Source organism: Lathyrus oleraceus, chromosome 5, assembly GCF_024323335.1.
Source record: "Lathyrus oleraceus cultivar Zhongwan6 chromosome 5, CAAS_Psat_ZW6_1.0, whole genome shotgun sequence".
In the NCBI taxonomy this organism is placed as follows: domain Eukaryota; kingdom Viridiplantae; phylum Streptophyta; class Magnoliopsida; order Fabales; family Fabaceae; genus Lathyrus; species Lathyrus oleraceus.
Window position 1 is genome coordinate 116215650 of NC_066583.1, and position 72089 is coordinate 116287738.

General features: G+C 36.7%; 4 protein-coding genes, 1 long non-coding RNA gene and 2 other non-coding genes across 10 annotated transcripts in view; 5 read left to right on the top strand and 2 right to left on the bottom strand.

The window, feature by feature from the left end:
- Positions 1 to 5756, bottom strand: part of LOC127088130 (protein DCL, chloroplastic) — a 7793-nt gene extending 2037 nt beyond the window's left edge. For both annotated transcript variants that reach the window (XM_051029048.1, XM_051029049.1), the window contains exons 1-2: positions 5209 to 5756; positions 4844 to 4958 (exon numbers count right to left, since the gene is read on the bottom strand). In XM_051029048.1, the coding sequence (XP_050885005.1) occupies positions 4844 to 4958; positions 5209 to 5558 (465 nt within the window). In that variant the 5' untranslated portion in view covers positions 5559 to 5756. The remainder of the gene's footprint in view (positions 1 to 4843; positions 4959 to 5208) is intronic.
- Positions 5757 to 17035: 11279 nt separating this feature from the next.
- On the top strand, positions 17036 to 19968 carry LOC127088131 (uncharacterized). Its single transcript, XM_051029050.1, has 4 exons — positions 17036 to 17743; positions 18021 to 18216; positions 19154 to 19285; positions 19641 to 19968. Exons 1-4 carry the CDS (start codon positions 17433 to 17435, stop codon positions 19761 to 19763), a joined length of 762 nt encoding a protein of 253 aa, XP_050885007.1. The 5' UTR covers positions 17036 to 17432; the 3' UTR covers positions 19764 to 19968.
- Positions 19969 to 20522: 554 nt separating this feature from the next.
- On the bottom strand, positions 20523 to 22402 carry LOC127088132 (thioredoxin-like 4, chloroplastic). The gene is made up of 4 exons (XM_051029051.1): positions 22252 to 22402; positions 21471 to 22035; positions 21295 to 21348; positions 20523 to 21009 (listed from the first exon to the last, which is right to left on the bottom strand). Exons 2-4 carry the CDS (start codon positions 21951 to 21953, stop codon positions 20881 to 20883), a joined length of 666 nt encoding a protein of 221 aa, XP_050885008.1. The 5' UTR covers positions 21954 to 22035; positions 22252 to 22402; the 3' UTR covers positions 20523 to 20880.
- A 23-nt stretch (positions 22403 to 22425) lies between these two features.
- Positions 22426 to 31175, top strand: LOC127088133 (uncharacterized). Of its 3 annotated transcripts, none has more exons than XR_007790128.1 (5): positions 22426 to 22546; positions 22840 to 23027; positions 24164 to 24270; positions 24364 to 24518; positions 30776 to 31175. It is a non-coding gene; the product is annotated as an uncharacterized LOC127088133 (long non-coding RNA). The 3 variants fall into 3 exon arrangements; XR_007790129.1 differs by lacking the exon at positions 30776 to 31175 and adding an exon at positions 25369 to 25802; XR_007790127.1 differs by lacking the exon at positions 30776 to 31175 and having other exon boundaries at positions 24364 to 25802.
- On the top strand, positions 23293 to 23409 carry LOC127090050 (U5 spliceosomal RNA). Its single transcript, XR_007791585.1, has one exon. It is a non-coding gene; the product is annotated as a U5 spliceosomal RNA (small nuclear RNA).
- Positions 27234 to 27350, top strand: LOC127090049 (U5 spliceosomal RNA). Its single transcript, XR_007791584.1, has one exon. It is a non-coding gene; the product is annotated as a U5 spliceosomal RNA (small nuclear RNA).
- Positions 31176 to 37561: 6386 nt separating the features above from the next.
- On the top strand, positions 37562 to 38252 carry LOC127079127 (uncharacterized). The gene is made up of 2 exons (XM_051019551.1): positions 37562 to 37897; positions 37977 to 38252. The coding sequence occupies exons 1-2, from the start codon at positions 37757 to 37759 to the stop codon at positions 38250 to 38252; spliced, it is 417 nt and encodes a 138-aa protein (XP_050875508.1). The 5' UTR covers positions 37562 to 37756.
- The last annotated feature ends 33837 nt before the right edge of the window (positions 38253 to 72089 follow it).

Below are 72089 nucleotides of genomic sequence, written 5' to 3' on the forward strand. Positions count from 1 at the left end.
GTGAACAATTAGACTACTCAAGAAAGATTGCCACGAACTGATACGGCCAGATGCAAACTAGAAAGCATGGATACAACATGATACGTGGATAGATAAATTTTTACAGAACACGACACTGCTGGAAAGCAATAGATAAAAGAGACAAACTGATACGGTCAGATGCAAACTAGAAAGCATGGATACAACATGATACGTGGATAGATAAATTTTTACAGAACACGACACTGCTGGAAAGCAATAGATAAAAGAGAAGACTGATGTGTTAAAAGTTGCATGAGTCATTATAAATTATAAATATGATAAAATGCTTTCATCTATCCAATTATTACAGCATTCTCATCTGAACAAGTATAACTAAACCTGTTAATGAAGTGTGTAACACAAATATGTCTCCAGGACAAGTATGAATGACACGACCCCTTTCAAGTGTTGGTGCTTTTACTAGAAAAATAATGCAAGGCGTGTACTAGAAAGAGGAAAAAATGGCTATTATTAGGACTATTAATACAATATAGGTCGGCCAAGGGATTACTACAAAGAGCCTTGGTTTTGATAGAAAGCTGAGGAAGCAATAATTTTATTGCCCGGTGGGTTTGGTTGACCTGTTACCTCTATAGTACACCATCCTACTGAGTGCATTTGGGTGATGGACTCAAGGAGGAGGCATCCGGTTGTTGCTTGAATCTGAAACTGCCGTTGGCAGGGCAACGTTTCATTTAGAATTTCGATGTAGTGACAAATTGGGCCACTTCCAGCATGTCCTTCACCTACCGTGAGAATTTGGTGTTATTACATGATCATTTGGCCAATCATCACTTCTAGTCTCGAGAACTCTTGAAATTGACCAATCTGCCTGTCTTTTAAGGTTTTTTAGCGGCACAAAGGAAGGAAGAGGGAGTAGCATCGAAGGCCGGCAGAAAAAATTCCAAACCATCTAGCACAAGCCCTTACTCCAGCCTAGTGAATTTGGTTAAAAGGAGGGATGGAAATTGGTAGTTTTGTATGGACTAATGAGCACTAGAGAAGATGACATTTCCAATTCCAGGTAAGTATGTGATCTTTGTTATACTGGATCGCATTGGATTGGATAGTTAGATGTGACAGGTTACTTATCTAAAGCTGACTTGTGGGCAAGTTACCATCAAATATGAATGCATGAAATGGAAATTCCCAAAACAGCATTCCAAACTCACTATGGGTATCACAAATTTGTCATATCATTCAGATTGACCTTTTACCAGACACATTTCAATGTGCTTCATTGTGCTATGAATGCTGTCCTGCATCCCTTTCTATGGAAATCCATGCTAGCGTTTTCTATCAACATATTCGTATACAGTAGAACATGGGAGACACACTTGCAAAAGAGTGATTCACATCCATGATAGTGTTTTCTATCAATATATCGGTATGCCAGCCACATCTGAAAAGGTGAAGTTTCAGGGAGAGGTGGGGTGACTGTCTCGGACTCTCAGTCTCATCCTATCCAAGGCGGGATTACTACTATGAACCCACATAAAGAAAACTCCAATCTGAGCTGGCTTATGCCAGGAATAGTAAAAGCCTCATGGTGGACTGTTGGGCTTGACAGGATAATATCAGCGGTTTGTACATGATTCTGGCAAAATTGCTCAGCCTATGACATGATTGTTGGAGAAACATGCTTTTGAGTATACTGAGCTAGCAGAGATAACATTTCAGGCATAGTTGCAAGCTATCACTACAACTCCAGTGTTGGCTATGCCAAAATTCTCACAACCATTTTCATAGAGTGTGATGCACAGGGCGAGGTTTAGGCACAGTCGTTAAACTCATTACTCAGAGTAAGCAGCCAATAGCAATTTTCAGCAGTGTTACCTCAATCCTCCTTGTCCAAGTAGGAGTATCATGTATGAGAATGAGTTGATGGCCTTGGTCAAAGAAATACAACATTAGCATCTGACGGTCATATTTGCTTGGGTGATGAATGATGATTCACATTTTATGAGTCAACACCTCAGCGAATTCTCAAACTTCTACTTAAGATTTGAAGGACTGCCACAGGTACTTCATTGGCATTTTACCTTCACTAAATTGAAGTCAATCTCGGATCACCTTACGGTGAAATGGGAGAATGATACTTGGGAGTCCTGTCCTTGTGAGAGAGATGGGAACAGATAGAAGAAGTTAGTACACCAAATCAGAGAAACTGGTTTGTCAGTTAGTGGGCTGAATTTGACATTGTGTACCAGGTTGGCTATTTTAATAGGATGGCTGATTCTTTTTTTAAGGGATGATAAAGAGGTTGACCTTCAAGCTATTCCTAAACCGGAAAATTCATAGATGGAAACAACCATAACACGTAGTTATAGACACAGCCAATCACAATTTTTTTATTAATTAAAAAATAAAAATAAAACTTTTTCTCTCCTTCATATCACAACCACCCGATGAATCCAATTGAAAAAGAAATTAAATTTTAAATAAACTTCAAATTTTCTCTTTTCTCATTGGATGTTTCTAAGAATATGGATTTAGGTGTGTTTCCATATAAGTATTTCTCTCCTAAACCTTATTGGCCGGATTGTTCTCCTATTTTGGAGGAAGTCAAGGTAAACCTAGAATTGAAAAGGATCATCGGTGATCTAGAGAAGGGTCTTAACTCTCATCCCCCGCCATAATTTGGAGCACAAGAGGTTGTCTTGCAACTTACAATGGTGGTTTAATGTTGTTAAAGCTATAATGTTTTAGATAAGGAGGGAAAAGAAAGCACAAAGACTTTGAATTATGAATATAGTTTGATATGATTGATGATTATGTTTTGATACAAAAAGACCAAGCACTAACCCTTATTTATACCAATAGAAGACTCCAAATCCTAGTTGATTAGAGAAACTAATATTGATAATAACATTGAAATATAGAAATTAAGCTTAAGATATAATTTAAGGATACTCTACAATAAGAAATTAATTATGAGTTAATCTAAAATACAATAACACTATCTTAAGATATCAAAAGATGTTTTCAAATATTCAAACACTCCCGGGAGTTAAAGCTTACCAAGCTTAAGGTTGATATAAATGTATGGTTTGAAAAAGAAAAATAATAAAATCATCCATTTGATAGTGAAGATGGCAAGGCCAAATCATGTCTAGAACAAGAGAGTGGACCAAATTTCAGTTAGAAAAAGTTGGGGCCAGACCACAATTGGGATAAAAACAATGGTGCCTAATCACAACCAAGACAAAACTGCACCTGAGACAAAAACAGTGCAAAAAAGCACTTGATACAACGGTGCAAAACTAAAACTAATAGATCTCAAACATGCTGGAAAGATGATACAGCAGAGCAGAGATTCCAAACATGCTAGAAAAATGACACAAAAAAGTGATTCCGAACACACTAGATAGATGTCATGGTTTTTAGAGAGAACCTAAACACGCTAGACAGACAGAGCTTCAAAACACAAACCAAACAGAAAACTTAAGATAGCTGAAATGTGCATACGACAGTGTTGTCTATGGCGGATGGCGGAACAGAAGATTGCGGAAGCATGGCGGACAAACAAAAAACATTATTATATGCTCACAAAAAACAGTAACAGCACCAAAAAATCAAAAAAGAATTCATATAACTTAGAAAACATAATTATATAGGGAAACAGAATTATATCAGAAGAAAACTAAAATTCATATATCATGAGTTTAGGAATATTACTTGCTCAAATAGATGGGGCATGTCTTAAGAAACTCAAAACATCATAAAAGACATTATAAAACAAAACAATAAAACATTATAAACTCTCTAATCTTCTTCTCTAACTTCAACATAATCTTCTTCAAAGTTATTATCAAATGGGGTGTGTCCTTCATTCTCTTCTCCAGAATCTTCAGCTTCTTCTGGGCCATTTTCGGGTAGAAAAATATCAAAAGAAAACGCAATTTCCACTATGTGTGGCGGGAAGCCCAACAATGGATCTAACCAAGCTCTGATTATTATCTCAAGAATGTGTGGTTGGGTCTAACTCATCCCTACAAAACCAACTTGTAAGGTGAGGATTGCCCTCATTTATAAACACAACACTTGTCATATCTCTAAGCAATGTGGGACTAAATTCACCCCTTCAAAGCTAACACAATGAAGGTGTTAGGGGCTGCAATGAGGCAAGCCAAAGTGCCGCAATTAAGGCGGAAATTCCAGCGCAGAGGGTGATAATTCAAATGAGTATGATTTATCATCCAGAAATAGATGACCAGACTGAGATGCTAAATCGCATTTGAGACATATTTCAATTCCTAGTAGCCCAGAGCTCTACCTGATTCCCCCCATTGGGATGGATAGTAGCATTCCATTTGAAAGAGTCTATGGTAGATCACTCTTTTTCTTATTGAAATGCATCCCCTTGGGGTGGATACTAATATAGCACAATCAGTCAAAATTTATAGCAGAAAGGGAAACAAATGCCTTAAACCTTAATTAAATGGCAAGGAAACCTGAGGAATAGGCAACATAGAAAGGTGAAACTGAAGATAATTTCAAAATGAGGATCCTTAAAAAAACCCATCCATGTCAGAGGCTCATAGATTGCAAAGCTGAGAACAATGTATATCTACTTCATTATTAAGGTTTAGCAAACCAGGTAGTGTGCAAACTACCAAAATTAGGTTGATATTGTAAAAGATTGGAGTCCACTGAAGTACACGGCACATTTTACCTAAGTGAAGTGCGGACAGATCAATTGCATGAGTTTTTATAAATTGATAGCAATCAGATAGCACTCTTCAATATAATCAACACTAACTCCTAACATTACCGGTGGAATAATGCACATGCTATTTGTGAGAGGGAAAGAAAGATATACCGTTATATAATCGATTCCGCAACCGATCTTTTTGTGAGACTCCGGATGAAATGGAAGTAATTTTTCAACAATAGTCTTCTCATGCTCTGAGTTTATTCTATCTCCATTTTCATATCTAGTGCATGAAATCACAACAAGGTATTACAACAAAAAAAAATTACTCGATAAATGAACACAGAACCTCCCTATAATGCAATCAAATCAATAATCAACCAAAAATCATTATAAGTTAAGTGCCAAAATCCTTGTCAAGAAATTAAAAATGAAATGATTAGTACTTGAATTGCATAAATGTAAGATGAAAAACAATAAATAAAATAAAATACACATTATTATCCTTATGAATGATTGTGACAAAAACTTACATTCCAGAATGAAGAATCATTCTAACAAATCTAACCAAAGGAACAGTATCTTCTAAAATCTGATCTTCCCAATCCACCCACTTTTCTTCTTCCTGCTCTAGTTCATCATAGCAACTCTCTTCCTCCACAATTCCTCTCCCTTGCGAAAGAACAGGCTTTTGTAGCAAATTGTCAGCGGCAGAATCGGAAGAAGAAGACGCAGAAGCAGCTTTGAGGGAAGAGATAGAAGAACGAAACAACCTTGGATAAGAAAAAGATGGAATGAATCGAGAAGAAGAGCGAAAAGAGAAAGGGGTTTTGAAGGAGTGAAAGTGAAGTGGTGTCTTTAAGTTGGAGAGTGAAGAAGCCATAACTCTTACTATGTTTTTAAACTATAATTTTTCAAAACTCTAGAAGACTCGATTGAATATATTATTTATAGTTGAACATTGATTTTATTTTGGTTCTTTTCTTTGGTATTGTGTTATCGAATTGTGCTAGGTGGAGAGTGTTGGTGGTTCCCTCGCGTTCTTGGCAATTGCAAACGTTAACAGGATAAACTTGCTTCTCTCCCGTTATTATTATTTATTTTTACAATATATTTCAAGGAAAACATTTTACTATTTTTATTCAAACTGGATATTTTTGTCATGGGGCTATTTGATTACTTTTAAAAATGATAATTCAGTTATTAACAAAAACAGTAATAGTTATTATAATGAGTTATTCTCTTCGTTTTTTTTTAAGTGTTATTTTTAGAATTTATATATATATATATATATATATATATATATATATATATAATTATTATTATTACTTTTTAAATAATAATTTTTTTATTTATAATATATTTAATTATTTATTATATTTATTTTATTTTTTCTTTCTATAATAATTATTTAGGGGTAATTTTGACAAAATATATTTAATACTATGTTGAATTTTGTAAATGACAATTAAAAAAAAACAATTTTTTAAAAAAAATGACATTTAAAAAGGAAGGAATGGAGTAGTAGTTATAGTAAATGTGAATTTGATTCTTAAAAATTATAATTATTTAATAGTGTTGTTTTTACCATTGACTAATAAAAAAGGTGACAGAAAAAAAGATTGGAATATAATAGTGCAATAAACTTAAGGGCCATGAAAAGTTCAAAAAGTGCATCTAGTAACTAAGTTTTTTATATGATTATAATTAACTAGAAGTAATAATATAAAATCGCATGTAATATACATCTAAAAAATATACAATATATAGTATAATTTATATAATTTGGTATAATATACATAAGTTTCTACCGGCATTAATATATACATGTGTCCAAAATGAAATAATATATAATATGGCACATGTAATATAAAAGATGTTTAATCAAAAACTAAGACCTATGTACACATTGTTCCATGTACAGTATCCATAATGGAAGATCATCAAAATAAAGTATTTGAAACATCATCAGGCAAGTTTATCATTGTCTTTCACCTGCATAGAACCATTTAAAAACAACAATAATAGTGGGATAAGATAATAATCTCAGTGAGTTCCCATATCCTATGAGTCAACTCGACTCTACAAGGATCTCTTATCGACTCTTAACTTAAGTCATTCAACTTCGTCCTACTTGTGTTCACTTACATAATAGAATAAGACTTAAGCGTCTAAGGGATATTCACATTGTATGGAAACATGTAACTTGAGTTCACTTAACTCAATGAATCACTAGTTAGAAAACATCACAAAAGATCCCTTCTCGAACGGACATACGTCCAAGGCAAGACTCAAGTCACAAATGTTTTGTATGGTTCCACTTTCTTATGGATTCGGGTTCTCCATAGGACTCGAACCCCCTTCAAGAACTGTCACTCGTATGGGACTCAAACCCACTTAGAGTATCTTTCGTTGTATGGGACTCAAACCCACTTAGGCGTCCACGTCTCTATGGGACTCGAACCCACTTATGAGACCTCTCCTTTATGGAACTCAAACCCATTTATGAGGCTTGAATCATTAGTACCACATCCCCAATTCTACTTTACATAACCATCTCAATTGGGACGTGCACGATTAAGGGTTATTTCCGAATACGTAATTAAGTTCCAACAATCAACGTGATTGCACTTATCAATCACTAGGTGATAACATTCACCAAAGTTCTCATATTACACGACATGTTACATACAAAGTCTATTGGTTCTCAATTCAAGCGACTACTCATCCACGCTACACACCGAGGTACCCTCGTGTCCAAGCATAGCCATCTAAGTCACTTTCATAACCTAAATCATCTTTCTAGTTCATTCACCTAATTATAACCATAGGTCTACCTCACTTTTCATCATAGTTAGTTCAACCATTTCATCCAAGAAAAAAGAAAATTCATGATATAGTTCATAACATAATCATAAAAGTTTATCATTTCTCATCAAATATTAATAAACATATATACATGATTTTACTTCATGAAGGATAGAGCAAAGGATTGGCTTTCTACTATTTTGATCTCGTATCAATCAAAACACGGTTCCTATTTTATGGGGGAAACACCAAACTAAAACATTTCCTGTAAAATAGAGCATTCTCGCTTGGCGAGCCTCAAGCGAGCTCCCAACGATACTAAGTTGAACTTCTCCCTTCACAAAAATCCACTGTCGCGCTTGGCGAGCCTGTAGCGAGAACTCTCGCCTGGCGAGCATAACAGAACTTCACATCTCATAAACATTAACGCTCGTCTGGCGATGCATCCCCTTGCCTGACGAGGATGACAAGATTCAGCCAAAACAAAAACTTAACAGGAAGGGGAAACAAGTCATAACATCAACACGTATCATCTTAATGCATCCAATAACACAACACATCATGGTTTATCACAACAAGACATGCAAAGCATCAAGAACAACATATATGACATAAAATAATCACATATAAAATATTTTCACACAAACCTAATTTCTCAAACATGGATTTTCCCCCTAAGTTAATGTTATCTAGGAACACACCTTTAGATTGATGAAGATGATGAAATAGTGAATATGACATGATGATGATTCAAGCTTTTCTTCTTTCTTTCAAGTTCTCTCATTTTTCTCTTCCTCTTTCTCTTTTTTCTCTTTTTTCTCTTACTAACTTCTTCTTTCTTTTGTTACTAACAAAGGGAAAGTTGGAAAGGAAAAGTTAGGAGAAAATATCTTATGAAGAGATATTTCTCAAAAAGGGTAATTGATCATTCATTAATGTTACCAAAAACTCTTTTCTTTTATAAATTAACAAAGGTCAATTAAACTGAATAAGAATTAAGCTCATATGAGTTCACTGATTACTTTATTTGTCCTAATTGACAAGTAATAAAGTATATAGAAATATAATTGGTCTCAACTGACAATGAATAAAGTATTTATAGGGACATTGGATATTACAAATAAGAAGGATGACATACTTGTAAGTTTTAATGAGAATGTTGATCCGTTCTCACAATTCAGCTCAACTTATAATTGCAAAGACATATGCTTGTTAGAATGCATGTTCAAACTTGTGACGTCTCTCTTATTCACTTTCAAAAAGTGAAATTTTGATCATTAATTTATTAAACCAGAGATAAATGAACAACATTTAATTCTATATTCTCATTATATTGAATTATATAATCATAAATACGGTTGATTCAGATGATTGGTGTTCTTTTACAATTAGTAGGATAAGTAGATAAAATCAATAATTTATATAAAACAATTCAATTTGTTGTCACACAAAAATTCAATAAATCTATTAAAAGCAAATAGCATGGAAAAAATAAACAAACACAATTAAAGATATGGAAAGAGAAGATGAATAGTACAAACCAAACATTAAGACTCATGTGTTCTTCTTTCGTGGTTCGCTTTTATGATGTTACATCATATTTTTCTTTGTAGATTCAACATATGCATCTTCTCCATCACTACTCTCAGCTCATTCATTTACTAATGAAAATATTGAATATAAATAAATATTTTAAAAAAAAGTGTTATATGTATTAGCTCTTATCACTTTTTACAAATCAACATTTCTCCCCCTCGCTCTAAATCACAACCACCAAATCGCCGCATCCAAAATACCTAGCTTGTATCTGATCTTCTACTTTCTTCCTCGATAAGTCTGAAATATATAAGAAATCAAAATGAGTTGAATAATAAAAGTGTGATTAGTATGGAGAGACGTATGGAGAAAGAGAATAAAATATGAGATAAGAGTTAGATATTTGTGAGGTAGTAATTTGATAGTTGTGGTTTGGGGTGATTTGAAGCGAATGAAATGAATGTTGAATCGGAAAAGAAAAGTTGATGACCATTATATAAACTATTATATATCATATAATTTCAGGATCACAACATGGATAGTTGAAGTCTAATGATAGTTTTGAAAAATCAAAAAGAATTATTATTTTGATATTTATATTTTTTTCAATTATATGATTAAAATTTACATATTATTTTATGAGAGTTGTTTTTAAAATGTGGCATTACATGAATTCTAAAAAAAAAACACTAGTGTTTATCGTTGTTTATTACAAATACTCATTAATTGATATATGACTTTGATGATTATAAGTTCAAGATTCATTAATGGAAAAAATGTTGTATGAACCAATGTTATGAAATTTGGATTAGATGTTACAATTAAAAAATTAGAAATCAACTCAATAAGGAGCCAATATTAAGACGATTTTGACTTCAAACCATGATACGATATAAGATGGATCCATGGGAGTATTTAACCTCCTTTATCACTGGGATGAAACTTCAATGAGCATCTTACACTCTAAAGTGCATCATTTTTTCATTTACTATGAAGAGAGCTACCCTCATACGATTATCAAACCTCTAAAAAATTCATTCAATCGTGGAAGGATTTGGCCGAGATGTTTGTCTCTAGGATACCTAATAGTCAAATAACACAAAAGAGTTCAACATGCCTGATTAGATTCATGTAAAAACAAGAATAGTCCATTAGCTTATTCATGGATCATTTCAATGATAAGACGTTCCAGATCAAGAACTTTAACCCATTTTTGGTCTTGCACACACTGGTGATAGATCTTAAATCGGGACCACTTTTTGACTCACAACTTTTGTTTGAAACAACAACTCTACTTATTTTAAATGGTAAAAAATAAATCCATAGTGGAACAGTTGACAAAATTTTACAAGACCATTGATGAACTGGAGAATATTAAGATGAAGACAATGGTATACTTTTATTGAGCTCATTACCCATATCATTTAAGTATTTTAAGAATATCATTCTTTATGGTAAGGAATATACAATTACTTTTGATATAGACAATTGTGAGATTCAAAGAGTTTTCAAATCCGAAAGATTTGAAAATTGTTGACCATGGTGAATGTTTGAATGTCTTATTAGAAAAAAATGGGCGTATAAGGATGTCCAAATCAAATAGATTTGATATGTCAATGTTAAATACTTTATTTATTAAAACTGACCACTTAAAAGAGGATTGTTCCGAGAGGGAGGACAACGAAGATTATGCTCAATTTATTATTACGTCAAATAAAGATAGTTATGAGAGTGTTGATCCACTAATAATATCAAGTTTGAAGATCGATCTTTTCAATTTCACAACAAAACCCTATAGAATACAAATACATTAATAAAAAAATATTTAAAATCAACAAAATTAAATACTAGGTCTTCACACTACGTTCAATATATATATTTTCATCAACTTTTGTTACAAAGGAGATAAAAGCACGACCATCCATAAGGGTTTTTTTTTACCAAAATAACCCATTTTTTCAAGGAAATTCCCAAAATACCCCTAGTTTCAAAAAAAATCCCAAAATACCCCACTTTTAGGAGGAGTCGCCAATTGAATTAGAGACTCCTCTAAAAACTTGAAGGGAGGCGCCAATTGGATTGGCGCCTATGTGTAGGTTTTAAGAGGAGTCGCCAATTCAATTGGAGACTCCTCCTAAAATGCATTTTTTTGTGTTTTATGGTATAAGTGAAAGATAAATTTGATATAATACGACTTGATATTAATAAAGTTTGGAGTTTACACAAAGAAACCTAATGGTGATGACCGGGATCACCTAAACGACCTCCGGTCCCACATCCCCTAGCTACCCTAACCATTGGCCCTAACCCACGTTGACGATTCTGCACCGGTGTTTGATCATCTGAGGGGCCAGGAGCGTCACTACCAACTACAGGAGAAGGTCCGTTGAGGTATTCAGACAAGTCAGCATAGTCTTCAGTATGCAGTGATGGTGTACCGCCGTAGCTGAGCTCATGACCCATGCCAGAGAAGTTGGGATGTGGTTGACTCATGGATGGGCGACCGGGACGGTTGAAGGGAGACATGGGTGTGAAGGATGCGTCGAGGAAAGGTTGGAAAGGTTGTTGGGGTGTTTGGTATAGATAGGGTTGTTGGATGTTTTGGTTTTGTGATGTTTGGGCTTCTTGGCTACGGTAGGAGGAGGGGCGGTTGGTGTTTTGGCTAAGGCGACTTTGGTAGGGTGATGGTGTGGGTGTGAAGCGATGTTGGGTTTCAGGTTAATGGTCAATTTGTTGGTGGTGGTATGGGGTATGCTCTTTGTATTGGGGTTGGGTGAATGACATGTTTTGGTTGTATGTTTGTGTGTTTGCGGAACGGAAAGTTTGACGGATAGGGGGTTGTGAGTAACCAGGCTAAGAATGTTGTTGGGGGTTAGATGTTGATCCTTCTTGTGTGTAAGTTGCCTGACGTGGGTCATATAGGTACATATCTTCGGTGATGAACTGAAAACCAACTGATCTGTACCAAGCCATATAAGTACGACTTGGTTTTACCTCAGTTGGCATGACTGCGTCAGTTAAGACATGGTCATGACGATGCTTCCATTTACGACACTCCGATCTTGCGAAGCTTTGCCATGGATTGAAGTTCCATTGGTCGTTAACTTTACGCAGATGCCATTCTCCTAGGCTAGCTAGGGGATCTGGGATATTCTGGACCATACTGAACTGCAGCTTCACACGATCGGTGTTGTGCATCTCCACAATTGTGAACCGTATTATCGGTGTGCATGCAATCCATACGATTGCGTCTTCAGCGTTGACCTCATGGTCATGATCCAAATTAAGGTATGGACGCCAAATGAACTGAAATGTGAAAGAAGATAGGATTATAATCAATGTAGAAAAAGTTAACAAAAGATAACGAAATAATTAAGTTATTTTGCTTACGTCTGTCGGTCGAATGTGATCCAACAGGTTGCGATACTGAGTAATACAGTGTCTCGAACATCTGTTGTAACTCATACCACGTGCTGACCATCTACACCAAAAAGTAAAAAAAAAAATAGTTTGAGGTAATAAACTTTAAGTAAGTAAGTAAAGATATTTCAATTTAAACAACTTACTTTTGTGCATATGGAAAAGTGAAAGGGTTGTTATTGGCCAGTGCTAGAGACGGTAGTCTTGACCAACCCCATGCTTGTAGCAAAATAGCACATCCAGAAAATGTAGATGTGTCTTTGTGGGAGTTTTTGCACAAGGAGTTATAGAGATAGGCTAGACAAGCAGATCCCCAACTGTAACTTCCTATTCTATCTACATGTCTAAGTAGAGGTAAGTACATAATATGCATGCTAGAACCACTACCTCCGGGAAATAAAAACGATCCAATTAACAACATAATGTAACACCTAGTTTTTATTATTCGAGCATCTTCGGTAGAATGCTCATCTAAGTATAAACTATTATAGTATGACTTAAGGCGTGAAAGTAGTATACCTTGACCTCTAGCATTATCATCTAACAAATCAGTGTCTAAGAGCTCCATGCAAATTGAATTTGCATAATTGGTCTTACCATTAACAACCTTGCCTTCAATGGGTAGTCCTAAAAGCATGTAGATGTCTTCTAACGTCACGGTACACTCACCGGTTGGGAACCAAAATGTGTGTGTCTCTGGTCTCCATCTTTCGCACAAGGCTATAATGATTTTGTTATCTATGGACCAAGACAAAATCTTGCTAATGTGACCAAAACCGGCGAGTTCAACATAAGGTTGAATCATCGGGTCCATATGGACATATTCGTGGACCCGAGTTCGAAACCTTGATACATCTTATAAAAGAAAGAATAAAAAGGAATGACTAAGTTGGTATGTCAAAATAAAATGGGGTCGATAAAGATGCAAGAAAAAAGTTAACAAAAGATAAAACTTACATATGTTGCGATGTTTGCAACTGTTCCTCTATGTGCTTCGCCCATTGTGAGGATAGACATTTTGTTGGGGGGTTGGTGTAGATGAAACTAGAAGAAGTTGTTGAAGATGAAATTGTAGAAGAAGTATTGTAGAGGAAGTAGTAAGAGTGATGGTGTGGAAGAAGTGTTAAGAGAATGGATGTATTTATAGGCAAATGGATGGGAGCATGAAAAGTTGTGCTTGCATGGTGTCTCCACTTGAATTGGCGACCATGTACAACCTTTAAGAGGGGTTGCCATTCAAATTGGCGCCTCCATAGGGACATGCATGCAGGCCTAGGTCTGATTGCTTGGTTTCGAGGTCTGAATGCATGGTGTCTCCACTTGAATTGGTGCCCATGTGCAAGGAATAAGTGGAGGCGCCAATCCATTTGGAGTGTGTGTCTGCATGTCTGACACGTGGCTGTCTTGTCTCCTGCATGCTGAACAAGTCACTTCTTGATAGCTTGTATGGTTGACACATCATCTCAGAATGTCTTGCATGTCCGACACGTCATCTCAGACTATCCTTGCATGTCCGACACGTCACTCCGAACTAGCTAGCATGTGAGACACTTCACTCATCTATTTAAGTGTCTTACTATCAACATCCAAGACACTTCACTCACATTCATCTGCAGTAAGAAAATAGTTTTCATCTGCACAATGTCATCTTCATCATTATACAGTGTCAACATACACTGCAACGGTGAAACATTCGAGTCTGAGCTACATGGTTTTTGTTTTTGAAACACTGATACCATTAGAATCACGATCAAGAGAAATGCAACCTTCTTGCATTTGAAAAAAAGAATACAATCCTTTATAGGATCGAGTATTGTGTCAAAGATCACATATCAAAATCCAATATTTTTTGAGAATGGTCAATGCAAGTATTTTCCCCTTAAGGTACGAGACGATGAAGATGTTGAATACATGTTTGTTAGTCATGAACATTCAGGCTGCAACTGTATCGAGTTGTACATTACTCTTTAACCATGTATACCATCTCAATAGTCTCAACTAACCGATCAGGATGAAACTGGTGAAGATGAAGCCTGGATTGCGAGGACAAAGGCTGTTGAACAGGTTTTCGGCAACTAGGAGGATTCATTCAAGGAATTGCCACGGTTTTTATGGGCACTAAAAACATATGTCCCAGGAACTGTGGCAATTATGGAGACAGTGCCAGCAATAATGCCAGACGGAACCTGTGCTACAGGTAATAGAATATTTCACCGTCTCTTTTGGGCATTTGACTCGTGCATCAAAGGTTTCGCATTATGCAAACCTATTATTCAAATTGATGGCACTTGGTTATACGAAAAATACAAGGGTACTTTGCTCATGGCGGTTGCACAAGACGACAACAACAATGTCTTTCCCATTGCCTTTGCTCTTGTTGAAGGTGAAACGACTGGTGGATGGGGTTTCTTTCTTCGACATCTCAGAACGCATGTGGCTCCACAAGCCAATCTCTGTTTGATTTCTGGTAGACATGCTGCCATTGAGAGTGCCTACAACAACCATGAGAACGGATGGCATGATCCTCCTTCTACACATGTCTACTGTATCAGACACATTGCACAAAACTTCATGCGTGCTATAAAAGATAAGAATCTTCGCAAGAAGGTGGTGAATATTGGGTATGCTTTAACTCAACCGTCATTTCAATATTATCGTGATGAAATTAGACTGTCTAATGAAGACGCAGGGAGATGGATAAATAACATACCAGTAGAGTAGTGGACAGGGGCATTTGACAGAGGTTGTCGATGGGGCCATATGACAACAAACATTGTGGAATGCATGAACGGGGTTTTCAAAGGAATTCGAAATTTGCCGATAACCGCCTTGGTAAGATCAACCTATTATAGGTTGGCTTCTATGTTCGCAACTAGAGGTGAAAGATGAAGTGCAGTGTTAATGTCGGGGCAAGTATTCAGTGAGTGTTGCATGAAGGTCATGAAAGAGGAGAGCATCAAAGCTAGCACATACGCTGTAACAATCTTTGACCGTCATAGACAAAATTTCAGCGTCCAGGAAACAATGGGCAACAACGAGGGGAGATCAAATTTAGCTTACGCTGTTAGACTAAACAGAGGTTGGTGCGATTGCGGAAAATTCCAGGCCTTCCGCATACCTTGCTCCCATGTCATAGCAGCATGCGCTTATACCCGTCAAGACGCTTACAACCATTTATCTGATGTGTATAAGGCCAACACCATCATGAATGTATATACTCAAAGCTTCTCAGTACTACCAATGGAGGATTACTGGCCTCCATATGAAGGAGATATTGTTTGACACAATGACGAGATGCGTAGAAAGAAGAAAGGAAGGCCAAACAACACACGTATAAGAACAGAGATGGATTCCACAGAAAAAATGATAAGATTATGTAGTATCTGTCGTCAACCAGGACACAACAAGAACAACTGTCCCAATCGAGAAGCATCATCTAGGTCTTAAGCTTTTTGTAACATTGTATTTCTGTAACATTCAATCATTATATATCATTAAGTTCTTGTTACAACGAGGTTCACAACAAACATCAGTACAAAACATCTGAAAACATTAATATTTCTAACTGATTACAACAATCAAATTGATGTCGTCTCGACCGAACATCATTTCCCTAGCATCCTTATCAGTCTTCATTCGCACCAAACCAAAGATACTGTCAAGTCTCTCAATACTTCTGATTTTTTCCCCTTCTGGTATTTTCCCATCTAACCAACAAACCAGCTCCCTCTTCAGTTGATCGAACGTGGTGATGTTCCAAAACAGCATCAACATTTGAGGTTTGTCTCTCGCATAAATCACCTTTCCGTATCGGCGACGAACACCAAACATGATAGCCAAATGATTATATGAGATGTGGAACAATTAGTCACACAACGCATCTATTTATAACACAAAAAATGCATTTTAGAAGGAGTCTCCAATTGAATTGGCGACTCCTCTTAAAACCTACACATAGGCGCCAATTGGATTGGCTAGGGCACCTGCCCTAGCCAATCCAATTGGCGCCTCCATTAAAGTTTTAAGAGGAGTCGCCAATTCAATTGGAGACTCCTCCTAAAAATGGGGTATTTTGGGAATTTCCTTGAAAAACTGGGTTACTTTTGTAAAAAAACCTCCATAAGGTCTATTTATTTCAACTTTAAAAAAATAATTTTTTATTTATTTTCAAAAATAATTTTATAAAATCGTTTTAAAAAATATTACAAGTTAATATTATTTTTTTAAAATAAAAAATTAATTTAAATATCTTATATATATAATATTAAAAATTAAAATATAGTCAAAATTGTAATTTTAAAAAAATAAAATATATTTTAAAACTGATTTTTATAAAAAATTATTTGAAATGACTTTAAAATTAAATAATTTTATAAATTTTTGATATTTAATTTTGTTTAATAAAATAATAAAGAATTTAATTGAAATACACCAATAATAAAATATCTAAAACAATATTTTCAAAAATAACTATTTAAGTTAAATTTTATTTGAAATTTTAATAAAAAAAATTTCTTTAAAATTATATAACACTATAAAACTTATTTTAAAAAATAAACCTATTTGTATTGCATTCAAATAAAATTGTAAAAGAAAGACGTAGAGAAGAAGCGTAGGCGTGGACGATTATCTTCCGTAATGTCGGCGGTAGTATCCACGTGTACGGTCAACTAAGGCCGGCGTTGCTTGGCGGTTCACGTCAGGTGCTGTGTTGCTGGTGACTCACGCGAACAAAATAAAAACTGACTTAAATAACCGCGTTTTAAAAAAGCGCAAACCACGCCACAACAAATCTCTTATCAACTTCAACTGTCCACCCAATTAATCTGCAAATCCATTGAATATCGCTTTTCCTTTTATCCCTATTCGACGTTTTTCCATACCTCAGGGTTTCACATTCATTCCATTTCATTTTTCATCATTCTCATTTTTCTCACCTTCCGAAAAATCAATTAGGTTAAATATCCCCAATTTTTCTTCTTCTTTGTTGACAATGCCGCCATTTTTGTCGACCTCGAAGGCTCTTCGATCCTTAGCGACACGCAAAAGCGGATTCAATCAATTGATTAGGTCTAGCAAGAGCAGCGAGAATTTCGATGGATGTCGATGCTTTTCAACCATTGTTTCCAGAGACACCCATCAGACTTTGCCCTTCGCCTCCTCTGGCATTAGGTTTTTCTCCTTTTTGAGAAATTTGGATAGTTACAGCTCTAATTCTATCCAATCGAGGCGGTTTATTGGATTTGGTGGAGATGGTGCGGAAAATGTTCTCTCCAAAACTTATGAGGAGAAGCGCGTTTTGGGGTAACACCATGATTCTATTCATCTCCTAATTTTCTAGTGTCTAACTAGTTCTATTATATTGGAATTTAATTTGTTATAGTTTAACATTGCTTCAAACATTAAGTTGCATTTTATGTGCCAAGTTATCTGATGAATCTATTACTTTGATTTCCCTACGTATCTATGAATCATCATATTTCCCCGGGCATTGTAAGCATTATTGTTGATGCAGATTGTCTATAGTTTGTTATTGTTTTTATTTCTGGATATATAAGCTAATACACTCAATGGTCATTAGGTATTCCCCGGAGCAATTATTTGATGTTGTTGCGGCTGTTGATTTTTATCATGGTTTTGTCCCGTGGTGTCAAAGGTCGGAGATAGTTAAACGCAATCCAGATGGTTCATTTGATGCTGAGTTGGAGATTGGATTCAAATTTCTTGTTGAAAGTTATGTTTCTCATGTTGAATTGGATAGACCTAATAGAATAAAGGTATTTGACCCCACCTACCTTTTTTTTTGGTAGCGTTTTTGTGTTTGTCTCTGACTGAATGAATCAGAAATAGGCAAAATAGTAATCTTTGGGCAAAATTACTGTCTTTTAAGTTTGACCGTTTTTCTGGATTGGTCCTTTAAGTTTTTTTTAATATCTCGAATTGGTTCTTTTTGTTACAATTAGTTTGTCCGGTTGTGTTTTATGTTATATTTTGTGACTATGCGAACCATAACTTCTGTTCCACAACTAGATAAACGTCATTGAGGTGCCCATTCATCACACCTCACACTAGAGATGAATCACCCTCTATTATATCCTACCTAGGCATTGCTTGATCACAACCAATCAACTGAATAATCGAGGCAGTGGTTAGGTATTAATTTAAAGCTCATTCCAAGCCAACAATCTGCAGTTAACTTGTAGCCTAATTATAGTCGACTATATAATGTATGTTCTAAGTTTTTAATATAAATGACAATGTGGATCGTTAATTCCTCTAGTCATAAATTCTATAAACAAACCACCATAATACACAGTGGTTATAGCATATGAGAGGGTGCTATAACCAAACCACCATAATACACTGTGCTTAGATGAGCATTGGCATATGAGATGGTTATAGCATATGAGAGGGTGCTATAACCGAACCACCATAATAGCACTTCCATTTCGTGTCATTGTTCTCGTTGTATCTATATAAATTGCTAGAGTGCTAATGCGGCCTTGATGCTTTCTAAGAAGATTTAATGTTATATATGGGTTTGAGGTTCTTTAGTATCAATCCAGTGCATGGCTCAAACTGGTTGACTGTTGAGATGGACCTACATTTGTTGCACTGGTCTTCATTTCTACTTTTATTTCATTATTATTTGAAATTTGGTAGCCGAATTTGGTCACTTATTTTTATTGATTTGTCTTGGATTTTTTTTTACAGACAACAGTGTCAAAGAGTACCCTATTTGATCATTTGATAAACCTATGGGAATTTAGTCCTGGTCCGGTTCCAGGAACTTGCAATCTCTATTTTTTGGTGGACTTTAAGTTTCAGTCTCCACTTTACTCACAGGTATAGTTTTGTTATCATTTGTTTCATATCTTCATCTCGACTTGCTTTTTAATGTCTTTATTCTTTTGCTTTGGGAATCAATCTTTATTCTGCCTACACTTTTTTTTCTCTCTAGCACCGAACCTTTAATATCCTTCATTTTCTGTGTATGTTAAAGAAAAAGAATGCTATTTTCAAATATTGCTCCGTAGCAATACCAGTGTTTTGGCATGACTTTCCTCACACACCTGCATTTATACCACAATTGCTTACACAACTCACTTCATTAAAACACTGCTAAAGCCACCTTGGATGTGATAATAATTTGTAAACGTCTGTTCATGATTTATCTTATATTCTTTGATGTGTTCCACAGGTTGCCTCAATGTTCTTTAAGGAGGTGGCGTCTAGGATGGTTGGTTCATTCACTGAGCGTTGCCGCTTGATATATGGACCAGAAGTGCGGGTCCTTGAGAACTCATATGGACAAAGGACATGAAGCATTTTTTCTCTGCAATTAGTTTCTTGTCTTGAACATAGTTAAGGTCTTTTTACAGTTTCTGCACTAATTGGGCAGTTTCCGCTCAATACTGAATGATTAACCATCTCTCTTTCTATTCTTTAGTGATTTTTGTAATTTATTTAGACGGATTTTACAATGTATTGTTTACCATATTGAAAGACATCAAATTGACATTTTTTTACTCACAGTTTTGCAAATATTAGGTGAAGGTTATTAAAGTGGAGTTTTTATTGGAAGATAAAATATATATTACTTTGGAAATGTGAAAAAATGCATAATATCATTCTACTTTTTTGCTATTAATATCTAGCGATTAACCAAATTGTTTTTAATGTAACTTCTCCTATAGTAGCAAAGATCGTGTTCTTTTGGTTAGTGGGTGCATTAGTTATCTAACAATTTTTTGAAACATTTTTATGGGGCATTTGGAAAATAGTTTTAATCAATCTCATTTTCAAAGTATCGATTATCATGTTGTATTATATATGCTTCTCTATATCTGTGTTTTAATAATAAAAAAATGATATTAGAAGCTGTTGAGAATAATAATAAAAAGAAGAACGTATATAAGTTTCATCTTGGCTGTTTCTTCAAAATATCTTGAGAAGTTCTTAAATCAATTGTGCAAAATAACACTCCTCAAACTAACAAAAGGACCAATTTCCGTATCTACTTGCATCATCTTGAGGAGAAATAAAACAATCAGAACCTAAATTGAATTATTACATAAAAGGATAATCAAAATATATATTTTATTTTCAACATAAATGAAATCAAATTTACACCTACTCAATTGAGTTTTGAATCACTTTCACAGCCAGTCTCATCTATTAGTATATCCCCAAACATTCAAGGATAGTACTCCTTTTCTTCTACAATGTCTGGTGGAGATGGACATTAAAAACTCCACTGGTTACTTCCCAACAAAGTGAATCAGGCTGAGAGGAGGACTACAGTGTTTTATTCCAAGTATAAATACAGAATGTTGTTGCACACAAAGACCAATTTATCCATACAATGTTGTTGCACACAAAGACCAATTTATCCATACAACAGTTGCGAGATGCCGTAACACTATCCCTTGATCTTGAAGTTAGCTCAAAATATCTTCTGCTTCAAGAGATGAGTACTTGAGTATGGCAGCAATAATCCTTTCTTTGTCTCTGGTTGGGAATGCTTCCAGCAGTTTCCCATCTTTGTAGAAGTGGAAAAGAGGCACTGCCTGCATTAGTTTTGTGTAAATTCGACACACAATAAAGCTTGAATACTGAACTGAACTGTACTGATTATTATTATACCATACAAGCAGTTGATTGTGGTACAAATGACATATAGCTAGAGATACTAATAACATGTATAGAGAAGGTAGAACTGTTATCAATAGAATAATACAGTTTTGCAAGATAAATCTCAAAAGAACCAAACAAGAAAAACAGCATTATGCACCAATTGAACAGTTTTGAAAGATCAATGTCAAAAAAACCAACAATAAAAGATAAATAAATACCCTGATTCTAAGTCGATCTGCAACCTCGGACTCTTCATCATACTCATCAATTACCTGCAAGAAGAGGAGTGGTAACTAAGAGTCTAGATAAAACTTAGCATGCTCAATCTAATACTAAGTAAATCAATCATGCTAATAGCTATGAAACTGAGGAGTTATACAGATAGCATACTTACATTATGCTTTAGAAAGATAACAGGAGCATCATGGCTACCAGATTTCTTGCACAACTTTGCAAAACCCTGTTCTATATACCTGCAGCTTCCACAAGAGGTTCGGAAGAAATCCACCACAACCAGAGTTCCAGTCCCTTTAGACTTTTCTAGAATTTTGCAGAACTCCTCGTCAGTCTTGAATTCTCTCACGCATTCAACCGGGCACACATCATCGTCTTCATCAGGCACATCTTGTTGATACTCGTCGACAGCAACTCGAATTTTACCAGGGAAGAAACCGTGTCTGATTTTCATAACAGGTTCAATTTCTATCCCACCAAGGCATAGTTTTTCATGACTGTGGTGGCTAGGAACTGATCTGAAAACTAAATGGGAAATTCTAGATAGAAGTGGTTTGTGTAAATACAGATCTAATCTCACACTGAGAAATGACTTGGTATGCAGAATATTCTGCCGGGAAACGACATCGAAAACCAGTGGCATGTTTTCTCAAACAAAATCTCAAAACATGTTATTGAATGGACATTACAAAGTAGTCATGGCAGTGGATGCAACCATTTTAAACCTATAATTCTGAAGAAACATCAATCAGTAATGATCCCTACCAACATTAAGTAGTACTATCAATTAAGAACCTTAACTTGTGTTGTTTAGCTACTACTGTTAGAGTAACTACTAACATGTGTTTCATCTTAGCATTAACTACTTAAGAATACAAATGGAATAATAATAATAATAATAATAATAAATTTCAAATTGATTAAAGAGATAGTTACCTTACCTCAGTAGCGTTTGCAGGGATGGTGGTGGAATCCAAAACGCTCTTTTGCATTTGCGATATCTGTTCAGAACTCAACAACGAATCAGGACAAGACACGTGCACTCTACCATATCCACCCACTGTGTTCCAGTTTTGTTTTATAAATATAGTATTATTATTTGTCTAACTCTCATCGTGTAATAATAGTATATGTATGATAAGTCATAAGATTACATCGGGTGCTAGTTATTTATCTACTGAAAATAAATCAAAATTGCCACTAGCTGCTGTCCACTCATTCTCAAAGGATTATCAGGTACTAGTACAATTTTCGGAATATTTTTGTATTAATCTGTTATATATAATACTTGTTACAGTTATATTTAATAATATCTTATTCTCAAAGTTATACCCATTCTCAAAAATTATAATACTACAGGGTAAAATTATTTTATCATTTCTTTTGTTTTTTTTGTCACAAGACAGCTTTTTTTATTGTTGAAGATATATTTATTTTTGTAGGAAAATCCCATTCAATTTTTATTTCTAATTTCTAATAGTAATTAATCTGAAGTGAAATTGAGTATCGTTAATTTCTAATTTATACAGAAACAAAGAAAAATTGTGAAAGTTGAAGAAATGTGATGGGGCTTTATTGTGGTGCATGATGGGTTAAGTTTGAAAAGAAGATTTTAATTTAATTAAAAGAGTTTCCAACAACCTCTCTCGATGACAATGGAATTTGGCTAAAGAAGAAGCATACAAAGCATCGACACAAATGGCCACAACCTACAGTGGTATGATTGTTTTGAATTGAAGCTAATTGTTTCCACTGTGAATGGTTTTAGAGTTGTTGTATGACCCATGAAATCTACTCTTTCTACTGCTTTGAGTAATGAAATTAAAAATGATGAATAAGCTTAGTTGTATAGGCATAGTGGAAACACAAGAAACAAGAGGGTTATTTGTTCTCTGTTTGGGTTCCACATTGGCTGGTGTTGTGAATAAAGCAAGCTGGTGGTATTATAAAATGAAACAACTTTCGAAGGTTAAATTTCACGGAGCCATGTGATAAGTACAAAGCGAACTATTCTTTCGCCTTTTACTAAAGAATACCGTGTACTTTTCACTAACAGTGGCATACGATAATTTTTGAATGAGTTCTCAGTTTTGAGGGCTCTGCAATTATAGTTAATTTTTTTTAATTAATTACCAAATTGTATTTAAATAAGAAGTGACTTCCGCTTACCATTGTATCGTTACTGACATGAATAGTTTTCATATTTATTGTTTTTATTCAAATTTTTTATATTTACAAATAGTAAATGTTTTTGTTAAAATTTAATTAGATTAAAAAAAAGAATTTAAATTAACTATGGATCTTTAAAATAATAATTCTTCATTTACCTCTAATATTTTTAATTATTTAATATATTTATTTTATTTTTTCATTTTCTATAATAATTATTTAGAGATAATTTTGACAAAAGTACAATTAATGCTACATTGAAAGAAATATTCACCACCAATATGTATGTGTCAATATTCACCACCAATATGTATGTGTCAATATTCACCACCAATATGTATGTGTCAATATGCTTAGTTTTTGAAACAACGTTCTGTTCTGAATTTATGGTATGATGAGCGTTGAAAAAGGTAGCATGAATTTTTTTTAAATATTTTATTAGAATTTTCTTTTCAATCTACGGTAAGATGAGCGTTGAAAAATGTAGTTTGGTCTTGTTAAACGTCTTTACTAATAATGTTTTACACATCTTATATTTGTCGAATTCTAAAAATAGTTTGTACTAGTATAAGTGGTGTTTATTGCTCAATAGTTATTTTTGAGGATATAAATTTTTATTAATTTTCTCTATATCGGGCTAGTGAGCCTTAACCGACATTGAGTTTTTGATTATGGCATGCTCAGGACAATGGAGAAGGATGCCATCGATTTTCTAGAAAAGTTTCGTGTTTTAAATGTGAGAAAGTTGAAGAATTATGAGGAGGAAGGGAATGTGCTCAAAGAATGTTTACGTAAGTGTCTTTTAATAACTCGTTTTGACTTTATATATGCATTTATTTTTTCTTAACTATCCGATTTTTGTAAAGAAGATGTCTCATTTGTAGGTGGCAGAGAGGGAAGCTTTACTAGAGATGATGAAGGTCGAGAAGTGTCAGGCGGGTGTTGTCAACTAAAAAAACGGTCTGTCCATTTTATTGATTTATACTTAAAAAAAGAGGAAGCTCGTGGACGAGTGGAACTTACATGAGAAAATTATTTGGTGCAATCTCTCTATCTATTTTCTTTTTATTTTTTGTTATTTATTTTCTATTGCATATCTTTTTTAATTGGTATGAACACACTTTTTTTAGGCATAGACTCTAAATTTATTCAAACTGATTTTTGTTTCTAAAAATGAACAAAACCAATCTAGGATGAATTTTCCTTCTCAAATAAAAACAAATCGTCTTCAAAGAAAATATCGTCTAAAAATGTGACTTTATAGGGAGGATTTACAGAATTTGATAGTTTTATTACAAAAATAATTAAAAATATACTAAGAGTTGATAAAAATTGCACAATCTTTTTAAGTAGTATAGTGATTGAAATTTACACTTTAAAAATTATTGAGTGGAATATCGTGGTAGAACTCATCCCCTTCATTTTATTTCTCTGCACAACTTTCAACTGGACTACTTTAGTCACAAAAATGCACAATTAATATATTGATAAATTTTCAAAAGATATAAGTTTAAGCACAAGTTATTACGTAATTATGAAATAATGTTTACCTCCAATTTGTCTCTTTCACTCTCTCTTCTAGAATTCGAATTCTGCACTTGTTATCTTTCACCAACTTCTATGAATTTCGAGTTCTGAGCCTATCGGCATTTAAAATTGAATGAAATTTTCTATAATTCATAGGTATTTACTGTTTTTTCCTACACGCACGTGATCAGAGTGAAAGAGATGAAAGACTCAAAGATAGAAATAGAGTGAGATTCATTGACACAAAGAAAATGTTATATCCCAAAAATTTCCCTATCTTTCTCCATTTTATCTGCATACTCATTATTATTTAGGACATTCATTTATAATTGCTTTTTTCAAATAAGCATCATTGATTCTAGGTTTTTGCTAATTATGACATAAAGATATGGATCAAGTCTCCGTGGAATCCTAATTCTTGGACTATGGTCTTTGGTTACTATGGATTGCATCATGACATTGGAATTGATTATAGAGTTCAAGTTTTACCTGGTCAACCATGAGAAATTAACTTTGATGGACTAATCTCTTTATGAGCTTGTTCAATACACTAGTCCATTAGTTATTTGGTTTGGATTCAGGACAAGGCATTAACATTGCAAAATTCATACAAGATTCAAGAATTCATTCAAGTTCATATTCAAATACAAGATCAAATATTCAAACATCAAGATTTGGAGGGAAATCACTTCTTTCTTGAATTACATCATTTCAAAAAGTCATTTTTCATTTCAAAAACATCCATTTCACATTACAAATCCGAATTACAAGAGTCTATACAAAAGTTACATCATTTCAACCTATAGTTAACTTTTGATCAAATAGTTGACCAAAGTCAACTACCTAAACCTAAACTCTATCCTAATTATTCCTTCATTTACAAATCATTCAAGATCTCTTCATGCCATAGGCTTCTTCATGATTCATACCTTGAGTCATGCCATGGCCACCTTGAACAAGCCTTGCATAACAAACAAGGTCAAAGTTCAATCCAACAAGTCATCATAATTCCAAACCAACATTCTCATATAATGGTCCATTATACACAATCTAATTCAAACCATGACTTATACACATTCATGCATAGCAAGAAAAAGAACCAGTTCAAGGGTCCAACAGCTCATCACAAATCCAAAACATTGTTCTACATCATAGTGATGGTAGGAATGATGGTGGCAATAACGATGACTACATATCACCTGATACAATTCAGAACAAGTTTATTAGAAGAAGGACAATCACATCCATGTTAGAATTTTTTAATTAGCATTTGATCCATCATCTTCTATTATGAGGAATCCATTTTTCAGAAAAGTTCCAATACAACAATGCACCAAGTTCAAACATTTTCCAAATCATGAAAACTGTTTTACAACAAGCTCATGTTGCTGGCAACCATGGCATAACTATTCGAACTCGTTCAAGTTTGGTCAGGCTTCTCGATGTTACTCCGAATATAAAGTTTGCAATGGAGGCTGCTACCAAATGTCGCAACACTTTCTTCGCTGCTAAAGTTTGCAATGGCATCCGGAAACAACCCGAATTTTATTAACAAGTACGTCATCCACAATTGATATATTACAACAAATGATAAGCCTTATAACAAGATGCAGTGATGTTGTTACTAACCTGACGAATGTATTAGGTTATGTTCCGTACCATCCACTTTGACAAAAATAGCTCAAAATTGTTACATACATCATATGTCCTTTACAAGAATCTGCAAGTTGGATGTGAATCTAGTGTGAAGTAAATGATTTTCTCTAGCCATTGTGTTATTACTCACGTTTTTGTAATATCTATTTTCAATAATAAATTATTTTCTCTAGCCTTTGTGTTGTTACTCTCGTATGAATACTTTTCTTATTTATTATTTTTCTTATAATTATATATATATATATTAATAGTAAAAGTATTAATTATAAAGTTGTATTAATTATAAAGTTATATATATATATATATATATATATATATATATATATATATATATATATATATATATATATGTTTAAAGTTTGTTGCATGACCCATGAAATCTACTCTTCGTACTGCTTTGAATAATGAAATTAATAATGATGAATAGGCTCAGTTGTATAGGCAGAGTGGAAACACAAGAAACAAGAGGGTTATTTGTTCTCTGTATGAGTTCCACATCGGCTGGTGTAGTGAATAAAGAAAGCTGGTGGTGTTATAAAATGAAACCACTTTAAGCCATTGAAAATCACGGAGCCATGTGATAAGTACAAAGCGAACTATTCTTTCGCCTTTTACTAAAGAATACCGTGTACTTTTCACTAACAGTGGCATACGATAATTTTTGAATGAGTTCTCATGTTTGAGAACTCTACAATAATAGTTAAACTTTTTATGATTGCCGTTTTCAATAAAAAATGGTTTCCTCCCGCCATTATGTTGTTGCTCTCGTATGAATAATTTTCTTATTTATTATTTTTCTTATAACTATCAATATTAGGAAATATTGATTGTATCTGTTAATATTTTTGATTAAATGAATCGAAAGTAACTATTGTGTTCCTCCTCATGCGAGATCATTTCTACACACTACATTTGGGGATATAAGTTAGAATTTCTCTGTTCATTTTCTTTTTCTTTTTTTGTTATTTATTTTCTATTGCATATTTTTTTTTTCTTCACTACTTTAATTGATATGAACACACTTTTTTAAGCATTGATTCTAAATTTATTCAAACTAATCTTCGTATCAAAAATTGAACAAAACTAATTCGAAAAGTTATAGATAAAACTAATCTAGGATGCATTTTCCCACTCAAATAAAAACATATGGCCTTCAAAGAAAATGTAGTCGAAAAAAATATGACTTTATAGGGAAGATATACATAATTTGATAGTTTAATTAAAAAAATAATTAAAAATATTTTTTATGGGCTTGTTCAATACACTAGTCCATTGGTTATTTGGTTTGGATTCAAGATAAGGTATTACAGTGCAAAATTCATACAAGATTCAAGAAGTCATTCAAGTTCATATTCAAATACAAGATCAACTATTCAACCATCAAAATTTGGAGGGAAATTACTTCTTTCTTGAAACACAAGTTACATCACATCATCTCAAAAAACCATTTTTCATTTCAAAATCATCCATTTTACGTTACAAATTTAAATTACAAGAGTCTATACAAAAGTTACATCATTTCAACCTATGGTAGATTTTTGGTCAAATGTTGAGTTTTTGATCAAACAATTGACTAAAATCAACTACCTAAACCTAAACCATATCCAACTTGTTTCTTGATTTACAAGCCATTCAAGATCTCTTCATGCCATAGGCTTCTTCATGATTCACACCTTGAGTCATGCCATGCCCACCTTGAACAAGCCTTATATAACAAACAAGGTCAAAGTTCAATCCAACAAGTCATCGTAATTCCAAACCAACATTCTCATATAATGGTCCATTAACATAACCATTTAGTCCAATCCGTACACAGTCCAATTCAAACCATGAGTTATACATATTCATGCATAGCAAGAAAGAGAACCAGTTCAAAGGACCAACAGCTCATCATAGATCCAAAACATTGTTCTACATCATAGTGATGGTAGGAATGATGGTGGCAATAGTGATGGCTACATATCACCTGATACAATTCAGAACAAGTTTATTAGATGAAGGCCAATCACATCCATGTCAGAATTTTTTAATTAGCATTTGATTCATCATCTTTTATTACGAGGAATCCATTTTTCAAAAAAGTTTCAATAAATCGAAGTTAATATCATTCCAAATATTGTTACAAAAGTAATTAGTATTTTCATCATGAAAAGATATTTTTGACTACTAATTATTCCAAAAAAACTATTAATTCTGCAACAAAACCGCTCATGCCATGCAATGCAAGAGAAGCCATTGATAAGATAATGAAAATAATTATCATTTTTGGCATTGGGATAGCCATTCTGCCCATTTCGGCAAGATAAAGAAGACACACTCTATCATAACTAGTTCCTGCCAAGAAAAAAAGTGCAACACCAATAAATCCATGAGATACCAAAGAATAGATTATTTGTATAGATAAAGAAGACACACTCTATTTGAATAAATTATTTCTAAAATGGCCCTGCTGAGACCAATATCACTTATAGAACTAATTCCTATAATTAGAAGACCCATATGAGATACCTTAGAATAAGCTATTCTTTTTTTTCTCGATTACGTTGACCAAAAGTTGTTGAAGCGACATAAATTATTTGAATAGAACCTAATATTATTAGCTAGGAGCAAAATATGGAATGAGCGTGGGAAACTATATCCATATTAATTTGAATCAACCCATATTCTCTCAGTTTTAATAATATTCCGGCTAAAAGCATACAAATGTTGTAATGTGCCTCTTCGTGGGTATCTGGTAACCATGTATGTAAGGGTATAATCGGCGATTTGACAACAAAAACAATAAGAAATGCCGTATAGAATATTATTTCTAGTGCCACGGGATACAATCGATTAATTAATGTTTCAAAATTAAATGTTGGTTTATTAGAGACATATAAACCGATACCCAGAATTGCCATTAATAAAAAAAAATAGAAACTCTTGTAGTGTATAAAATAAACTTAGTAGCAGAGTAAAAACGTTTCTTTCCCCCTAGATGGATAAAAGTAGATAAACGGAGATTAATTCCAATTGTCACATGATGAAAACAAGTAAAATGTCTCGAGAAGAAAATGGTCCTATTTGACCGCTATACATTGTTAACATTAGGAAATAGAATAATTGGTATTCTCGAGTAACCGACTGAGCCGCTAAAGTGACTGAAGTAGTTATAAATCCTGTTAGTAAATAGATCCTATAGAGAGTCCATCTATTCCTAATCTCCAGTCAAAATAAAAAAAATTGACCCATTTATGATTCTCCGTCAGTTGAATTAGTGGATCATCCATTTGGAAATGATAAGAAAATGCATAGGTTGTTAGAAGGAAATCGATTAACCATATACAAATGCTATACCACCTAATTAACTTCTTTCCCCTATGAGAAAATAAGAAAATTAAAGAACCCGTGGCTATTGGAAAAACAACAACGATTGTTAACCAAGGATGTTATCCTGCATGAAGTAGTCTAAATAATAATATCTTTGTCAAGTTTTTCCGCGAATTCAGGTATCCATTTTTTATCCAATTGAGAAATCTCAAAAATTTATATTTTCATATATATTATTATCATATATCTTATTAGTATCATATGTCTCATAATTTTTTATTAGTTCTAATTTCTAAGAGGTGGAATAGAGTAACACGATGATCATACATTTTATCGTAATGATCCTACATTGTTGATGAATTGAATCTTTAATACAATACTATAATATATGTTTTCTCTATTTCCTTCATCATCATCATCATAATATCTTCGCTAAGTTGTAGCGCTACTTCATATATCCATTTTTCTAGATGATTCAGATATGGGCAAAAGTATGATGATTACCATATATAACATAAAATTTCTCCCCCGATTCTTTCTAATCGAGCCCCTCGATCTGCCATTATACCCCTAGAAGTAGAAAGAATTACAATCCCCATCTCTCCTAAAACTTTCGGAATTTTCGTTTAGTTATAATAGATTCGTAGGCCAGGTATACTAATTGATCAGTGCATTTTGATGCACGTTCTTTCATGTTTGTACTCAAGCATTTCTTCGGTTTGCTTTGATTATTTTTATGTTTTAATGGGTTTTCATAATTTATGTTATTTGTGCACTTATTTAATTTTCGTATTTAATTTTCAGCATTAGCAGCTTTCACGAGAAAAGTCATATCTTGAGCTAGTAGTATCGGATTGAGACGTGCTATCAGTCGATGGAAAGCTAAGAAAAAGATCTACAACTTTTGTTCAGAAGTAGAGAGCTTAATCAGACTGTAGAAGGGCCAGAAAAGTCGTTGAAGTTGCAACATTAGTTTTATTTAAGTTTTGGGTCATTAGTTTTAGGCTTGGGTTATGTTTTCGATCCAGTTGGGTTGTAAACCAAATTCCTTGTTTTCCATATACCTAGCAGCCGCATAACAGGAGGATCACTATTCACGAAATACTTGAAAACTTTGGCAAGAATTCTCATGAAGAACTAATCGATCTAAACAATTTGCTGTATTCGGGTTCCGATACCTTAAGATTTTAATAATTCTTATTCAGGTTTTTTATTCCTTTCAATATTAATATATGTATTTTGTTTGCTTAATCCGATTTACATATGCTATATTGATTTAATCCGATTGATTGTGTGTTCTTAACTATAGTCACGATTTCGTTTGCTTAATTCGTTATCGAGTCCGTTTAATTCATGTTTGCTTAATTCATGAAACTTAATCCCGTTTGCTTAATTCGGATAATAGGAACATACAACTTATACTATCAATTACGCTTGTCAGTTGATATTATAATCGAATAGGAATAGTTAATCTGCGGTTGGAATTACGATAGTCGATGATAGGCAAAAACCGAATCAGTAAATTATTGTTAAAGCTTATTTCAATAATCACTTATTTTAATATATTTTTTTAATTGAATCCTAAACCAACCAAAACCCCATTAATCGTTACTATCATTGGTTAATTCATTCAAGAATCCTTGTGAGAACGATAATCCGAGTCAATTTGTCGCTAACTACGTTTTGTCAAAAATACTCGTTTCTGATCCGCGCGCGACAGCGGATTAAATTGGCGCCGTTGCCGGGGATTCTTGATTATATTAATCGTCTTTATAGTCATAGGTGTTGTTTTTTTTAGCATTTTTTGCCTTAACTTCCCTGCGTTCGGGTCTTTTTACGGTTTAGGGAAAAAAATCTGTTTTTAAACAAATTGTCTCAGATTATTCCGATTTTTTGTCGATTCATTAGGAAAAAATCAGTAATCAAAAGCCTCTATTTATGCAATAAATAATGGATGCCACCCTAAAAAACCGAAATTCCTTATTTTTCTATTTTTTATGATTTATTTTCGGTTTTGGTAGTTTTAAAAAAATCTGAAAAAATTCTCAAAATTCTTAATTGACGTCATTAGATTAATTTCAGTGTTAGTTTATTTTTCTAAATTTATTTTAATCGTTTTCCTTCATTGTGTTTGTTTTTGACTATGACTGACCAAAGAACTTTAAGGCAGTTAGCTGTCCCTGATGTGAATTATAATGGCATGTGTATTGAATATCCTGAAGCTGACACTTCTTTTGAATTGAAATCTTGTTTAATACACTTGTTTTCCAAGATTTAGTGGTCTTGCAGGTGAGGATCCGCATGGGCATCTGAAGGAATTTGAGGTTGTGTGCTCTGTACCTTCTGGACCTTCACTAGAAGATATTGTCAAACAAATGGCTGCAAATAATCTCCAATTTCAACAACAAGTAGATTCTACTTTAAAGACTTTGCAAACACAAATTGGGCAGCTTGCCACTTTGGTGAATGTCGTGCAGCAAGCTCAAGGATCAAATCAACAACCCTTGGAAGAACATTCTGTTTTTCAAATAGATTTGATTTCTGAAATTGTTGATGATACTTGTAGTGATTTGTTTGCATTTGGTTTTCCATCATTGTCTGGTTTTGATGATGTTTATTCTTGTGATATTTGTACTGAAACTAAAATTTGCTCTGTTTGTGCTGAAATTGAGGCTGCCTTGCAAGTTGATATTCTTACTGCAGATGAGGTTGCAAATAAAGTTGTTCATGTAGATAAAGCTCTTGACATCCCGGCTGCCCCAAACACTCCTTCTATTGAGCAACCACCTTCCCTCGAGCTGAAGCAACTTCCTAAAAATATGAAATATGCTTATTTAGAGATGAATGAAAAACTACCAGCTATAATTTCTTCTAACCTTGATTTCGATCAAGAAAATGAGCTTTTGCAGGTTTTAAGAAAGCATAAAAAGGCATTTGGTTGGACATTGGCTGACATTCCAGATCAGATCACCTTCACGTGTCTATTTGACACTTTTACTTTTAGAAGATTCTTTGATCCTAGAATAAGAGGCGAAGATACTAATAAAAATTTCAAGTTCAGTGGACATTACCCAAAGCTATTCCATGACAGCCCCACTTTGGAAGAAAAAAATATAAAATATATCTCTTTGGGAAAGGCTGCTTATGTGATCACCTATCCTCCTTGACTACTCGGGTGTGTTCTTTCCTCTCTCTTCTCTCTCTTATTTTATGTTTGTTTCTTTCATTGAGGACAATGCATATTTTAAGTGTGGGGGAGGGAATACTTTATTTTCTTTGTTTTTGTTCTTTGTTTTGTTTTGTTTTTGTTTTCTTTCAAAAAAAAATTGCATTTTTGTTGAAAGTTTTAGGCTATAGAATAATTTGAGGTTGGTTTGTAGAGACTTGGGAAAAATTCACAAGATCGGTATCGTCTTAACACATTAAGTCTTCTGCATATGGAAATTGATTCGAATTCTTATTATGTTTTAGCCTTAAATTCTTATTCTCTGACAGCTCTCGAGTAGTTTATTTCAGCAGTCAACACCATCTCACACACACTCTATGCAGGGAAGCCGATGAATATAAGTGAGTGTTCCAAAAAAAAAAGAGAAAAAAATAAAGGAATGCACCTTCTAAGTTTGGTGACCCTCACCCGGTCACTTAACCTAACGGATGTAGAACCTTCAAATTTTTTTTGAAAATAAGACTCGTTGTCAGTTGGTTCAGCGGTTTCTGGTGCTGAACTTGGTAGGGCGGATTACGGTCCGATCCCCCGCAACTACAATTGAGTAAGCAAAGGGTTATGCCACTTAAGTACCAGAACCCCGTGCAGAAAAGGATCAGAGTCACTAACCAGTCGCCTTGCTATGAGTGTGTGGAGATAACGGGCTTAATGTGATTGCGCCTGAATGAAAAAGAGCCAAAGAAGGATGAGTAAGTTAGGCTTTAATATAATAACATGATTCGAGTTGATTTCTGTATTCAGGAGGTTTATGTCTGCATAACTGTGGATTAATGTTCTTACAATGTCCTTAGTGTGCAAGATTAGTACCCATCGAAGCAAACTTAACCGAAGATGACTTGTAGCCTAGAATGAGTAATCGGTGATGTGTCTGTGTTTTGTTTTGTTTTTCATTTTGCTCGGAGTGCAAAAGTTCAAGTGTGGGGGAATTTGATCAGTGCATTTTGATGCATGTTCTTTCATGTTTGTACTCAAGCATTTCTTCGGTTTGCTTTGATTATTTTTATGTTTTAATGTGTTTTCATAATTTATGTTATTTGTGCACTTATTTAATTTTCGTATTTAATTTTCAGCATTAACAGCTTTCGCGAGAAAAGTCATATCTTGAGCTAGGAGTATCGGATTGAGACGTGCTACCAGTTGATGGAAAGATAAGAAAAAGATCTACAACTTTTGTTCAGAAGTCGAGAGCTGAATCAGACTGTAGAAGGGCCAGAAAAGTCGTTGAAGTTGCAGCATTAGTTTTATTTAAGTTTTGGGTCATTAGTTTTGGGCTTGGGTTATGTTTTCGATCCAGTTGGGTTGTAAACCAAATTCCTTGTTTTCCATATACCTTGCAGCCGCATAACAGGAGGATCACTATTCACGAAATACTTGAAAACTTTGGCAAGAATTCTCATGAAGAACTAATCGATCTAAACAATTTGCTGTATTCGGGTTCCGATACCTTGAGATTTTAGTAATTCTTATTCAGGTTTTTTATTCCTTTCAATATTAATATATGTATTTTGTTTGCTTAATCCGATTTACATATGCTATATTGATTTAATCCGATTGATTGTGTGTTCCTAACTATAGTCACGATTTCGTTTGCTTAATTCATTATCGAGTCCGTTTAATTCATGTTTGCTTAATTCATGAAACTTAATCCCGTTTGCTTAATTCGAATAATAGGAACATACAACTTATACTATCAATTGCGCTTGTCAATTGATATTATAATCGAATAGGAATAGTTAATCTGCGGTTGGAATTACGATAGTCGATGATAGGCAAAGACCGAATCAGTAAATTGTTGTTAAAGCTTATTTCAATAATCACTTATTTTAATATATTTTTTTAATTGAATCCTAAACCAACCAAAACCCCATTAATCGTTACTATCATTGGTTAATTCATTCAAGAACCCTTGTGAGAACGATAATCCGAGTCAATTTGTCGCTAACTACGTTTTGTCAAAAATACTCGTTTTTGATCCGCGCGCGACAGCGGATCACTAATCCTTTTTAAATTTAAAAAACTTTTATATGATCCTTTCCTATTTCTTTTATACCGTAGAGTTAAAACAAAAAAATATTTATTGCTTTCTCGATGTTTTCAGACTTTTTCAACAAAACCCTATCGTAAAAGAATTTTTACAATGTTTTCGGTGTGTCACAACCTCAAATTTTCCCTACCCCATGTCATTTTCTTGAGCCCTAAATCTTAAGCATACATCCCACACATACATATCATATGCATTTATACTCAATAACCACAATGATCCACAAGCCAAAGGCATGAGATTCATCTGTAAATATCCAAGATCCTCTGGTCATGTTGAGGTGTGCCCAATCCACCTTAACCCTAATATCATCCTCAAGCATCCCACAAAGCTTGGAGGATAATTCCATACATCTCACTTCCCAAGTCCAATTTGGATGGTGAGTGTCATACCCCAAAATTTGCCCATTAATCTTGCCAAACATTCTCGAGGCACCCCAACTTATTTTACAAGGCCCTGACATTAAAGGAACAAAAGCCCAGCTCACAACAGGCCCAATCCAGAAAATGGCCCAGACTAGCTCGCTCGCTAGGCGAGCAATTCCTTCGCCTAGCGAACCCCTCGTTATGACACTCGCCCCAGCGAAGCACCAGATCCAGAAAAAGCCCAAACTAGCTCGCTCGCTAGGCGAGCAATTCCTTCGCCTAGCGAAGCTTGCGAATATCAGAATTCCTGGGCTTCATTCTGAGCCCATTAGGTCATCACAATCACTATAAATAGCCAAGTTTCAGTCACGAAAAGGGGGAACGAAAACGGAGAGAGGAGAGCCCTGGCAAGCAAACCCTGATACTCACTGGAGACAAACCCTGAAGGAATCCGGCGGCGCCAAGGTCTACCTCTGCCCATTCAATCCGATTTGCCGATTCGAAGTCACAATTCAGCTGCCAACAGGTTTACATTGCTATTACTGCATTATGTTCTTAATTTGCATATGGCTTTATGATTAGATTTATGAAAATAGCTTAAGTTTGGCATGTGAACTTTAGTATGTACCTGAATACCTTAAATGATTAACCATATAATTGCAGTAATGAAAGCCATAAGGCATAAAATTGGTTGAAATTGTACTGATATCAAAACCAGAATCCGCCGCCGCTCGCTAGCACGTCGCTAAGCGAGCATGCAGCGAGTATTCGCTACGTCTTCGCTAGGCGAGGCAGGAGCGAACGTGGCAGTAGCTGACTTTTCTGTTCTGATTTTGTCATTCATGTTTTATCATGCATCATTTATCCGACCTTATTTACTGTTGTGATCTTTTTTTTTCCCTTGTGGTGTAATCCTCGATTGCACCCTGATTTGGTGTTCTGACATGTTTTGTTGAGTTTTGTAAAGGTTCACATACCCCAGGAAAGGTTTGCTTGTTAGGTATCCCACTTTATTTGTGGGGTACCCTTATGGAGATCCACCCTGAATTACTCAATTGATTTTAATGTATTGATTTTATGGCGAAGATCCACCCTAATGGCTTAATTGGTCTTAATGTATTAATTTTAATGTGGATCTAATTACCTACTTTATTACGATTACCTAATTAATTGTAAAACTTTGCCTTTAAATAAGTGATCTTGGACCTCTCTTTGTTACCCTCCGATTACGGTATTACGGTCATGTCCCGCGAATGTGGGGATGCACTTAGCAAAGACCCTTCGGTTAAATCATCATAGTCCCTCGAATGTTGCCTTTGTCCCTCGATGACCCTTCGGTATAGCCTACGATTAAATGATGATAGTCCCTTCGAATGCTAAGGTATCCTCACAACTGTTGCCTTCAATGACCAATCGATGGCCCTACGATGACCTTCTTACATCCAAAGGATAAAACTACTTACTTCTCAATAGTAAGGACAATTTTACCCTCATAAGGATAGGAAATGCCCGGAAAGACCTCGGACAGGTATAACCCTTAATTGCTCATTCATAACCTAAAATACTCTTCACACCTCACCCATTTCCAAACATCTTTTTTAGAAAATCACCACTTGGCATACATCCGCACTAGGATCATTGCCGAGTTATATCTTTCTAAACAACTTTCAAAACTAAACGAGATAACCACTTTGTATACATTCATACAAGGATCATTACAAAGTTAAATTCTCCTTTTCATTTCCTACACATTTCTCAAACACTTTTTCAAACTAGAAAAAAAAGGGTTAAATACACTTTACCCCCCTGTAATGTTAGCGAGTTTAGGGTTACCCCCCTGGTAAAGTTATTTTTTCAATACCCCCCTTATGTTATGTAGATTCCTTCATAGAACCCCCTAATATCCAGGTGGCATGGAATCTTGGTTTTTTATTTCAGACGTGGCTTTTTAATTTTTTTTATTTTCACATGTGAATCTTCATTAGGTCTCCAGCATGGCATAAACTAGAAATTAGGGTTCCAAATCCATCCCTCTCTCTCTTCGTGAAATCCATCCCTATCCCAAATCCATCCCTCTCTCTCTTCGTGAAATCCATCCCTACCCCAAATCCATCCCTCTCTTCATCTTCGTCCGTGTCCCCTTCATCTGGGTTATGGGTGGCAGCAAGGCATCTTCCACGAGTGAAGTTGGAAACGGCTTACCAAGATGTGGATGCAATGAAACCATGAAGTTGTTGGTCTCCAAGTCAATTGAAAACCCCGGTCGCAAATTTTGGAAATGCAGGAATAATATGGTGAGCAATTTTGAAGCATTTTATTATTTTGAGTTTGATTTCGAAATTAATTGTTGGTGGTGTTTGTCTCAAATTGCAGAATGGGTGCGGTTTATTTTTGTGGGATGATTTGGTCAGTGAGTTTGCAGTGAAAGAAACCAATCCGTCCGGATGCCGCCAATGTGAAGTCAACAAGGCTTATTTGATTGAATTTGCTAAAGAGATTGTTGAGGAGATAGATTGCAGAGTCGGAAAGCTTAACAAGTTAGAAAAACTGAAGAAAAAGATTGCAATGGAAAAGAGGAAAAATTTATGGTTAATGTTTGTAATTGGTCTGTCATGGATGTTGATAGCAGCTATGGTTAAGTTAGTCTAATGAGTCTGTCATGTAATTGTTATGTCATTAGTGTTTTTCAGCAATGTAATGTTGAACTTGTAATGTGTTCATCAATGAAATGTAATCTGTTCATCAATCTTAAACTGTCAGTGCAGCATCATTATTTGATTAAACTTTCAGCATTCAATCTACCAATAATGACAGAAAAAAGTTATATCATAATGAAAGAGAAAAATTGCAAAATCATCAGAAAACTACAGAACAATTTTATAGTCAGTAATTCTAAAGAAAATATGACATAGTAAACATATAAATAAATTGAAATATATTAATGTAGTCTATCTCTTAAACTTTTTCAGTGCAGAATTCAAGGTGAATGTAATTAAATACTTTGGCTTTTTCTTTAGGTCCTGCAGAATTCATGGTTTTGTTGTAAGATTAGTCTATCTCAAAACCTCATCCATGGAAGGTCTCAATTCCTTTTCCCTTTGCAAACATTGAAAAGCCAACTCTGCCACCGAAACTATCATCCTGATATGCCAAGGCAGTGTGTCTATTCTTGCTAGATCACCTTGGAGATGAAAATCAACAGTGTGGTTTGGAACATATTCGTATACAAGCAATAGTTCATCGCTGTGATGTGAAGTAGCAGCTTAAAATAATTTCTCTTATTCTTCGGCTCTGCAACAGAAGCCATTTTGAAAGTAACTTTATAAGTAAACCGTACATCAACAAATGGAATATATGATCTGAGAAATTCATCTGAAGTGTACCATTGTGACAGTAGAACTTATTGTTTGCATTAAGTCTATATTTCCTTTTTTGACAAAACAGCACATTCAGACATTGAATCCTTCAACATTCAAACGCTTCCCAATTATTGACTGTTCCAACTTGAAACTTATTTATGTGATGGTTTAACCATAAGAGGGAATATAACCATCCATATTTTCTCACACTTTTTTCCACATTAAATTTTACACTTTGTATTCTTAGAAAGAAAATATACTACAGTATATACAGTTATTGGAAATATTATATTTCTGTTTTTTCTTAGTATATACACTTTGAATTCATGGTTTTGTTGTAAGATTAGTGCACAGACTAGCCATGGCTCTCTGCAGAATTCATGGTTTATGAAAAACAAGAAAAAAATGTGACAGACTAGCCATTGTGTTTTATAGACAATACACACCAATAATGTTAAACTGATACATTAGAATTGATCATCACAGTAAGTGCATATGTTTGTTACAAAAGGATTACAAAATACATGTCTTCAAAGATCAGTTGGCATTACAAAAGAGTTTTCCAAAAGGATTACAAAATACATAGCAGAAACATAATAATCAGTCCCTCATTTTGAAGTGGGTATGTCTTCATTTTCTGGTAGGGTAATTGGTTTGTCACTAGATATTCCTTCACCTGTTATGGGTCTTTTAAACCAACTCAACTTGATCCTCTCACTTTGCCTTCTTTTGATGATAGGTTTTTTTTCAACCCTTTTTCTGGATTGTTTTGTGATTGAGGCAGCCACACTAGATCCTGTTTGACTCATAATAGTTGGAACAGGCATATCAGTTGGAGGCTGTGGATCAGTTGGAACAGGCACATTTGTTGGAACAGTCATATCAGTTGCAGTTGGGGCAGGCATATCAGATGCAGTTGGCATATCATTTGCAGTTGGCATATCAGTTGCAGTTGGCACATCATTTGCAGTTGGCATATCAGTTGCAGTTGGCACATGTCCTTTTTTAGGTTTTCTCTACAATGTAAGACACAATGTATGGTTGTCATCACAATGCATATCACAATGAAGAATGTAAGACAGAATGTAGAATCTAAGACAAAATGTATATCACAATGAATTACCTTTCTTTTAAGTGCATTGGGATCCTGAGTGGTAGCCTTACAAGTCATAGCATTGTGACCAAAATTATCACATTTGGTGCACTTATATGCAACACCAGATCTTCTCTTCCTTGCACCATCCTCTCCACTTTCTCTTATCCTAATCTTCTTAGGTCTACCAGGACCATTTTTATATGCAGGTGGTAGAGGTGGTTCCATCTCAACTTCTGGCCACATATCTTGACCATTGATTGGACTTACTGAAAATCCATAACATAGTGCAAACTTTTCTCTTGTGTAACAAGCATCAACAAATTCATCAGGGTTTTGCTTTCTATAACTCAGAGCAGCTACAGCATGCCTACATGGAATTCCTACTAATTCCCAAAAATTACAACTACATGACCTTTTAGCAATGTCAACAATAAATTCATGTGTGTTGTAACTATGTGTAACCTGAAAAGTCTCAGCAATTGACCATGTTGGCAACCAATGACCACTCCTGAACACCTCATTATCTAACCTTCTCCTAGGTATTGGCATCACCTTATGTGGCCAATTTTCTAGTTTACTTGCAGAGGTGGATAACCTATTCATCAGATATTTTCTTATCCACTCACACATTGTGAGTATAGGTTTGTCCCTAGCAGCTAGAATGGTAGCATTAAAAGACTCTGAGATATTATTCATCAATGTATCACATTTAGGGTAAAAAGAAAAGGCATGCTTACACCAGCTTTTGGTAGGAACAGCCATCAACCAAGTCCAAGCATTGGGATCTGCATTCTTCAATTCATTCATCTTTTGGACCCATGCCTGATAGTATGTGGCTTTAGCAGCTCCCATCATTAAATCTCTAATAAGGGCTCCTCCACCAAACCTTTTCTTGAAATTAGCATACAAGTGCCTAAGACATAATCTATGCTCAATAGTATCAGACAATTCTTCAAATACAATTCTTCATCACAAGAATCATCTGGGTCAGAACTATTCAACTCATCACTATAGTATACATCATCTGAATCCATAGTCTTATTGGGCTCCTCCATACTGTTATTGGGCTCCCACCTAATAGGCTTAGTAACATCTATTCCTTCAAAACCATCAAAGTAAGCAGTAGCTCTTTCATCTTCACTGTCATCTAACCCCTCTACCTTCTCCTCATCTAACCCATCAATTCCATTATCAGGGGGGTGGTCATCATCATTCACACATTTAGGTTCCCTATCAGCAGGGTCCATGTTCCCAGTACTATGTTCAACATACAAATCTCCTTTCACATTCATTGCACTAAAGTATAGAGCAAAATCATCAACAACATCATCATCTTTCCTAATCAGAAAAAAACCATCTTGAATTTCTAAAACTTTTGTCCATACCCTAACACAATCAGCCTTATACCCTAACCTACTCAACAACTTCTCAATGTTATCCATGTTCCAATTTGAAACATGTATCCCATTAACTGTCGTATCCGTACCCCCTCTGTATATAATTTCTTCTTCAAAAACCCTGTAAAATTCACCCCCATGGTGGAGTGTAACACTAAAGTGTTGTGAATCCTGTCAATATATTATACCCACATGTCAAAGATTGTTGATTTCAAAATTTTACCCTACGACATTGATGAACTTCAAATTTTTACTAACCTCGGACTTTGGACACTTCACTGAGCTCGTCTTCACTGAGCTGGATCGCTTCTTCGTATTCGCTGAGGTTGTCTTCATCTTCGTCTTCACTGCGGTCGTCTTCACTGAGCTCGTCTTCACTGAGCTGGATCGCTTCTTCGTATTCGCTGAGGTTGTCTTCATCTTCGTCTTCACTGCGGTCGTCTTTCTCGTTTGCTTCGTTCCCTGCATTCTTCTTCTTCGTCTTCGTCTTCCCCTGGAAATTTCGTCTTCGTCTTCCCTGCTATGTTCAGAACCCTAATTTTCTAAGGGGGTATTTGAAATTAAAAAGTGTAAAATGACACATAATCACTTTAACAAAATTAAAAATATGCCAGGTGTAGGACCTCTTATTAGATTCCATGCCACCTGGATATTAGGGGGTTCTATGAAGGAATCTACATAACATAAGGGGGGGTTTACAAAAAATATTTTTACAGGGGGGTAATCCTAAACTCGCTAACATTACAGGGGGGAAAAGTGTATTTAACCCGAAAAAAAAACATAAATGATTGAGCAATTAAGAGCCCATGGATAACCATGGATACAAAGGGTGCTAACACCTTCCCTTTGTATAATGTACCTCCCGAACCTAAGAATCTAAAATTAAGGTCTTTCCTGTTCTTTTCCACCTTTCCCTATGGGATAAAAGAAAAGTCGGTGGCGACTCTTGCTAACCGCGACATTGCGATTAAAAAACACATTAAAGTCAGTTCACCGTATGACAGAACTGGCGACTCTGCTGGGGACTACAAAGAGAGGCCACCTTAAAAAATCGTTTATGTTTTAAACTGTTCCTTCTTTTAAGGGTATTTTTGAGTGAAAGATCCTACACCCGGATCTAGTGTACCTTAGGTAAGTAGCAATAGATCATCGCGACTATCCGGCGTATACTGGAATGGTTAAAATGATGGCTACGGTTAATGTGACACTTTTGATGTCCTGATGTTCCTCATGTTTACTTGAGGAAAAATTTGGCTTCCGCGTGGTGTCATCAAAGCGTTAACCAGACCTTTAGAACCCTAATTGACTCATCCTAGCCATTAGAAAGTAGTGAGATAACTGACTTCGGTTCCGACTGGGGTTGGTTGATACTCGATACTACACTATTTGAGATTGGACTTTAGGGAAGCTTCGGCCAACCACTTGGTGCTGCACTGAAGTGGACTTAAAGAAAGGTCAATGATTTGAGATCCTTCTAGAACCCGGTTACTATGCTAGGACAGGTTGAACGAACCAAACTTCAGTGGGGAGGGTATTTATCTGTGGAACTCATGCAAGCCTTAAAACATAGGAATGATTGTTGTGTACTTGCTATTTACATAACATCATAGCATCATAACATCATAACATCATAACATCACGGCATTGTACTAACCATTTCAAGGGCTTAGGGATTTAGCTTTGCTCTGTTAAACAGGTTATGGCTTCCAGGAAGACTATCCAGATAAATCTTGTAGCAATCTCTCCTCAACTCAAGGAGTTAGTGTCAGAACTTCCCGATCATTCTCAGTTCATCAAGAAACATGGCTCTATCCTCAATTTGGTTACCACTGGTTTCAAAGAAGATATGATGAGAGTTCTATTCCAGTTCTTCGATCCTAAACATCATTGCTTCACCTTCCCAGATTATCAGTTGGTACCCACATTAGAAGAATTCTCCAAGTTGCTTGGGATCCCTATTCTTGATCAAACACCTTTCAGTGGCTTAGAAAAGATTCCGAAGTCTGAAGAAGTCGCCGCAGCTTTACACATGACAAAGTCCGACATCGAAATTAATTGGGTAACAAGAAGTGGAGTTAAGGGTTTACTTGCCAAATTTCTGATAAAAAAGGCCCGAGAATTCCTAAAAGTCATGAATGTCCATGCTCTTGGAGATGTCCTAGCATTACTAATCTATGGTTTGGTGTTATTTCCTAATCCAGACCAATTCATAGACATGAATGCTATTAAGATATTTCTCACTCATAACCCTGTGCCTACCTTACTTGGAGACATTTTGCATTCCCTTCACACTCGTACTATGAAGAGGCAAGGGACTCTCATGTGCTGCATACCTTTATTATCTAGGTGGTTTATTTCGCACCTCCCTCAATCAGTCTTGAAGAATGATCAAAATCTGCAATGGTCTCAAAGGATAATGTCGCTCTCTCATTCAGACATCCGCTGGTGTCCTCATCTCAAAGAAAATGTTATCATTATTGAACGTTGTGGAGAATTCTCTAACGTACCACTCCTGGGGATAAGAGGGGGTATTACTTATAACCCAGCTTTAGCCTTACGTCAGTTTGGGTATGCTCGGAGAGATGGTCCACATGAAATGATTATTCAAGGTACAGTGTTTGACTATGACAATGACTCTCAAGGTCTCCGTCAAAGGTTTGTACGAGCTTGGGGCATGGTGAAAAGAAGCACTTTAGGACAGGAAAATTCTATTCCTATGGAGCCTTATCTCAGATGGGTACACGCAAGAGCTCGTGAACTTGTCATGCCCTATCTTGCGGTTGGACCATTGATTGTTGAATCAGGGGTCGAAGAAGGTACTTCTCAGATCATTCCTTATCCAGATATGCCTACCGATGTTGAAGAGTTGAAGAAATCCTGGACCCAGTTGAGAGAGGAAAGGGATACTTTTGAAGCCCAGTTCAATGCAGAAAGGAAGAAAGTACTAGAGCTCACCAGCCAGCTTAATGAGGAACGAAGACTCAATACATATATTCGCCCAAAAAGAAGCCGTCCCTGGGAGGCTTGAGCTTTTATTGTATTTTTTATTTTTTGTAATGAACATTGATTAAAGAAATTATTAATAAAAGTGTCCCTCTTTTGGTAGTTTACGCAAAGTTAAATTCCAAAAGTCCTTGAAAACATTTCATCCATGGCATAGCATAACATAACATCGCATAACAGGTATTCTAAAGGACCATATTCTCACGGTCTGCCTCTTAAACAGAAAAATGGCTCTCGAACAAACTGTCAAAGATCTCCAGGCTCAGAATGCTCAATTCCAGGAGATGATGCTAAGCTTATCCAAGGGGCAGGAAGAACTGAAGGCTCTCTTGCTCGAGAAGAAGAAAGACCCGAAACCTGTGAGTTACATTAACCCGGGAAGGAGGCGTAAAGGACAGGCTGCAGGAATCAAGATTAGACTTCCGAAAGAGCAAGAAGAGGAGACAGAAAATGATTCAGGAGAGGAGGATGTTGATCTCTTCCACTCTAAGGACGACGATGAAGATTATGAGAAGGAACAGTACTCTCCAAGAGATGGCAAGTATAAGTTGCTGGAAGAACGTATGCTAGCTATGGAGGGTCAGAAGGCGCCCGGTCTGGATTTCGAAAGCTTGGGATTGGTCTCTGATGTGGTCATTCCTCGCAAATTCAAGATCCCCACTTTCACTAAGTACGATGGTGCGTCTTGTCCTCAGATGCATCTGAGAGCTTATGTGAGAAAGATTCAGCCGTATACCACTGATAGGAAGCTATGGATCCATTTCTTCCAAGAAAGTCTGTCTGGCACTCAGTTGGAATGGTATTATCAGCTCGAAAGTTCTAACATCCGCACCTGGACTGATTTAGCGACAGCTTTCTATAAACACTACCAGTATAATTCTGAATTGGCGCCTACTCGGCTACAGTTGCAGAATATGACTATGGGGTCTAAAGAAAGCTTCAAAGAATATGCCCAAAAATGGAGAGATTTAGCGGGCAGAGTCAAACCCCCTATGATGGATCGAGAATTAGTAGACATGTTCATGGGTACACTGACTGGCCCATTCTACAGCCATCTACTGGGAAGTTCTTCATCAGGTTTCACTGAACTTATACTGACAGGTGAACGGGTGGAGAGCGGCATTCGAAGTGGAAAGATACAGGCGGCTACCTCTGCAAGTAGCAAAAGGTCCTATCAGGGGAAGAATGAATCAAATGCTGTGTACGGTCAAAAGAATCGTAATAAGAAAAATGGTGACCATGCCGTTGGAGCAGTCACAATTGCAGCCCCGCCAGCTCAAAACTTCCAGCACAGACAAGACAGACCAAGAAGGCAGTTTACCAAGATCAATATGACTTTAGCACAAGCACTGCAAAGTATGCTAAAGGCAAACTTAATCACTCTCAGAGGTCCTCCTGCAAATGTCAACACTACTTCGCCTCGTTATGATCCCAATGCCAGGTGTGCATATCACTCCGATAGCCCCGGGCATGATACAAACGAGTGTTGGTTATTGAAGAACAAAATTCAGGATATGATCGACGCTGGGGAAATTGAATTCGAGCCTCCAGAAACTCCTAATGTCATCACTGCACCTATGCCTAATCATGACAAGGCTGTTAATGCTGTGGATGACTACTCTCATATTTCTAATGTAGCTGACTTAGCATCTCCCCTCCTGGCCATTAAGAAGAAGTTGTTGCAAACTGGGTTATTTCCAGGTTGTGCTGAAAATTGCGATCTCTGTATACTCCGACCCAATGATTGCCTGAAATTGAGGAATGGTATTCAATAGTTGATAGATGATCGTACGATTCTCTTCGCAAGGATTCCTAAGGTGGAAAACACTGTTGAAGAAATATCTGTGATTGCAAGGTACAAAGTTCCAGTGAAGATTACTGCTCCCAGAGTACCCGTGAAGATTACTGCTGAGCCCAAGGTGGCTCCCCTAATCATTACTGCACCTGGCCCAGTACCGTATTCTTCAAGCAAAGCCATTCCGTGGAATTATGGAGGTGATGTTTACATCCATGGCGTAAAGCAAGTTGGTAATTCTGCTAATCCTAATGACATTGTTGGGACTAGTAAAGTTACTCGAAGCGGAAGGATCTTCTCTCCAGAGATCTCACCTCCAGTTCCCGAAAACCGAGGAAAGGAACCAGTCAACCCTTCTCAGTCAGAGATGCCGGTCGGAGTTACTACTGAAGATGTCGCCAAACAAGAAATGGAAGAAGTGCTGAAAATCATCCGCAAGAGTGATTTTGATGTGGTAGAACAGTTGGGGCATACCCCGTCTAAGATCTCGATGTTATCCTTGTTGTTATCTTCTGAATCTCATGCCAATGCCTTGATAAAATTCTTGAAGACTGCTCATGTACCTCAGGAGACCTCCGTCGATCAGTTCGAGAACTATGTTGCTAACCTGACTGTTGACAATGGCCTAGGTTTTTCCAATGCTGACCTGACACCAGCAGGGAAGAATCACAATAAAGCTCTGCATATCTCCATTGAGTGTAAGGGGGTCACCTTGTCTCATGTGTTGATCGATAATGGCTCTTCTTTGAATGTGCTACCGAAAGTCGTGCTCGATAAACTTGACTGCAAGAGCATTGAACTGAAGCCTAGTGACATTGTGGTGCGTGCTTACGATGGTGCGAAGAGTGTTGTCCATGGTGAAGTGGTTCTCCCTATCAAGATAGGACCTCAAGTCTTCGACACTACCTTTCATGTAATGAACATTCGTCCTGCCTATTCCTGCTTGCTGGGACGCCCTTGGATTCACGGGGCAAGTGCTGTAGCTTCGTCTCTCCATCAAAAGCTGAGATATCCAATAGAGGGTAAGATCGTCACTGTGTGTGGGGAAGAAGAGTATATCGTCAGTAGTGTGCATACTTTCTGATACGTTGAGATGGATGGTGAATTCTTCGAGACTCCGTCTCAGTCATTTGAAGTGGTTCCTCCGCCCCGTCCTGTCCTTAAGCCAACTCCCCTTGTGCCCGAGGTTATTCGAGCTCCTCCTGCCATGATTTCTCTGAAAGATGCTCAAGCTGTGGTCGAAAATGGTGGTCGTACTGGTTGGGGTCAACTGATCAACGTACCCTACAAGTCTGATAAATCTGGTCTGGGATTTAACCCTGAAAAGATAGTCAAAGATCAAATCAATGCTGTAGAAGATGCTGATAGCGATTGCGACCTGGATAGCTGGATTTTCCCAACAATTGGTGACGGACTCAATAATTGGAAGGCTGAAGACACTATCCCGATTACCTTTAGTCAGGAGTAATTGTTATTGTCTATTTAGTTTGCAAATTTTAGTTTTTTCATTGAACTTCTTAAGGCATTGTGTCTATGCCCGGGGCACAATAGCTAATTTGTTAAGGGTTTTGTCATTTTCATAAGCATATTCACATTCAATAAATCAATGGACTTTTTGCATTCAAATATTGCGCTCTTTATCTTTCTTGTCATCTTTTACACAAGCTATGATTTCTTACACACACTCACGTCACAAATTGCAGATCCGTATCCACTCTGGATCCTATTGATAATAATTCCGCTACTGTTCATTATGACTTCGAAAATCCGATCTACCCAGCCGAGGATGGAAGTGAGGAATTTTGTGAAGTACCTGGAGAGCTTGCCAGACTGTTACTGCAAGAAGAAAGGACTATACAACCACACGAAGAGTCAATCGAAATTGTAAATCTGGGTACTGAAGTAGACAAGAAAGAAGTCAAAATAGGAGCAGGCTTGGAAAACAGTGTCAAAGAAAGATTGATTCAGATGTTACGTGACTATGTAGAGATTTTCGCTTGGTCTTATGAAGACATGCCCAGATTGGATACTGATATAGTGGTGCATCGGCTGCCGGTGAAGGAAGATTGTCGTCCTGTTAAGCAGAAGGCTCGTCGCATGCGCCCTGAAATGTCTGAGAAAATCAAAGCCGAGGTTATGAAACAATTCAATGCCGGTTTTCTAGCCGTTACTTCTTATCCTCAATGGGTTGCTAATGTGGTACCGGTACCAAAGAAGGATGGTAAGGTGCGAATGTGTGTAGATTATAGAGATTTGAATAAGGCGAGTCCCAAGGATGACTTTCCACTTCCGCACATCGATGTTCTGGTAGATAACACCGCTCAACACAAAGTATTCTCCTTCATGGATGGGTTCTCAGGATATAATCAGATTAAGATGGCACCTGGGGACATGGAGAAAACTACGATTGTGACGCAATGGGGCACTTTCTGTTACAAAGTAATGCCATTCGGTTTGAAGAATGCAGGAGCAACATACCAGCGTGCTATGGTAGTTTTGTTCCATGATATGATCCATCATGAGATAGAAGTATATGTGGATGACATGATAGCCAGATCTCATACTGAAGAAGAACATCTCGATCATTTATACAAACTGTTTGAGAGGTTGAAGAAGTACAAGTTGAGATTGAACCCGAACAAATGCACCTTTGGAGTAAGATCCGGTAAACTCTTGGGCTTTATTGTCAGTGATAAAGGAATTGAGGTTGACCCGGCTAAGTTGAGAGCTATTCAAGAAATGCCGGTTCCCCGTACAGATAAAGAAGTCAGAGGGTTCTTGGGACGCTTGAATTACATTGCCCGATTTATCTCCCATTTGACCGCCACCTGCAAACCCATCTTCAAATTACTGAGGAAAAATCAAGAGATGATATGGAATGATGAATGTCAAGAGGCTTTTGATAAAATCAAGAAGTATCTCCAGGAACCTCCAATTCTGATACCACCGGTTGAAGGAAGACCTCTAATCATGTATTTGACCGTGTTAGAAAATTCAATGGGGTGCGTGTTGGGGCAACATGACGAGTCTGGTCGAAAAGAGCATGCCATATACTACCTTAGCAAAAAGTTTACCGACTGTGAAACAAAATACTCACTGCTCGAGAAAACTTGTTGTGCTTTGGCCTGGGCTGCTCGCCGACTAAGACAGTATATGTTGAATCACACCACTTTATTGATCTCTAAGATGGATCCTATCAAATATATATTTGAGAAACCTGCCCTCTCCGGAAGAATAGCAAGATGGCAGATGATTTTAACAGAGTATGATATCCAGTATACTACCCAGAAAGCAATCAAAGGAAGCGTGCTAGCTGATCATTTGGCTCATCAAGCGGTGGACGATTACCACTCTATGAATTTTGAGTTCCCAGATGAGGATGTCATGCTTGTTACTGATCATGAAAAACCTGGACTGGATGAAGGGCCTGAACTGGGATCCCGATGGACTATGGTTTTTGATGGATCTTCCAATGCATTGGGCCACGGTGTTGGGGTTGTAATTATTTCTCCCGGGGGTTACCATACACCTTTCACTGCTAGACTATATTTTCATTGTACCAATAATATGGCTGAGTATGAAGCATGTATTTTGGGACTCAAGGCTGCTATAGACCTGCGAATCAAGTTTTTGAGTGTGTACGGAGATTCAGCCTTGGTAATCAGTCAGATCAAAGGAGAATGGGATACTAAACATCCAAATCTCATCCCTTATCGAGAGCGGGTGATGACGTTAATCCCATACTTCGAAGAGATTACATTCGAACATATTCCACGGGAAGAGAATCAGTTGGCGGACGCACTGGCTACCATGTCATCTATGTTCAGAGTCAGATGGGACAATGAAGCTCCCAGGATCGCTATTGAACGATTAGATGAACCAGCATACTGTTATGAGCTTAACACTGAGGGAGTACGGGAGAAACCTTGGTTCCACGAAGTAAAAAGATATTTAGAAGCTCAGGAATACCCTGAGGGGGCATCCATCAATGACAAAAAATTCCTGAGGAAGTTCTCCGCTAAATTCTTTCTGAGTAATGGAGTATTATACAAACTTAATCATGATTCGACTCTGCTTTGCTGTGTGGATAAAAAGGAAGCAGAAAAGATTATGGAAGACATACATGACGGTATTTTTGGGACTCATTCTAGTGGACATACGATGGCCAAGAAGATTCTGAGATCAGGGTATTATTGGTCTACCATGGAAGCTGATTGCCACCATCACTCCAGAACCTATCACAAGTGCCAGATCTATGCGGACAAAGTACATGTACCTCATGCTCCATTGAACGTGTTGACCGCCCCTTGGCCCTTTGCAATGTGGGGCATTGATATGATTGGAGAGATTAAACCTACGGCTTCTAATGGACATCGCTTCATCCTCGTGGCTATTGATTACTTTACAAAGTGGGTAGAGGCGGCCTCATTTGCTTCTGTCACCAGGAATGCGGTGGCACGGTTCATCAAGAATAGTCTCATTTGTCGGTATGGCATCCCTGAAAGAATTATCACTGACAATGGTACTAACTTGAACAACAAGATGATTACTGAACTCTACACGCAGTTCAAAATAAAACACCATAACTCTTCTCCGTACCGGCCAAAGATGAACGGCACCGTGGAGGCTGCTAATAAGAATATCAAGAAGATCATACAAAAGATGACAGTAACGTACAAAGACTGGCATGAGATGTTACCATTCGCTCTCCATGGTTATCGCACTTCAGTGCACACTTCGACAGGGGCAACTCCGTTCTCTTTAGTCTATGGAACGGAAGCCGTTTTACCAGTGGAAGTTCAGATTCCCTCTCTAAGAATCATGAAAGAGGCAGGCTTAGATGAAGATGAATGGATTCGAACTCGACTCGACCAGATAAATTTGATTGATGAGAAGAGGTTGGCAGCTGTTTGTCATGGTCAGATGTACCAGAAACGGATGATCAAAGCTTTCAATAAGAAGGTTAAGCCAAAGGTATATCAGGCTGGTAACTTAGTAATCAAGCGTATCATACTACCACAGGGTGATCCTAGGGGCAAGTGGACTCTTACATATGAAGGACCATTTGTGGTCAAAAGAGTATTCTCAGGAGGTGCCATGATGCTCACTACTATGGATGGTGAAGACTTCCCGCATCCGGTGAACGCGGACATAGTTAAAAAATACTACGCATAAAAGAGACCCGCTAGGTCGATGTATCTAGGCAAAAGTAAGGGCATCCCGGCGAATTAAAAAGGTTCGGGCAAAAATTAGGGATAAACATATAAAGACGTACACCCGGCAAGTCGAAAACCTGAAAAGGCGGCTTGGGCAAATAAAGGGTATCCTGGTGGACTGAAAACCTGAAAAGGCGGTCCAGGCAAAAATTAGGGATTAAAGCGTATGACTATGTCCCGTTCTCCGTCAGCTTCACCCAAGCTTCAAGGGACTGAACAAGCCAATCACTTCTATCCGACAGCAGGAGATGAGATGCTTGAAGACATAATGACAGTGGTGGGGTTGAAATCAATAGGACTTTTTCTGCATAGCTTTCTCTTTGCTTGCCTGACAATTTCCTCTTACTAGGATTTCTGTCTCCCTGTACACGAATTGCCTGTTTACAGGCCCTCTTTCAAAATCAATACAATTTTATTTCCAAAAAGATGATTTCGTTTTTACTTTTCTGTTTTGTTTGCGTAAACGTCCATTGATTTAATTTGAATTGATTTATGCATTTGAATATGATCAATATTTACCAAATACATGCCTAAAATAGCAATAGCAATTACTACACGACTTCAGGATCGAGGAGAAGGTCTAATCATGCTTTCCAATGAATCCGTTGCCAATTCTATTCCCCGGCTAAGCCAGTTATTCCCCAGGAGAAATTGGCATCACTAGACGAATTGGTCATCTCTTCTATCCCCAGCCAGGCTCTGTCGAATATTTCTACCATCAGACAGAAATCAAATACCCCCAGCTGAGACAGGGTCATCAATACAAATATCTCCGACCAGCAGACTAGATTTATTTCCCCAGTAGAGTCCCCTGGAAGAATGTTTCAGACGCATAGTGCATTCATTACATCATTTCACATCACATACCTGCATGCAATGTTCACATTTATTTCATTCCGCATCATATACATTACACCGTTTCGTAGCATGCACATGCATACCATGTTCGCAGGCATAAAGCATCTCATGCACCATGACATTGCATGAAACTAACTTGATCTTTCAGGTTAATTATCCTCCTGATCACATTCAAGATTCGAATACAGCTCTCGGATATAATCCATGTGACAAACTCTGATATTCTCCTAATGATGGCATCTTTTACAACAAATATTATCAGATACAGCCTAACGTACGGTCCATTCTGATTCAGCTCAACATATGACTCCTTCAACTCCAATACGGTCTAACGTACGACCCATTTGGATCTTCAAATCCTCAGATACTGCCTAGCGTACGGTACATTCCGAGGTGTAGTCTAGCGTACAACTACTTTCTTCTTCAGATACAGCCTAACATACGGTTCATTCTGATTCAGCCCAACATATGACTCCTTCAATTCGGATGCGGTCTAACGTACGATCCATTCTGACTTTCAGCAACTCCAATACGGTCTAATGTACGACCCATTTGGATCTTCAAACCCTCAGATACTGCCTAGCGTACGGTACATTCCGAGGTGTAGTCTAGCGTACGACTACTTTCTTCTTCAGATACAGCCTAACGTACGGCTCATTCTGCAACTCCAATACGGTCTAATGTACGACCCATTTGGATCTTCAGCTCCAATACGGTCTAACGTATGACCCATTTGGACCTTCAACTCAGATACGATCTAGCGTACGATCCATTCTGATTCTACCTTCGTCAGATACAGCCTAACGTATGGCTCATTCTGCAACTCAGATACGATCTAGCGTATGATCCATTCTGATCTTTCATCCCCAGCAAAGTCATCCACCTAATGGACAATTCACTCAGATGCGGTCTAGTGTATGATCCATTCTGATCACTTATCCCCAGTAGCATATAACACACTCTGACTCCCCAGCAAAGTCGGTGGCATAATGAAGGACTCACTGTACGGTCTAGCGTATGACCCAGTATGACACCCCTGCCTTTAGATATCGTCTAATATACGACGCACTCTGAAGCCCTCATCATCAAACTTCCTGGATGGCATCTTTAAGCCCACCTCTCGATTGACAGGTGCAAATTTTTGGGGCATTCTAGTGTTCAATAATCTTCCACCTCCAGACCACGAACGACATACTGGCCGTCCTAACTCTCTCGGTTCAAGAATATTGAACAGGGGCAGCTGTCATACCCCAAAATTTGCCCATTAATCTTGCCAAACATTCTCGAGGCACCCCAACTTGATTTGCAAGGCCCTGACATTAAAGGAACAAACGCCCAGCTCACAACAGGCCCAATCCAGAAAATGGCCCAGACTAGCTCGCTCGCTAGGCGAGCAATTCCTTCGCCTAGCGAACCCCTCGTTATGACACTCGCCCCAGCGAAGCACCAGATCCAGAAAAAGCCCAAACTAGCTCGCTCGCTAGGCGAGCAATTCCTTCGCCTAGCGAAGCTTGCGAATATCAGAATTCCTGGGCTTCATTCTGAGCCCATTAGGTCATCACAATCACTATAAATAGCCAAGTTTCAGTCACGAAAAGGGGGAACGAAAACGGAGAGAGGAGAGCCCTGGCAAGCAAACCCTGATACACACTGGAGACAAACCCTGAAGGAATCCGGCGGCGCCAAGGTCTACCTCTGCCCATTCAATCCGATTTGCCGATTCGAAGTCGCAATTCAGCTGCCAACAGGTTTACATTGCTATTACTGCATTATGTTCTTAATTTGCATATGGCTTTATGATTAGATTTATGAAAATAGCTTAAGTTTGGCATGTGAACTTTAGTATGTACCTGAATACCTTAAATGATTAACCATATAATTGCAGTAATGAAAGCCATAAGGCATAAAATTGGTTGAAATTGTACTGATATCAAAACCAGAATCCGCCGCCGCTCGCTAGCACGTCGCTAAGCGAGCATGCAGCGAGTATTCGCTACGCCTTCGCTAGGCGAGGCAGGAGCGAACGTGGCAGTAGCTGACTTTTCTGTTCTGATTTTGTCATTCATGTTTTATCATGCATCATTTATCCGACCTTATTTACTGTTGTGATCTTTTTTTTTCCCTTGTGGTGTAATCCTCGATTGCACCCTGATTTGGTGTTCTGACATGTTTTGTTGAGTTTTGTAAAGGTTCACATACCCCAGGAAAGGTTTGCTTGTTAGGTATCCCACTTTATTTGTGGGGTACCCTTATGGAGATCCACCCTGAATTACTCAATTGATTTTAATGTATTGATTTTATGGCGAAGATCCACCCTAATGGCTTAATTGGTCTTAATGTATTAATTTTAATGTGGACCTAATTACCTACTTGATTACGATTACCTAATTAATTGTAAAACTTTGCCTTTAAATAAGTGATCTTGGACCTCTCTTTGTTACCCTCCGATTACGGTATTACGGTCATGTCCCGCGAATGTGGGGATGCACTTAGCAAAGACCCTTCGGTTAAATCATCATAGTCCCTCGAATGTTGCCTTTGTCCCTCGATGACCCTTCGGTATAGCCTACGATTAAATGATGATAGTCCCTTCGAATGCTAAGGTATCCTCACAACTGTTGCCTTCAATGACCAATCGATGGCCCTACGATGACCCTCTTACATCCAAAGGATAAAACTACTTACTTCTCAATAGTAAGGACAGTTTTACCCTCATAAGGATAGGAAATGCCCGGAAAGACCTCGGACAGGTATAACCCTTAATTGCTCATTCATAACCTAAAATACTCTTCACACCTCACCCATTTCCAAACATCTTTTTTAGAAAATCACCACTTGGCATACATCCGCACTAGGATCATTGCCGAGTTATATCTTTCTAAACAACTTTCAAAACTAAACGAGATAACCACTTTGTATACATTCATACAAGGATCATTACAAAGTTAAATTCTCCTTTTCATTTCCTACACCTTTCTCAAACACTTTTTCAAACTAGAAAAAAAAACATAAATGATTGAGCAATTAAGAGCCCATGGATAACCATGGATACAAAGGGTGCTAACACCTTCCCTTTGTATAATGTACCTCCCGAACCTAAGAATCTAAAATTAAGGTCTTTCCTGTTCTTTTCCACCTTTCCCTATGGGATAAAAGAAAAGTCGGTGGCGACTCTTGCTAACCGCGACATTGCGATTAAAAAACACATTAAAGTCAGTTCACCGTATGACAGTGAGTCCCCTTGGAAGAAGCTTCAAGACTCATCTGGTTATCCACGGACCAAACCCTAGCCATTTACCCTCCTCTTGGCTTGAACAAGTCATGATTCACCATGGATCTTGACCATGTTATCAAGGACCCCTCAAATACAAAGTTTGTTCATGCCCCATGACCTTTAAACATCTCAATTGGATCCCTACACGAAAAATACAGAGTCTCCATCGATTTTTATTTATTCCAAAGAAAAGGGAAAATATCTAGAAAACCCCAAAAGAATGGTCGTCGCAACCAGGAACAGGTTCAGAAGTCGGTTATGCAAGGGGAAGGTATTAACACCCCTCACATCCATCGTACTCGATGGGAACCATCTAAGATGTCTACGCTTGAATGTGTGTTGTTATCTTAATCTTTACTTGCTAAAGGTTTACGGAGTGGAAAATGGATTTTTAATTAGTGTGCTCGCTAAGGATTTGGGTCCTCGTGCCTACGTATGCTCACTTGTCGAATTGAGAAATCAGAGCCCCGTAGTTCGTGGGTACAAAATATTTGTTTGTTTTTATTGATTTTATACCTTGAAAAAGGGTTTTCGAAGTGATGCCCTAAGGCTCAAACAAAAGGTTTGATAAGTTGATATTGATTTTATGATTTGAAAAGAGATCATTTTTTACTTCGGATTGCACTAAAGACAATGGGTAAAGGTGAGTATCTCGAACTACCAAGCCAAATGTCTTGTGTCCAAAATACTCAGAACGAGTGTAGGAAAGCTCCATTCTCATCCATTCTCTACCACTTAAGGCTCGTGGCATACAATCCTAATCATATTTTATTAGGGATGACAATGGACAGGGTTTGGGTAGGGTACTATAGTACCCGTCCCCATACTCGCAATTGGAAAAAATCTCCATACCCGAGCCCATACCCGCTTGGGTACCAATATTGGCATTCGTGCTCGTACCCTATGGGTATGTATGTGCCCGTACCCGTACCCGTTACCCGCATTTCTAATAAAAATAAATATGTCAAGTATAAAATATCATATTATTTTAAAGTTTTAGCAACATTAAAAAGGTTTAAAAAAAATTAGTGTTGAATTATGAAATAAATGATCACTTATATTAAACATGCAGTAGTTTAAAATTGATGTATTTTTAAAAATTGACACACACTTATTTTTATATAATAATATAAATTAAAATATATAAATATATATTGTGCGGGTATGGGGCGGGTTAGACACTAAGGTGCCCATCCCCGCTTATTTAAGTGGGTAATTACCCGAGCCCATGCCCGTACCCATGTATGCGGGGTTTTACCCTACCCGTTATGAGTATTTTTGTGGGTACCTGTAGCGGTGTATTAATCACTTTATGATTTATTGATTAAATCAAAAGCAAAGCATACAATGAATCGAGTCGTCACCGCACTTCTATTTTTCCAAAGGAATGGCTAGAAAGCGAACAAAAGTCTAAGAAGTTTTACACATAGAAAACCAATAAAAGGTCAGAGATCTGGGTAAGGGGGTAATTATGTTGTGGGAAGGTGTTAGGCACCCACAACATCCTTAGTACTCTAAGGGAACCTCTTTTCACAACTTGTTGTATCAATTTATTTGTTTATGAAATATTTTTGTGCAAACATTGATTGAAGGGATGAGAGAAGAATATACAATTTTTATTATTTTTGTGTTTGGATGGATGAAACCCATTGCCTACGTACCTTTTCATGAAAGATAAGGATCAAAACGCCGTAGTTCGGCTAAAAAATTTCCAAACAGTGAGTGGATTGATTTTAAACAAAAGCCCTAAGGTCTTTCATTATCAACAGGAGAAAACTCAACCTGAACCAACTATCCACCATGTGAGAACAACTTCAACTTGCTAGTGAGGGACCATGCCCTATAATAAGCAAGGAAGTCTTACAATTCAATCACTAAGGATGTGGTGAGATTTACATCAACCACTATGATAATTCAGATCTATAGCTAATGCATGAAAACATTGATTAACAAGTGGACAAAGGCCACAAAAGTAATTGAGTGAGTGAAATTAACCATTCGTAATTATTCACAAAATGAAGTCAAAGTTGACATTAAATTCAATTCAGAAGAAGTATTGTGAAAATGAAGTTTGAAAATCAGAGGCTTAAGGCCTAGGTTTCTAGTCTTGAAAACAGGTGAAAATGTTTGCACAAAAAGTTTTCTGGTTTTGAGTTAAAGATGAAAACAAGGTTCAAAGATAAGCACACAAGGGTGAGAGTTAAGGTTAACAAGAGTAGGAGTTGCTTTCTCAAGATCATAGAAATGATCCAAGGAAGTTCCTTTGGAATAGGGCAACGCAAAGCAGATAACAGATAAAGCATGGATCAAAGATAACCAAAATAAATGGAAACCAGATGCCAATCAATGGACTCATACTAGCCTCACAAAACAAAGATGGATACCAGATGCCAATCTATGGACTTATACTAGTCTCACAAAACAAAAATAACAAATGCAATAAACAAGAGGAAACAAGCTGCCAATAAATGGTCTTACACTCGACTCCAAGGAAATGGAATGCCAATCAATGGTCTTAGTTCCAACTCCTACCAGATTATAGGAAACAAATGCCAATAACTGGACTTACAATTGACTCCTCAATGGACAAAACAAAATGTCACAAAGTATGAACAATGATCATGTTAATGATATACAATTAATGCTCAAAGATGAAAACAATGCACAGAGGCACACACAAACAATTATGCACAGATGAACAAATAAGCAAACAATCAGTCAATTAGCACACACTATACACAAGCAATGGGCTCAAGCAAGGTTGGGCTTTAGTCAAGGGGTCATATCGACCTTGACAAACAAGCCAAATACTGGAATGGGTAGTCAGGCTCTTAACCTCTAACATTGAGAGTTAGGGTGAGCAGATGAAATGGAGATGAGGGTTATGCCTCATAGCTCTTATCCCTGGCTTGGGAGAGCTTTAATCAATAGAAAGTGTGGGAGTTCAGGATGAAGGAACTCTTCTCCACATGAATGACACTACAAGATTTTTGGTTTTTTTATTCAAAATGCATCAACACATGGTGTGAGCAAGATGAATGACACAACAGAATAGCAGGGGATGGATTATACATCCCTTTTATCTACCAATTGCCTCTTAAGAGGACTTAAACCTGCTTGGCACAAAATTAAACAAACAAAGACATGGCCTCTTAAGGAGGGCTTCAGACAGGTGCCTGTCAAAATAACATGACAGGTCTTCCAGACTACATGGAGATCAAGGATTTTACCTAAGTGGTATGCCAACCATAAGCAAAGCAAAGTTCAAATGAACTTAAAGCAACTTAGGTACCTGTGTAAACAACTAAACAAATCAGTACAGTATTCAGACAAAAAGACAACAATCAACAACAAACAGACAATCCCAATGTACAACATATAAGCCATAAGGCAAACTCAAGTGAATTATCATCAACCTACAAAACAAACAAATGTTAGCAATCAATAGCAAATATCAACATTCAAATGATGAAGCAACATCAACCATGGAATTTGGGTGCTTGGTCCTGAAATTCAAAGCTCACAGGTAAGTATAAACCACTAGGTCAAAGCCTAGGGTCAAAGGTGAAGAAAAAATTCAAAACAGGAGCTAATATTCAACACAATGCAACTTCAAACACATATTAACATGTCCTAAAAAGGACCAAAACAAAATCATCAAGCAAGGCCATGTAATAAGCAAGAGAAGTCAAAGACAAATTCAAGGCATACATTTGGACATTGAGAATGAAAATTCCAAATCAAAACAGAAATGATTCAAATAATTCTGGAAAAATTCATGAACATTCAACACATCCAACACGATCATCATACAAAAAATCAGAAGCATTAGAGGTCATTTGATATGGAAATTAAATTGCACAAGTTGATCATCAAATTGTGTGACACAAATTGTCACACCAAACAAACATGTGTGTAAAACAGAAATGACAAATGGGAAAAATACCAAACCAAACCTCAAACATCCATTAACATGTTGGGAACAATCATGCAAAATTTCAATGCATTTGGATCCATATCAAGCATTTCACAATAAGATGAATGGAGCAAGGTCACAAATGTACACATGATCACATATTCTAACACAATTCAAAATCCAGCCATGCACAACTTCAGAAATTAACATCATAAAATAGAGGACATCTTAATGAACAAGTAGCAATAAACCAGGTAATTTTTGGAGCATTTTTCAAATTGTTATGAATTTTCAAAGTTGGAAGAAAAATATTTGAAAAGAAAATGAAGAATGCATGAAATTTGGAGGGAAATCATAAAATATGAATGAATTTGAAATAATTGAAGCACGCTGGGATCGAGCCGTGTGGCTATTTGAAATGAAGCGCGCGCTGTACATGAAACGCACCGTTTCATTAATGACTGGACATGCCAGTCAGCAGTCAAGCGCCAATGTGGCACGGTCAAACAATCAAGGACCAATGGAATAGCTAGCAGAGCGCGCATGTGGACAAATAAGACAAAAGCCCTAAGGCTAGCGTCAGCAAGAACCAGGCGGACGCAATACCGTCACAAAGCGGACGCTACTTCGTCTTCCTCATGAAGACGAAGATGAACAGGAACAAGCTCAAGCAAAATTTTCCAGAAATTCCAAAACCATACATCATTTCAAAGATCTTTCCATGGAGATCACAAATCAACTAACATCTAAGCTTAATTCAACATGATCAAAGAGAATCAATGAAAAACATTTATGAATGCAAAACTTCAATCACACATATCTCCTGCTATAGTGCATCATTTTTCATGAAATTTTATCATCAGCAAGAATAGATCTACAAGAACATGCTAATGAATTGCAAAATTATGAGATTCGAAAACCTGACCTCTTGAAGAGCAGATTCTTGAAACGCGCGATTCAAAGCCTTGAATGATCCAAATCCACTCTATAACACTTGTAATGATGTTTGATGAAGAAATTAAAGCTTGGCAGGTGCTATATCTAGCTCAAATCAGAATTTCCATCTTCACCTTCATGAGCTTGCTACACTTGATTCTTGCACGAATTCCACAATCCAAAGCTTGATCTGCACTATATCAGTACCAGAGAATAAGAATATGAAATAAAATTGCAATGTTATTTGAAGAAAATTTGAATTATGATTGGAAGAAAATTTTGGAGGGAGAGAGAATTTGGATCTAGAAATGGTGAAAAATGATTAACCCTCTGAAATTCTGTTAGGTTTTAGTATTTATATGCTCTCTTAATCACATTGCTAATCCACACTTAATTTGGTTAATTGAAATTAGGCAAAATAAGGTGTTTGGCAAAATTTGAAAATTGCATGGTGCATGTAGTAAACCCACGTGAACAGTGTCATATGTTTGATCAAAGTCACTCAAAATCATTTTTTAAACACATTGGCAATGGTAGAAAGTTCTCATGATGCACCATTTTTAAATTTTCAAGTTTCCCTCCAAAAAAAGCATGGAATAGCAAATGATCAAATGATGGAAATTCATGCAATATGATGAATGGTTTGGAAACTTCATGTCATGAGGAGCATTTTAGAAAAAGAGGCACCAAACTTGGAGTTATGAATCAAAAGTTATGGCCATTTGAAGTTCCATGCACACTTGGCAATGATGGGACCATATCTCCTCAACCATTCATCATAAATTCATGATCTTGGACGTTTTGGAAATGGGATAGAGAGATCTTCAACTTTTATGTTGGACAAAAATTCATTTGAAGCTTCTTTGATGTTGGAAAGTTGAGTTGAAGTTGAATAAAAAACTTTCCATTTTTGGAAAGTTGAAATTATAGGTCACTTTCCATTTTGGGAAACTTTTGACTTGACCTCAAATTCTTCAATGTAGAGCTTTGGTATGATGAATAAGCATTGTTTAGACATGAATGGGATGAAGAAACTCAATTTCTCAATTCAAAATCCACAGTTGACTTTACAGTTGACTGCATTGGTCCTTAGATGACCTGAAAATGTCCTGATGAATTTGGGCTTCAACCACTTGGGGAATTTGCTCCAAAATGAACCTATAGCTCATATAAGCTCCATATAATGATCACATGATTCATTTCTCAATGGAAACTCACAAAGGATTCACTTGAATTGCCTTGACCTGTTGACTGCTTAAGCTGCAAGTAACAAAGGTTAATGACATATTTTTGTACATTTTTGGTTAGTGATTAAAAGAAAAGCAATGATATACAAATGCAAGCAATGCTTGGTGATCAATAGTCACTCTCAAAAAGATATCCCACCCACAGGGGAGGAAGCAAGGTGTCCAATGATCCTTGAGGCTATGTAATGAAATGATATGATGCCATGAGGGATCTTAGGGCCAAAATTGGGGTCTTACAGTACCCACTGGGGATGAGTCAAATTTCCATCCCTATTTTTTATCATGTTTTTGAATTTGATTTGAGAAAATACCGCCTGACGTTGGATCAAGGGTTTGTTTATTGTTTATGAAATAATGACGATCCTATGTTCTAAGTTTAGCTAACAAGCAACAACAAGACAAATGAAAGCGAGTAAAAATCACATCAAAGTGGGGAGAGGGTACATGAAATATACAAGAGATTTATGCGAGAAATAAAGGGTCTCGTTGTAAGGTAGCCCAAGAGAAAGTCTTGTGTGTGCATTGTGTACTAAGCTAACTATTGGATAATGAAATTACAAAGCATGTCTCTCTAAGATAGTGCCATGAATGCTCTTGTAAGACCCCAATTTTGGGCCCTAAGATCCCTCATGGCCCATATCATTCATATCATAACCTCAAGGATCATTGCATGCCTTTGTATCCTCTTAGTGGGTAGATTGCCTTGTGGGTTGTTTCTTGATCACCAAGCATACTTTGCATTTGTATATCTTTGCTTTCATATGTTTATCATGCAAAAGGTACAAAAATATTGTCAGTCTAACCTTGTTGCTTGCAGTTGAAGCAATCATCAGCAATTAGGTCAAAGTCAGTCATTGATCAGTCAAAGCAATGGATGGTGGCCATTCTTGCAGAATTTGGGCATCATGATCAACAATCAAAGGTTCATACAACTTGAGACATTCATTTGAAGTCAAGTTCTCAAGGAATTAGGGTTTGGAATTCATCAGAAGAACTCCAGTCATCCAAAACCCTAAGAAAAGTCAAACTTGGTCAACAGTTGATTTAATCAAGGATTTGATGGATAGATTTGATCTGAAGGAGTTCATTCATGCTTGTATAAGCCTCATATATCATGTCAAACCTCACCATGGAAGAAAATCAAGAAGAATCAGAAATTTTCCAGAAATAGAAAGTGGACCTGTAATTTCAACTGCCAAAAATGGAAACTTCTTGATCTTAAACTTACATCATGATACAAGCTTCAAATGAATTTTTGCCCAACATGAAAGTTGAAGATCTTGTCTTCCCATTTTCAAAAAGTCCAAGAACATCAAAATCCCATGTGTGGTTGTCAAGATATGATCAAATCATTTTCACCAATTTTTGAACTTCAAAGAGCCATATCTCTCAAACCATAAGGCCAAATTTGGTGGGGTTTTTTCCTACAAACCACATTTTTCATCCTCTTTCCAAAAATATAAATTTCATGACCTAAAACCCTACCATTCAAAATGGCATTTTTGGACCTTTCTCATTTAAATTCAAAGTTTGACCAAACTTTGACTTTTTGAGTTTTTGACTTTTTCTTGATTTGGTCAATTGGGAAATGTTCCATATCACATTTGTGACTTGTTCCAATTCCAAAACCATGTCCATACCATCATTCCATCATCATTTTGAATCAAAATGCAAATTTGGCATTTGTTGCAAAAAGGAAGTACACAAACAAAATACATACAACAATTCTGCAGCAGACCAAAAGCAGCAATTGGCATGGTCATTTGCAGCATGCTCAGGCCCAAATTTGTGCAGACAAACACACCCCCCATTTCCACTTATATACAAACTTGGCAAAATGCATTTTTGATTCATTTGAAGCAAAATCAGTACAGCTTTTCACATGTACAACCAAAGCAGCATTTTACACAGTCTGTACAGCTTGTCCAAGCCCATAATCGACCAGCTTCACACCTCCCTTGTTCACTTACATACCAATTAGCAACTTTGCAAATGAAGGCATTTACACTAAGTTAGCTTAGCACATGGTTAAGTGATGATTAACAGATGATATTTAAGGGATTCTTCTGCATTTCCAACCCTAGTTTTTGCAGCCTCCACACAGAAAAATAGAGATACTCTCTTTCTTGCATTTGGGACGATTGGGATTTTCTGTTCAAATCATAAAAGCACACAAGTTCCTCTTGCTTCCTTCATGGTCTGGACAACATCTTGAGCATATTCTCATCATCATTTCTCAACTGAAACGACTGCCCTAGCTCTGCATCTTCAAGGCATCCTGCAATGGCAGAAATCATTTCAAGCTAGCTTGTGCATTCTGGAGTGGAAATAGCTTCATCATCCATCAACATAAAGCATAAGAGCCAGCTGTTTGCACTCATATCATCAAAAGCATCACTGTTTCACAACTTGCTTCAAAAACAAGTAAGTTTTCGAGTACCTTCTTTCTCCATGCCATGATATGCTTTAGCTAGTTTGAGTTGTGCTGATTATCATGAATTTTAAATGGTTTGAAACGGTTGATTATGCTGAGAGAAACATGGTTTTCATTTTGCATGCTTGAGGTTATTTTCCTTCGATTTGCTCACATGGTTGCGATTTCATGAAAACCATTACTATATGTTGCTTGCATTTAGTTTAACGAAGCTATTGATATGCATATGGTTGATTTCTGAGCATGTTGATTCTTGGTGATTTTGCCTGATACTGATGAATGTTGCTGTTTTGCTGTTTTTGAGCTGCTAAGAAAATCCCTTTGATATGCTTATGCTGTTGTTGGTGGATAATGCATGAGATTGTATGCTTGTTTGAATCATGTTGTTTGATGCTGTTCCTTGTGTCTGTCTGAAATTGCCTGTATGATGATGAACATGGATGATGAATATGAAGATGCTGTTACTACCCTGCTGTTATTTTGAATCTTATAACATCTGTCCTAAAAATCCATGAGATCATGAATGCTGTTGATTGCTTGATGAGTAAACATTGACAAATGCTATGCTGTTTGTGTATTTGCTGTTTGATTCTGTTTAGATGTTGGCTGAATTTGTTTGAAGTTTACCATGAACCATGCTAGTCAAATCCTGCTACTGTTATGCTTGAATCATGAGTATGCCCAGAATTTTCTCGTGATCCATGTCTTGCTTTGTTGTTGGTTGGTGCTACACATGAAAACCTTGCTGCAGTATTTGAAACTCTTTGAACATTTGTCATGAGATCCATGTGAAGCATTGTTGCATACTGTTGGTTGCTTGCTATGTGAATATTACCATGGCCATAATTAGTCGCTTCTGTTGGATTTCAATTGATAAATTGATGTTGTAAGTGCCCTACTGCAGTGTAAACCCTATCATTTCCAGAACTTCCCATGAATAGGTTTGAATGTGTTGGTTTACCATTGCTTTAATTGTATGAGAGTCAATACCATTGCCATATTGTGTCTTTCTTGCTGTTGGAATTTTGCTGTTGAGGTGAACAACATAAGCTTGACCTGTTGTTGCTGCCACCAAACGCATAAACCTCAATCTTTTTCCAGATTCTTGTTGATTGCTGTTGTTTGTTTTTGATCACATGAACCTACTGTGCTATGCTATGCTGCTATGTGCTTTTGTTCATGTGCTGGGTGATTTAAATAATGAACATGATGCTGCTAGTTAAAACCTGCTGTTGTTATTTAAACCATGAACCATGACTAGAAACTCCCATGATTATGTTGTTTGCTGTTAGCTAGGTTTGCTAAAATGATAAATGATCATTACCATTGCTGTCTGCTTGATGCTCATTTTTGATTGAGTTCATAATAATGAAATAGATGCTGTTATGATGATGTTGTTTTGCTGTTAATGCTCATTGCCATATGCTGGATATGTTTTTGTTCATGTCCATGAATGCTGACTGTTTACAAATGAATGTTGATTGTTTACCAATACCATGCTGTTGTGTGACTTTGGTGGAATGTTGTTTGTTAATGATGAGGAATGAATGCTGTGGTATGCTGTTGTTTGAGTTGCAGTATAAACATTACCAATGTCATGATTAGTTGTATGTTGTTGAAATTTCAATTGATGATGATGTTGGTGAACCAAATTTCAAACCATTGCTGCTATACCATGCTGCTAACCATGCTGTTATGCCCTGCTGCAATTGCCCTGCTGTTTTGAATTGGTTTGTTGGACTTTATTTCGATCAATTGCTTGAAGTTACATGGGCTATTGCTGAACCTTGTTGCTGTTAAACCATAAATTGTCCAGAATTTTTCATGCTTGTGTTTGTTTTGTTGTTCATGTCATGAATAACAATGCTACCACCTTAATGTTGCATGAACATTGGATGTTGTTTGTTTTGTTTGATAACATGATAATGATGAAATACTGCTTGCTGTTTATATGCTGTCATGTACTGTTGTTTGGTTTGAATATGATGCTGATGAACACATGCTGCAATGCATACCCTGCTGCTGTTTTGCAAAACTACCCTGTCCAGGATTTTTCCCATGTTTATGTGTGGTATGCTGACTGATTGCCTGCTGCGAGAACATTGCCAAAATGCTATGCTGCTGAGTGTTTGTTGTTGAATTTGTTTGGATGTGATTGAACTTGTATGAAGTTCGTGTTTGCTGTTGTTTATGATGATAGACATTAGATGGTGAATGTTGCTACTGCTGTTACATGAACTATAACTCTGCCCAAAACTTGCATGTTTATGGTGTTGGGTTGTAGATGCTTGATCATGGTTTGATTGTTATGTTGCATGCTACTGTTAGTTGATTTTGTTTTGTTGATTTGCTTGAAGATAAGATGCCTTTGCCATGCTTAAACCCTAGGGTTTCTAAGATAGAAAGTATGAGGTTTCATTGGTGTGTTACTGTTTTATTGGCTGAGAGCCAATCAAAACATTTCCTTTCCTTCACTCAAAACGCGCAGCTTTGATTAATGAATCCAAAATTACCAGAATGCCATCCGTTGACTTGTGTTTGACCATTAATCATGCTATGTGTTTCATACTTTGTTCAATTATTCATCAAAATTCAACAATTCATTTTTTGCTCATTTTAATTCCAAAAATTGTGAGATTTTTTGCATTTAACTCATGAATGTGTCTAGTATTTTATGGTGAATTTTAATTAATTTTTCATGTTCTGGATTTTAAATGATATTTGATTTTCCAACATGTATGCCAAAATGATACATTGTGCCATTCCTTTTGTGAAATTCTCATGTTGCATCCAATGAGCTTGAAATTTTTTGTGGTGAAACTAGACAATTTGACCTTCATTTCCATATAAAGTTTGTGCATTTATCATTTGTGGATTGAGAGTTATGATTTTTTGAAGTTATGTGTTACATTTGGTGCTATACCATGATCATGCATTTTCCCAATTTTTGTTCACATGCTTCCTCTTATCCAAATCACTTGAAATTTTGCATGAACCATCCTCCACATGTCTAGTTGGTGTATGAATTTTCTTGGAATTAATCATGCTGTTTTCCATTTATTTGTGAATTTTCTTCCATACTTGGTCATTTGTTGACTTTTTGTGCTATGCCTTGCCAAATCTTTTGTGAAATTCTCAAATCTTATTGTATGACCATGAAATTTCATATGTGATAACTAGACACCTTGAGCTTTGCATTGATGTTAATCTCATTCATTTCTCTTCTGTTTTCAAATTGATATGATTTTTTGAAGTTGACCCATGCTTGTTGACTTTCACCATGCTTACTTGAATTTGTTTTGACTTCATGATTTTATTTGAATGCCTTCCTCTCATCCAAATGCATTGAAATTTTACATGTCTACCATGTTAGATGTTAGGATTGAGTGTGATTTATTTCATGATTTTTGAGATTGCTTGAGTTGACTTTTGAAGCAAGTCATTCTGTTGACTTTTGTATGCTTTCTTTGCCTTACTTTGACTTCAAATGTTCATGAAATGATCATAATGCATGATTTGAATGTGGGCCCAATTGTGATTGCTTTCTAATTGGTTGAATTTGACTTTGAGTTGACTTTTCCTTGCTGCTTTGACTTTTTCTTTCATCTTTGACCCTAGGCTAGCCCTAGTGGTCCTTTGGACTTATGTTGAGTTCATCTGTTTCAGGTTGAGCATAGTGCTTCCAAGATCATACCAATTTGATTGATGTTTGTTTGTCTATATTGTGCTAACCTTTTGTTTTGTAGGTTGACTCATATGCTTGAGTCTTTGTGCCTTGCACAATTGGTCCCTCTGTGGTTGGCTATTGGGTTATTTCCTTTTGATTTTGACTGTTGAGTTGTTTACTAATTGGTCTGACTTTTGCAGGTACTTTAGTTGCTTAAGTTCTTTGAACTTGCTTGCTGGCTTTGCTTTTTAGCATTTGCTTTGAGGTATAATTACTTCTTCATCATGTAGTCTGGAGACCCGGTCTGTTATTTGACCGGGCAAACTGTCTGAAGTCCTCCTTAAGAGGCAATGCCTGTGTTTGTTTATATTTGTCCCAAGCAGGAAAAGTCCTTCAAGTAAGGCAATTGGTGGAAGGTAGGGATAAGTAATATATCCCCCACTATTCAGTGTGTCCTCTCTTTGCTCCCATTACATGGTTGAAGCATTGAGATAAAAACCCAAGATCTAATCGAGTCAATAATGTGGAGAGAGTTCCTACTTTCTGAACTCCCACACTTTCTTTGATGCTCTCTCTGATATGAGATAGAAGCAATGAGGCACACCCCTCATCTCCTATTCATCTGCTTCACCTGAGCCCCTCAATGGCCAGGTTAAGAGCGACCTTCACCTATTACAGTGGACTTTCAAAGTCAAACCCTCTTGTGTGAGCCCCCATTGTTTGGCTATAGAGTGTGCTGTTTGATATTCATTGATTGATTGATTGCTTCATGTGCACTTGTTTGCCTGTATGCTATGCATTTATCATCATCATCAATTGCCATTAATGCACGATCATCTCATTTGTTTTGTGATGCTATCATTGTTGTTTGCCCATTGAGGACAATTGTAAGTCCATTGCTTTGGCATTTGATCCTGTGATATGGAAGGATAGAGTGTAAGACCTCATTGGTCACTCATATCTTCTGTTTATCTGTTTGTATGTGAGGATACAGTTATAAGTCCCTGTAAGTTGGCATCTGTTATCCTGTGATCATAATTTGATCTGTTTGGTTTGTATGTGAGGTTGCAGTTATAAGTCCCTGTAAGTTGGCATCTGCTTTCCTGTGATCACAGTTTGTTCATCTGTTTGTGTGAGAGGTTGCAATTATAAGTCCCTGTAAGTTGGCATTTGCATTCCTGTGATCATATTGTTGCTTTTGTTCTTGTATGTGAGGATCCATTGTAAGTCCCTGTGATGTGGCATTGGATTTCCTGTGAGCATATCTGTGGAGTTAACCTAAGTCCAGATAGATTGGCAGTTGACTTCCATATTTCATCTTTGTTCTTCTTTTGAGGAGATTGGTGTAAGTCCATTGAGTGGCTTCTGATATCCTGTTCTGTTTTAGGAGACTGGTGTAAATCCATTTATTGGTATCCGGTATCCGTTTTTATTTCTTTGCCTGTGGAGATTAGTGTAAGACCATTGAGTGGCATCTGATATCCCGTTTTGTTTTAGGAGATTGGTATAAGACCATTGATTGGCATCCGATATCCGCTTTGGCTTGCTTTGTTTGTTTGTTATTATTAATTGCTATTCCAAAGGACACACTTGAATCATCTGCTATATGATTTCAAGAAGTGAACCTTCTAAGAAGTTTTACTTTCCATCTTCATCCATTCATCCTCATTATGTCCTAGACTTTTCACACTTTATCTTTTAAACTTGACATAAGTGTTGTGCAAACATCTTCATGTTTTCTAACCAAAAACCTGGACTCAAGTCCTTGACTTTTTTCAAAACTCCATTTCATAATACTTATTTGAATTGATCTTAATCATACTTTGACTTCATTTTCATAATCATAATCAATAACTTCACTCATTCACTTGTTTTGGCTTTGTCCATTAATCTTTTCATACATGAGCTATAGGTTTGATTTATCTTAGTGGTTGATGTTAATCTCACCTTCTGTCTTTAGTGATTGAATTGTAAGCCTTCCTTGCCTATTATAGGGTTAACCCCTCCCTGGCAAGTTGAAGCTGTTCTCACATGGTGGACGTTGTTGTTTGTATAAGGTTGAGTTTTCTCCCGTGGATAACGTAAGACCTAGGGTTTGTGTTTAAAATTGAACCTAACCCACTTTTGGAAATCTTTTAGCCGAACTACGGCGTTCTGATCCTTACCTTTGATGGAAGGTACGTAGGCAACGGGTTCATCCGTTCGAACCCAATAATAATAAATTGTATATTCTCTTCTCACCATCCCAATCATGTTTGCACAATATTTATGTCATAACAAATAACAATTTAGCATAACAAGTGTGAAAAGGGCTCCCTAGGAGTACCTAGGACGTAGTGGGTGCCTAACACCTTCCCATTGCGTAATTTACCCCTTACCCAGACTCTCTGATCTTTTTATTAGTTTTCTACGTGTAAAACTTCTTAGGCTTTTGTTCGCTTTTTAGCCAGTCCTTTGGATAAATAAAAGTGCGGTGGCGACTCGAAAATTTCAACGTATCTCTTAGCTTATGGTTTAATCGATAGATCATATAGCGACGAATACACCGCTACAGAAAAGTGGCGACTCTGCTGGGGAGTATCAACAATTAGAATCCCTGGTGGTATTGCCTACTTTTCACCCTTGTTGTGATATATGTTATTATTTGTTATTTCTGACATATTTTTGTACAATTTGGGATCACTGTATTGATTGTAATGTGTGAATTGCTTGATATACATTTCTGTTTGCTTTGGTGATCTGTGAGATGAGTTCTATACCCGAACTCGAGTGCACTCTAGGATAGGAGAATGGCATAGTCTTGTTGACTGGTGTGGAGTAGTCCTTAGCCAGTTGACTTGCGAGCCCATTCACTTGGTGGAGGTCATGTTGAACTAATAATGTCACACAAGTTATTTGTGGTTAGGCATTATTCTTTCAATCATGTTCCGCAGAAGCCAAGGACCTTAGTTTACCAAACCCATCTTGGCCTATTTTTAGGACCGTAGTGCGGAGGTCGTTCAGATGTCAGTTCTGATACGATTGTTACGCGATACTACACTCATAAGAGTTTCTCTTGAGAATATTCTTGGAATACGAGTATTCGTTCCTCCGATAATATTCGAAAGATGGAACGATGATTATGGGAACCTCTGATAGAACATGTCTGGCAGGTTTAAACCCTAGTACACTCCCTTTGGGTGGTTCTTAACCGAGACTCCATGCTCGTGACTCTCAACAAACCCGTGATTCGTGGTTGAGTCGTTCAAACATTGTTAATATCAATGGATCCCGGATCAGGTGTAAAACCTAAAATCCATCAAAGCGGCTGGTTGATATTAAGAATGTCTGAACCGGTTCACGTACCGTTAATATCAATGGAACTTGGGTGTTGATAAGGTGAAAACCTAAATCCACCAAAATGGATGATTGATATTAGGGATACATAGAGCTTTCCCACGACCTTTGTTTGGCGTGTATTGCTTGATCCTTGAGTGTGATTGTTGCATTCATGCATTCACGCATTCATCCGCATCCATATCATCAGAAAAAAGAAAATTTTCAAGGAACTCAAAGGAGTTTATTTGCAAAAAATTTCAAAACATGAAAAAACCGGGAAAATTTTTTCACCTGATATATCTGATGAGATATTCTCATGTATGATCAAAATGCTTAAATCTTTCAAAGTTTGCAAATAAAACCCTCGAGTTCCTATGAAATAAAAACAAGCATATGCATAAACACTTCATGCATCATTTGCATAAACAGGTGTTTTGTTCTGGTCTCCCGTTCTGTGGTCTGACCCTGCGATCTTCATTTATTTTGAGACGCACCTTGCCGGTATTATACCAGAGCCATCTCTGCCAGATTGATGAATCGTCTAGAGCAAGAGAACTGTGGACTCCGAGGAGGATATTTTGCCAGCCTTAGTGCTGTTGATGGATTTATTCCTGTTGATGGATTTATTCCTGTTGATGGATTTATTCCTGGTTAACCGATCCCGGGCTGGCATTGGCTACGGTTCTGGAGCACTTAATGAGCAAGGTTTGTTCAAGTGGAGGATTCATCCATGATTGATCAACCTGAAGCTGCTGCTATCTTGGAAGTATATGCAGAGGACGTGAACAATTTCATCATTCCTGGTGGTGTCTGCCACAATTGGGTCGCTGTGGATGTTCCTACGGTCATTCATAAATCAGCATGATTTGTTCATTTTGTTTGAAACCCTTCTCCCATGCCAAAAGGAGAAGTGATGACATTGTTGGCAGCATTTTAATACAATGATGTTTTCATTCAATTAATGCATTGT

Coding starts and splice junctions, on each gene's coding strand:
- LOC127088132 (XM_051029051.1), bottom strand. CDS start 21,953: ATGCCACTGGTTTTCGATGTCGTTTCCCGGCAGAATATTCTGCATACC. Junction 21,349..21,470: donor TTATCTTTCTAAAGCATAAT/GTAAGTATGCTA, acceptor CTCTTCTTGCAG/GTAATTGATGAGTATGATGA. Junction 21,010..21,294: donor CAGATCGACTTAGAATCAGG/GTATTTATTTAT, acceptor AAACTAATGCAG/GCAGTGCCTCTTTTCCACTT.
- LOC127088131 (XM_051029050.1), top strand. CDS start 17,433: ATGCCGCCATTTTTGTCGACCTCGAAGGCTCTTCGATCCTTAGCGACA. Junction 17,744..18,020: donor GAGGAGAAGCGCGTTTTGGG/GTAACACCATGA, acceptor AATGGTCATTAG/GTATTCCCCGGAGCAATTAT. Junction 18,217..19,153: donor ATAGACCTAATAGAATAAAG/GTATTTGACCCC, acceptor TTTTTTTTACAG/ACAACAGTGTCAAAGAGTAC.
- LOC127079127 (XM_051019551.1), top strand. CDS start 37,757: ATGGGTGGCAGCAAGGCATCTTCCACGAGTGAAGTTGGAAACGGCTTA. Junction 37,898..37,976: donor GGAAATGCAGGAATAATATG/GTGAGCAATTTT, acceptor CTCAAATTGCAG/AATGGGTGCGGTTTATTTTT.